Source organism: Sebastes umbrosus, chromosome 14, assembly GCF_015220745.1.
Source record: "Sebastes umbrosus isolate fSebUmb1 chromosome 14, fSebUmb1.pri, whole genome shotgun sequence".
Lineage (NCBI taxonomy): Eukaryota > Metazoa > Chordata > Actinopteri > Perciformes > Sebastidae > Sebastes > Sebastes umbrosus.
In genome coordinates this window covers 351,338-420,000 of record NC_051282.1, presented here as the reverse complement: position 1 = coordinate 420,000, position 68,663 = coordinate 351,338, and the positions used below count along the sequence as shown (strand labels likewise).

At 44.3% G+C, this 68,663-nt stretch overlaps 3 protein-coding genes across 14 annotated transcripts in view; 1 reads left to right on the top strand and 2 right to left on the bottom strand.

Annotated features, from left to right (window-relative positions):
- Window positions 1-2,303, top strand: part of caskin1 (CASK interacting protein 1) — a 197,477-nt gene extending 195,174 nt beyond the window's left edge. For all 9 annotated transcript variants that reach the window (XM_037792134.1, XM_037792139.1, XM_037792133.1 and 6 more), the window contains one exon: window positions 1,815-2,303. In XM_037792134.1, the coding sequence (XP_037648062.1) occupies window positions 1,815-1,911 (97 nt within the window). In that variant the 3' untranslated portion in view covers window positions 1,912-2,303. The remainder of the gene's footprint in view (window positions 1-1,814) is intronic.
- A 6,440-nt stretch (window positions 2,304-8,743) lies between these two features.
- traf7 (TNF receptor-associated factor 7) lies at window positions 8,744-44,468 on the bottom strand. Of its 4 annotated transcripts, none has more exons than XM_037791477.1 (22): window positions 44,323-44,468; window positions 41,707-41,849; window positions 40,069-40,126; window positions 39,862-39,953; window positions 39,539-39,652; window positions 38,396-38,488; window positions 38,165-38,198; window positions 37,840-38,062; window positions 37,573-37,707; window positions 36,561-36,656; window positions 36,183-36,304; window positions 30,650-30,723; window positions 30,443-30,491; window positions 28,899-29,026; window positions 27,541-27,623; window positions 27,383-27,422; window positions 27,135-27,251; window positions 23,703-23,825; window positions 16,169-16,288; window positions 15,169-15,300; window positions 13,907-14,026; window positions 8,744-12,729 (listed from the first exon to the last, which is right to left on the bottom strand). In XM_037791477.1, the coding sequence occupies exons 3-22, from the start codon at window positions 40,118-40,120 to the stop codon at window positions 12,715-12,717; spliced, it is 1,962 nt and encodes a 653-aa protein (XP_037647405.1). In that variant the 5' UTR covers window positions 40,121-40,126; window positions 41,707-41,849; window positions 44,323-44,468; the 3' UTR covers window positions 8,744-12,714. The 4 variants fall into 4 exon arrangements, with proteins under 4 accessions (XP_037647405.1, XP_037647408.1, XP_037647406.1 ...); XM_037791480.1 differs by having other exon boundaries at window positions 39,862-39,950; XM_037791478.1 differs by having other exon boundaries at window positions 41,707-41,790; window positions 44,323-44,396.
- Window positions 44,469-65,864: 21,396 nt separating this feature from the next.
- LOC119502070 (retinoic acid receptor alpha-B-like) overlaps window positions 65,865-68,663 on the bottom strand; it is a 31,450-nt gene continuing 28,651 nt past the window's right edge. Inside the window, exon 9 of the mRNA XM_037792905.1 lies at window positions 65,865-67,339. Coding sequence (XP_037648833.1) covers window positions 67,065-67,339 — 275 coding nt within the window. The 3' untranslated portion in view covers window positions 65,865-67,064. The remainder of the gene's footprint in view (window positions 67,340-68,663) is intronic.

Sequence of the window (68,663 nt, the reverse complement as noted above, 5' to 3'; positions counted from 1 at the left end):
ACACACACACACACACACACACACAGTCTTATACTCACAGGAACAGACTCACTTCAGAAACATACATTCTAATCACTTTGGTCATCATCAGGTCAAAATGTGTAACTAATACTTTATGACTGAATATCTGCAGAACGAACTAACTTTCTCTCAGCATCCATATGATACTGACTAATTCTACACTGCAATAAATGTTGTTTCTTTATTTTCATGTCTGCTACATGACACAACTATGTCCTGGTTCATACTACATGACTTTCCACTCGCCAACAGTTTGTGGAGCTCCCCAACAAAAGCCCCAGATCAGAGGCAAACCCGACGAACATCATGCTGTACTGAAGAACACTTGAAACTAGTGATTGAGATTATAGACTCATGTTTACAATGTTTCAAAAATCAAGAGAGAAGTAGGCTCATTTTCTCATAGATTTCTATACAATCAGACTTCTATAGAACCAGAGGAGTCGCCCCCTGCTGGCTGGTAGAGAGAATGCACGTTAAGACACTTCCGCATTGGCTTCACTTCTCAGAAGCGGAGATAGCCTGCTGGGGTTGAGGGGAAACCTGGCCGAGGGGTCGCCTGTAACAATAGGAACTTTACTGTTTGTGTTGCATTTGCAACATGAACCAAATTTGTTGTTGCACCTAGAGGAAACAGGCTACTTTGTGAACATGTGTGCCAAAGACAAAATCAACAAGCATAAGGAAAGTTCAGCGGATTGCTTGAACAAAACAATCCTGTCTCGCACATGCTATTACGTCACATTTTACGGTATTACGTCACTTCTTGCTTGTGTTTTCGTGACTAAACGTAGTTACGAGACCTCATCGGGGATTCCTCCTGGTGAAAGATCTGGTAGATCTGTTGCCGGTCAGTCATGTAGTGTGAAAACCACAACGACTTCAAGACTCCTAATTACAAGACAGCAGGTTGTGTAGTGCGAACAGTACAGCGATCGGACGACTTTGAAAGTCCTGTAGTGTGAACTAGGCTTAAAGCTGAAGTAGGTGAGGATGGAGAAAATATGTTTTAAAAAAGTTATTTTTATAAAACTATATCGCTATATCCTGACAGTAGTGCATGAGACAGGTAATCTGAAAAAGATCATGTGCCTCTGTGTCCTCCGGTGCTCCTAATGGCATCTGTAAGATTTCAAAGACTGGAGGAAAACAACCAATCAGAGCTGATCTGGAGTCTGCTGTCTCTGATCAGCTGTCAATCACTCACCAACTCTGATCAAACAGTCAAACTAGGCAGCGCTGATCAAATATGAATCAAGATGCTGTTACTGTAATGCCTATTTCTCTCCTCACATGTTCTCAGAATCATCTTGTAGTGTACTGTTTAGCTGTAAAATGAGGAAGTGAGTGTCCCGGCAGCCAGGTTGAGATCTGTTGAGCAAATACCAAGCACCGCCCACCAGCCGGAGCACACTCTCTCATTTTACAGCTAAACAGTACACTACAAGATGATTCTGACAACATCTGAGGAGAGAAATAGGCATTAACGTAACAGAATATTGATTCATATTCCGTTGAATGAACGGCCAATAGGAACGCTCTCTCTCTGAAATGACCTGTGATTGGTCAAAGTCTCCCGTCACAGGCTTGATGTTCTAAAGCCTGAAAACAGAGACATGAGGAGGAGCAGAAGTCTAGTTATCTTTATTCTTGATGCCAAAAATATACTTAAGTTTTAAGGGGAGGTGGGGTTTAGCAAATGGTCTTTAAATTTAGATTTGAAGTTCCCCATCCGTTGGTATAATGTGTGTGTGTGTGTGTGTGTGTGTGTGTGTGTGTGTGTGCGCATTTAGCTCTGTGGATGAGCAGAAGACCACGGTTAGCATCCTCGACGACATCGGCAGCATGTTCGATGACCTGGCCGACCAGCTGGACGCTATGTTGGAGTAACCATAGAAACCAGTCAGCGTGTCTCCACGGCAACGCTTGCATCAGGAGTGACTCAGATGGCACAACCGGCAATATGCCTCTCTCTCTCTCTCTCTCTCTCTCTCCCTCTCTTCATCCTTCTCTCTCTCGTTGTGCTCGTCCCCTTCCCTCTCACTCTTCCTGTCGTCCATCCGTCGCTGCTCTGGAAATCCTCTTTTCTCCTCCTCCTCCTCTTCCTCTCATCTCCTGTCGCTGACGATGAAAACGGTGATGGAGCAGCGGCACAGGCCCGGACAGACATGTGGCAGAGAGAGTGTAAGAATGAAGAATGGATAAAGAGAGAGACACTAAAAGAGAGAAAAAAGGACCAGAAACAACTGAATCGGAGAGAAAAAAAAAAAAAAATCACAAGCTGGAGAGATGAAGAAATGAAACAAAATGGAGGTGACTGCAATCACAACGTGGGTCTTTTCAGAACTCCACATGGACTCTTGAAGCTACAACGGCGAACAAATAAACTAAACTAATACTGATTGAAAAACCAACTGTGTGATGAATCATAGTATGGTATGTGTACATTCTAAGCATGGAGAGTTTGTATCTACTGAAGAAGTCCTGCATTAGCACAGTAATATATAATATAGCGATAAATATGGCGCTCTAGCTCTTTGGTTTGATGTCTTGGTTCTGTGTGGAATGGTGACCTCTGGTGTTGTGACCATGTAAAGGACTTGGTGGAAAGATTTTTATCTGTGACCAAAACGAGACTATTCAGCTCCTGAGGTGTGTGTGTGCGTGCGTGAGTGAGTGACAGATGTGTGCATGTGAGCTTGTGGATTGTCGAAATTTCAGGATCAAATTCAGTTTCCTGTCCTGGCTGCATTCATACACTCTGCTGCATCTTCATAATCCCCCCCATAGACACACACACCCACAGGAGAAGCACAACGAGCCACGCAGCCAGCTGGAACACACACGGGAGCCCAAATGCACAATATGAACTCAATACGAGAGACGGGGGGGGGGAGGCTACAGCAGCTATCTGAAAGCAGATGTTAGCAGATGTTTGGTCTTGGGGATAAAGTTGTGGAGAAGGATTTCAGCATGTTGTTAAAGGGGTTCAGGGTGCAAGGTTTTATTTAGCAAGGGAGAGTGGAGGTAGTAGCGTTGGCCAGTTTTCAGGAGGATGGGTCAAAGGTCAGATTGGGCTCAGTTGCACCACAAGCAGCAGAGTCTCTGAGAGCTGGGCCAATGAACTCCCCGACAGTTTGAAATCATTCCTGATAGCTGCTGTTATCTCAGAAGAAAACAAACGCATAACTAACTTCAGGTTTCCCACGCTCTGAGAACTCATTAACCCTTTCATTGAACTGAAACAAATTCATGAATACATTTTCAAACACTTATAAGTAGGGATGCATCGATGCAATGTCTTCTTTCTCTTCCGATACCTTAACTCAGGGTATCTGCTGATACATTACCGATCAAGTATTAGTGCTTTCTCTGATCCACAATTCAATCGTCCCCTCCAGGCACCTTTTACAATACTCTGATTTCATCATAGACTGTATAGAAGAATTGGACGTAGTCACCGTGACATCCCCCATTGGTCTGTGGACTGCCGGTTTGAAGCCTTGAGTTGGTATGTTGGCTGTTACCATCTTGGTTTATTTTGCAGCCAGAGTGACAACGAGGGGGGAGCTAAATACAAACAAACTCCGAATTAGACATTTTTAGGAGACTGAAAATGTTACAATTAACTTTCATGAAGTGAAAACACACCGTGAAAGGGTTAAAGTTGTAAGATGAAAACACGGACATCTCCCAGACCGGACAACGCGGTGGTACCTACCTGTCAATCACAAGGTAGCCCCGCCCTAAAACATCCCCTGCTTTATGTCTATGTGACTCTAAATGAACATCATGCTGTATTGAAGAAGACTTGAAACTAGAGACTGAGACCATAAACTCATGTTTACAATGTTTACTGAGGTAATAAATCAAGAGAGAAGTAGGCTCATTTCTTATCACACGTCTATACAACCAGAGGAGTCGCCCCCTGCTGACTGCTAGACAGGATGCAGGTTTAAGGCTCTTCAGCATTGGCTTCACTCCTTAGACCCGGAAGTTGCCTACTGGAGTTCAATAATGATTTATGTCTGATTTGGTTTTACTTAAAAAAAAAACATCTTTAACCTTATTAAAACATTTAAATTATATGTATTTCTTCTCCTTCATAAAAAAATCCTGAATCTATTAATATGCTAATATATGTATAGGTAACATTAAGTGAGTGAATGTATAGTACTGATGAAATGACTCAATTTAATGTGGATTGGTCACATTTGGCAGATACTAGTGCATCCCTACTTTTAAGACCCTGTATTCATTCATACTTTTAGAATCCATAACTTTCCATAATCCCTGTGTGGAATCCCTGATTCTCTCAGCAGGACATAAAAAGTAGATTAGAATATGACCGAAACACTTCCTGGATAACCATCCTCTTTTCACCTCCATCTCTCGTCCCACAGTCTCCTAACCACCCACCCCGTGTTGCCATGACAATCTACATTATCACCCTCACCGTCCTCATTGGCATCACCATGGTTACTACATAGTGTTGCCATGACATGGGCTAAAAAAAAGAAGTGCTGATGGAGTGAGCGGCAGCAGAGGTCTGTGAAGCTGGAGGGTTTGTTTCAGTGCAGCGTTTAAAGGGGCACTCCAGTGATTTAGCATTGCACATATAGAGTATGGTATGGGTTAAGCTCCACAAGGAATGGATCCTACACTTCCCATAATGCAACTCAATGGTGTCTTTCATTAGAGCCTTTCTGCCGAGGAGGTGTTTTCACAAGCTGAGTACTAACCAGAACTAGTAAATCTTAATGTGTAAAATTGGTGTGCCCCTTTAAATTTCTCATACCAACCTGAAAGTGCATCCAGCGAGGTGCCATACGCTGATATTCCATTTGCATCTAGATCCATCAAGAAAATCCAGGTTTCACAGTCCCATAACAGCCACACTCCTTATAGAAATGACTACCAATTCAGAGAAGAGTTGTGCTATATAAATTATGATCACATAGAGATTATATATATGGATATTTGCAACAACAAAAAAGAAGTGTATTTATGATGTGTGTGTCATCCTGAAGACTATTTTTCAAAGTAACCAGATCTAATCGGAGTGTTGAGTCTCTTTGCTTCTCCGTGCTTCAGTGGTCCGAGCTGATGAATCATTGTATGATACCGTGCTGGGAGATTTCCAGGAAGCGTTTGTGTTTTCTTTGTTTGATTTTCCTCTGCCTACATGTGTACATGTGTCCAGGTGTGGCGATGTGTATAATACAAGCAATTCTTGTTGTTCCGTTTTATTATTTTTGTATTATTTGAAATGCAATGTTCCGTTTTCATTTTCTTTAAAACATGTGCCTTGCTTTGTGATTTTGGTCTGACTACAATACAGTAGATGGGTATGTATAATATATGAGGATCTCCTTCTTGTTCTGTTTCGCTTTGTTAGTTGATATGCCATCATAAAAAAGTATGCTGCCCCCCCATCACCAATGAGATGTGATATTTGAAAGACCTAAACAAAACCCAGGTAATATCTTTCCACCACGTGCTGTTCTGTTATTCACAATCAGTAGGCTTAACACATACAGTCTTAATTTGTCCTTTTGAAACTGAGTCCTCTCCATCTGATTGGACAATTAGAAAGTCACTTATTTCAATAAGACAGCTACATTTTGGCCACTTCTCACAATTTTGTCAGCACATTAAAGGTCATACAGTAATAGTGCAACATTTTGGAGAATGCTCATTTTTGCGTTCTTGCTGAGAGCTAGATGAGAAGATTGATACCCCTCATGACAGTACAGTAAATATGAAGCTACAGCCAGCAGCCAGTTAGCTTAGCTTAGCATAAACATAAAGACTGGAAACAGGGGAAAAGCTAGCTAGCTCACAAATTGACATTGTTTGTTTAATTCATACAAAAGATGGTGTTAAACATGTTGTGTTCTTTTATTACTGTTGAACAGAGCCAGGCTAGCTGTGTCGTGTTTCCAGTCTTTATGCTAAGCTATGCCAACCAGCTGCTAGCAGTAGCTTCATTTAAAACGTACAGAGTGGACTTGGACTTATATAGCGCTTTTCTAGTCTTCCGACCACTCAAAGCGCTTTTACACTACATGTCAGCATTCACCCATTCACACACACATTCATACACTGATGGCAGAGGCTGCTAAGGTGCCAACTTTGCCCATCATGATCTAATCTAAATACACATTCACACACCGATGGCTATGCCTTCGGGAGCAATTTGGGGTTAAGTGTCTTGCTCAAGGACACATCGACATGTGACCCGGAGCAGCCGGGGATCGAACCACCGACCTTCCGATTGGTGGACAACCTGCTCTACCCTATGAGCCACAGAGTGGTATCAGTATTCTCATGTAACTCTCAAGAAAGTGAATGAGTAGATTTAGATCATTTTAGTACAGCTGTTACCAGATGTGTAATAAATGTAGATGTATACATCTGGTCCCATCTGGCTGACTTTTCACACCGGATGTTTATGTGAAATCTCCAAGCAGAAAGCAAGTTTTTCCAATCTATTTTGTAGCAGGTGAATCCATGGCAACTTCCCCTGAACAGGTCAAAGGTCAACTTTAGTTCTCTTACTTACTTCAACCAAACACGGTTGTGTATAGAAGGTAACCCCCAAATTGAAAGAAGTACAAAAACTCTTGCGAGACTCACTGCCCGACGACCTATCCTAATCTTAACCAACCTTAACTCGGTCCTGTCATGTTAAAGCAACATTTCTCCTTTTCTCCTCCTTCCTTAGGTCTCATTTCGGTCATCTCTCATGTTGTAGGCATTATTTTGAAGTGTGTTTGGGCATGTGGGGAATGGGGTCAGGCTACAAAGGTGAAATATTGCAGATGATGAAAAAACACAGATGGTCAAATATGTTGTGGAACAAAAGTACTGTTCATTTTCTCTCTTAACAAAAGAAGAAGCCGAGCTGTCTTTATTTGATTTTCCGCCTGTGCTTATCAGAACAGACACCGGACTGGTGTCTCTCTGCTCTGCAGTGACTGTATGTGAATGCTTGAGAGAGGCAGTGTGTGTGTGTTATGTGTTGCTCTGCTATTGACTGTATGAAACCTGTGTGAGTGTGTGTGTGTGCGCTGTAGTGACTGGACAGTGGTGTGCTTGCAGTGACTGCATCTTATGGCCATCTGCTCTGAATAAATAAATGTTCTATACAAACTGCACTGTCCTCAGCCTCCCTTTGTGCTGGGATGTGAACTTTGTGTTTTCAAGTTCCTCCTCCAGGGGGCAGCACATGGAACAGGGGAAACAGCTAGCCTGGTTCTGTCCAAAGGTAACAAAATCCATTATATATCCGGGCGGCGGGAGGCTGAACATTAGGTTGGGAACCGCTGCAATAGTTGGCTCTGATGAAAGAGCTGTGATACCAACCCACTCAAATATTAAAGGTGATCCATTCCAAATTCAGAGCATATCTATGATTGAGGGATTGTTTCTACATAGCTCTCAACATGGCGACGACAGAGCCGGTGGCTAGCAGCTAACGGTGCTAACAGCACTAACATTGCAAACAATGGTAACAGTGCTGACAGAGTTTAACAGTATTAACCATGGGGGGAACCGGAGGATGGGCGCTACGCTTTTGCAATGATGCCATGGGTCGGACGGTATTATCAGCGGTAACTGAGAACAACAAGTGCAGAGCAGCGTCCACTCCACTGTGGCTTTACATAACCAATAGTTGTTTGCTGCTACAATAAAGCTAAAGTTGGTGAGATTGGAGCAAATATGATTAAAACATTTTCATAAACCGGTCGCTGTATCGTGACAGTAGTACATGAAACACGTAACCTGAAAAAAAATCATGTTCCTCTGTGTCATGTACAAGCAGTAAGAGCTGATCGGAGGTCTGCTGTCCAGCTGCCGTCTATGAGAGCCGGCTGTCAATCACTCTGAACTCCGACCAAATGGTCAAACTAGTCAGCGCTGATCAAATATGAATCAATATTCTGTAAAATTAATGCGTATTTCTCTCCTCACATGTTCTCAGAATCATCTTGTAGTGCACGGTTTAGAAAGTTTGTGACGCCGCCGCCATTGTGAAATCTGGTGAAGGAACGCCAAGTTCTGGTCACATGACCGGAGCACAGCCAATAGGAACGCTCTCTTTCTGAAATGACCTGTGATTGGTCAAAGTCTCCCGTCACGAGCTAGATGTTCTAAAGCCTGAAAACAGAGCCATGAGGAGGAGCAGAAGTCTAGTTTTCTCTCACAACACTTGAATTACAATATGCTGAAAGGTTATTATGGGATTTTTGCCCAATGATGCCAAGAATATACTGCCTACATATATACTGAGCTTTAAGGCTCTGAATTTTGAATTTTGAATTTAGCACCTTTAAAAGTAGGCTTGGTAGTGTTGTTAAATAATACAATCCATTTTGGTTGTATTTGTTGAAATTCTCATGAACCCTGTCTATGTTAAACAGAGGTCTTTGGCGTTACATGTGAATGACGAAAACCATTAGATGCAGTTGAAAGTCTTGAAAAAGCTAGTAGGCGGACATTGAGGTTTTATTCAAAAAAACAAAGTCTAAGTTAAAAAAAACCCGATCCTATTTAGCACCAGCATACTATCTGTGCTGGTGCTAAATAGGAATCAAGTATATGACCAGATCTGAAAATGGTGTAGCACAGATATTCACATATGGTGCTACACCACCTTATTTTTATTCCATGAGATTGCAGCAAGTTTTATTGTTGAAATAAATCAGATCAACAGCTCTCAAAGTGTACAACAGTTTTATTGATCAATGATCAACTCAGGCTTACATGATTACAAGTATACAAGGAATCACTGAAACTGACCAGTGAAGACACTTCCTCCCTTCTCCACTACCTTCCTCACCAAGACTACAGGAAGTAGTGACCGGTTCTGCACTGAAATGAAGGCAACATGACTCTGAACATCTGTAAAAACCTAATTTAGCCCACGTGTCTCAGAAACTTAAAAACTACCCTCCCAGGTATATTTAGTCAGTTTTCATATTCTCAACCCAATATGGGTCCTGAAACATAATTTAAGAAAGCAGAACTTTACTTTAGAACTTCTATGTATTTGTCTGTGGGAGTTTAAAGGTTAATTACATACAATCACCTGCTTGCCTTCACGGTCAGTCCATCGAGTGTTACAGTCATAAAACAACAATCAGTGTTAATCTGTAGTTATGTTCATTCTAACCAGTTGAAGTTAGAGATCATAGAGGGGGGGGGGGCAGAAAGAGGGGAGAAAAAGACACTTAATTACAGTCTTTCCTGACCTTTCATCCAGACATATGGCACTCATTGAAACACACACATACACACAATAGCAGACACATACATGCACACGGACTCTCTTCCCCTCTCCCTGTCCCTCTCTGTTATGTAGGCCAGTGTGAGTCGTCCTCATGTGCACGTGTCCAGGCTCGGCACTATCTTATTTTACACAACTGTACAACCGTTAATGGCTCTGAATACAGCTCTATCATGGCACTAATATAAAAGTCAGTAAATCTATAGATCATTCTCTTATTAAAAGGTGTTTTAGAAAGGCTGGTTTCACAGAGTTCTGGGTGACAACCACAATAATCAAGGAGGGAGGAAATGTTAGTACACCTGCGTCCTAAAATGAAGGGCTAAGAGACAAACGCTCTTGCTCTGGACATCTGCTCAGCCAACGCTATTATCAATACACTAACTGGTGGAAAGTTAAACAGGTAACTCAATTCTGTCTCATTAAATCCTTCTGAAATCAAATTCTGGTGACATGTAGACCATGTAGCACTTTGATGCTTCTGTGTCTATCGATGGGCTCTGGTGACACAAAGAGCTCACACTAAAAAATGATTATGAATAATATAAACTGAGACTTTAGAGCAGAAGCTCCCATATTCTGGAAGGTCAAATGGCTGTTTTTTTTTTTTCAATGGAGTATGGTGGCTTTGAAGAGAGCATAGATGGATATAAGGTCAGAAAGGGCTGTCTGACGGCGAGGTAAAGCACAGAAAAGATTCTATAAAATAGCGTACACTATGATATTGATGATTTCAGGCGGCTAACATACATTTTGCTGCTGTCCCCGTCCACAGCAGCACATTGCTTCCTGCTGGTACTAGAGTTGGGTCGATTTCTGGTTCTGCCTGTCCGGTCCAGTGAGCTTACACCAGTTTGATTTTATGCCAACCAGTTCAATTCAATTCAATTCAATTTATTTTTGCATAGCGTCAAATCATAACAGAAGTTATCCCAAGATGCTTTTCACGTAGAGCAGGTCTAGACCGTACTCTATAATTTAGAGACCCAACAAGAGATCCCCCATGAGCATGCACTAGTTACAACAATGGCAAGAAAAAACTCTCCTTTAATGGGTAGAACCTTTGGGCGGAACCCGGTTCTGGGCCGGCGACTAACTGCCTTGACAGTCAGCTCAACTTGCATTTGTCATTATGACACGTTCTGGCAAACTAAAGAATAGTTGACATCAGCAACAGGTGCCGACGGCGTCACGGCGCTAAATCCAGCTTGTATTGCATTAGTCAAAAGCAATATGACAACATGATTAACAGAACTTTATGTTTGTTTAGAAACAGACTAACCAAGTTACTAGTATCTGATAGGCCGTGCATATCTGCTGAACCGAGGCCAGTGACTTCGACATAACACTGACAACATGAAGGAGATCAAATGTAAGTAGCGGTGGCAGGAAAGGGGAAGGGGCACACGGCGCACGTTGTGATTGTGTACTAGAAAGAACGTGTTTTTTGGGGTGACGGCTTCCGCCAGACAGCGTATTGCAAGCCCGACTGCCAGCCCCGTAACGTTAGCCAGAGAGGGAGCGAGCGATGTATAATAATGAGGTAATAACCTTTCAGCTGTGAACATAGCAGTAGCAGTGTCATAGGCACAGTTTGAACTTTAGGTTGGGGGTTCGCAAAAAAATCGAGAGGAAAAGTAATGTGTACAATACAGAGAGGTCTAATGTATTGGGATGTGTTTAGCCTACATTATTTCACCCTCCAAACAGAATGCAACGTGAGCCAGCGTCAGTGACAAAATCACTTTGATTGCATTGTTTTCTACTGAAATGTCCTAACTGGCCACGAGCGACGGAGTGACGGAGCGACGGAGCAGCGCAACATTTTGAGCTGAACTTTTGTCGGACGCCCTGTTTCTATTTATTCCTGTCGCTCACTTTGAAAGCGCCACAACAGACGAATGGCTGATTCATGAAGTTGACATGAGGATAGGATTTCTCCTCATTTCACTACAAACACCTAAATAAGGTGGCAGCTGGCTGGAGGGAGATGGGAGATGGCCTGAAAGTTTACTGAGGCTACTGTTAGCTGTGTTGTATGTCATTTTCAGTAAATATTGCAGTATAAAACCTGTTTTTTGTTTAAAAAATACAAACGTCAGAAGATAGCAAGTAGTACTCACCCATCTTTAAAGTGGTTACATCTCCTGTCTGATCTGGACCACACAGCTGATTCTGTTTTTTTGATTCTATCTTGTTGGTTTCTCATTTTGTCAATATGAAGACACAATAAGGTTGATATGATTCATCATTACAATAAATGATTAGTTCTGCGTTATTATAAAAACTATAGATGCATTTGTAAGGGGTTCAGTGAGCCCCCTGCCCTTGTGAGCAGTGTGTGGACACTTTAGACTGTCGGTGAATAAATGCTACAACTTCTCAAGACCCAAGCCAAGTTCCTGTGTCCTGCTTGTCACCTGCTGACTAAAGTGAAAGAAGGTAAGCTCAGAAGTTAGCGACAACTTCAGCCCAGGCTCACTTAAGGTGGGCTGTTAAGGTGGACCAGCTCTTCTCATTTTGTGACAAGCTGAGTCAAGTGCAACACCTAGTGGTAAAATTCAGTATGGTGTCTGGTGTTGTGGCTTAATATCAAACTGGTTTGAAAATGTTTACGCTGGCCCATCTCTAGCTGCTACTTCTGCCTGTTTCTCAAAACTGGGGGTGTCATCAACCGTCATCTACTTACATAGAGTAGATGACGGTGACACTGACTATGGATTAAGTACCTCATACAACCGTCTAACTAACCGTCTTGGTTAGTCTTTCCAACAAGCACCAACTCTGGTTTGGTTGAAATAAACACTTATTTCACAGAGTTAGATGTGAAAATATGGAGACTGTACACATTGTTTTCCCCTGCTCTCTCTCTGCCCGCTGAACAGCAGTTCAGCGGGCAGAGAGAGAGCGTCACTCCAAGCTTGTGAAACCAGCCCTCAGACTTGTTTGAACAGTATGCATTAGGCATCATCAGTACAGTTCTTAAACGGCAGGTGTGTCCGCAGGAAGCAGGCAGGACTACAGTTTGAAAACTCTCTGCTTCCTGCTCTTATTACAGGGGTGCAGCATCCAGTCCATCTTGGGTTTGACACAATGCGGTGCAACTGTAAGGCAGCTTGTCTTATTTTGCCCCGTAATGCACTGGTGATGAGGTCACTAAGGAGCGTGACCCCCGAGTTGACCCTCGACCCTGACAATCCGGTCAAGGCGTCGGAGGGTTTGTTTAAAGCAACACTTAGTAAAATGGTTCCGATGATTGAGCTTGATTGTGAAGTGACGGTTATTATTGGTCTATGGCCGTTAAATCACAATCAAAGAAACGGTACGGAGGAGGAAATCACATGGAAAGGTTACCGTTCATAAAGACATGAAGTTGACTGGACTCCTGCAGAGCAAACTGTTTAGCATGTCCACACCTGAGAGAGAGAGAAAGAAATCAATTTAGAAGATCCAACAAAGTTACAATATATTATAAACAGGGCTGTCAAAGTTAACGCATTAATAACGACTTAAAGCAAATTCCTTTTAACGCCACCAATTTCTTTAACACAACTTGTGATTTTTAGGTTGTATCGGCTCACTTTTAAAGCTAGAGTGAAGATACTGGCATCATATGAAACTAGAGAACCTGATGAATCATTCGGTACCAACCATGTCACAAAGGAGACTAAATAACACTCCAAACTTACACTAAATGTTGGTGAGGAAAAACTGTCATTTCCATTCTCAAAGGGGTCCCTTGACCTCTGACCTCCAGATCAGTGAATGTAAATGGGTTCTATGGGTACCCACGAGTCTCCCCTTTACAGACATGCCCACTTTATGATAATCACATGCAGTTTGGGGCAAGTCATAGTCAAGTCAGCACACTGACACACTGACAGCTGTTGTTGCCTGTTGGGCTGCAGTTTGCCATGTTATGATTGGAGCATATTGTTTTATGCTAAATGCAGTACCTCTGAGGGTTTCTGGACAATATCTGTCATTGTTTTGTGTTGTTAATTGATTTACAATAATATATATATATACATATAACAGCATAAAGCAGCATATTTGTCCACTCCCATGTTGATAAGAGGATTAAATACTTGACTAGTCTCCCTTTAAGGTTCATTATGAACAGATAAAAAATGTGAGATTAATAACTATGGACAATCTTGTGATTAATCACGATTAAATATTTGAATTGATTGACAGCCCTAATTATAAGGTAAAGTTATAATTAATCATGAAGTAAAGGAATACTAAGGGAAGATCAAGAAGGGATGTAATGGGATGTGGATATAGCAATAAAAGAATAGCAATAAAAGCACATTTTTGTGATATGAAATTATTTCAAAGTGCTTTATTCTGACACTTTCTTATGATGCTGGTCTACAACTTCTATGAGGTTCAGTTGGATGCTTCTGTCATGCATGTATGGAACAGATGGGTGAGTTAAAGTAGAAAACATTGCAGTACTGAATGATGTTAGAATCACAGTGAACCTGCCGCATGAACAGATGGAGGATGGATGAAGTAACAGAATGAAGGGACAGACAGATACAGACGTAGAGCAGGTGGAGCAGCTGATGGAGAGATGATGTGTGGTACCTTGACGGTGCTGTCGACAGCTCCAGAGAAGAGGCGCCCTCTGGAAACAGCTAGAGCGGTTACACTGCCCTGGTGTCTCAGCAGGGTCTGGGTACAGATCATGTTGTCCATGCTCCACACCTAGAGAACACATACACACCATTTACTGGGTTTCATTCTAAACAATAGGTCTTTTATACACAGACTCTACTTCTACCCTCTCTTCTAAACCTTTTGCTGATACATACCTTTGTTTTTAAAGATATTAAAGTTTTTCTCAATTGTTGACACACTTTTTCTGAAAGCATACCTCATCTTCTCAGAACTCTACACACAAATCCAAAAACAAACACAAAAGGCAAAAACTCCACAAATCTGCAAAATGGAACTCTGCCTTCAAAACAATGTTATGTCTTCTCAAAATGGTATTTTGTATTCAAATGAAACACACACACACACCATCAGATTTCTAAAAAGCAGTTTAACACTGATGTGCTCAATGTAAAACCCTTCTATGAAAGGAAAACACTGGTATGAATGTGTTATCAGCCTTCTGCTGGTTCACTGTTTTACTTCTGTCAAATTAAATATGGAATGTTGTCAAATATTTTTGCATAATGTTTTTTGTACCAAAATTGAACAAATATACAAATATAAACAAAAACATGTTTTAGTTTTTCCCCAAAATACTCTATACATCCCAACAAACACAAAGTTGGATGTGTCAATTCAGCTACATCCGGTCTTCTGTTTCAGTCTGGCCTTTCAAGTGGCCCGAATGTCATCAGAGATTATAGCTCTCCTCTTTCTCCTCCTCCTCCCCGTCCTCCTCTTACTCTCCCTCCTCTTGCTAGGTTAGCATCCATTGCTCCAAAACAGAGGAGCTCACCCATGGCCCTTTTATTGCTGAAGTGCTGATCGCTAATGGAACAATTGTGCAACATGCATTTGTCCATGTGAGGACTCAGAGTGTTCCATGTGAACACATGAGATTTGATTCATGTAAATTGTGCTGAATGTGGAGAACAAGGTGTGCTTTATTAGTGCAATCTGAGTGTAAAGGAAGTAAATGTGCTTGTATTTTAGCAACATTGGTTCATGGTTTGGTACATGAGTTACAGGTTGTGGTCATTGTGTTAATGTTAAAACAACTGTGAACAACTATAGTACCTTTAAATACACACACAGCATCATACAGTATGTATATGAATGAAGTGTACTCCGTCTTTCAACACTCACACAAGACAAACACACACAGAAATGGACACACTGTCCGTCCTCACCCTGAGTGAGCGGTCGTAGGAGGCGCTGAACACTTTGGTCTGGTCAGGGGTGGAGATGACAGCAAGAGCATAAACTGTTCCCACATGACCTGTCAGGGTCCGCACCTGCTCTTTTGACTCAATGTCCCACACCTAGAGAGAAGACACAGACACCTTCAGCATCATCATCATCATCATTAAAACACAAGCATCACAGTATTTTGTCTGTGTCCAAGGAAGCGTTTTGGTGCACATTCTGGTCCACATCAGATCTGAAGCCCTGAACGGCCAACCATACGGAGTATTGGAAGGATATAATAATCATTTTATCCATTGCCACAAAAGAGGAGCTTCCACTATGCCCTAAATTGTGTATTTTTGGATGTTTCCCAGTAAACTGTAAGCTTAATAATACAAATAAGAAGATGGTTGTATTCAGTTTACTTGAAGCTAAACATAAAATGACTGTCATCGAAATCTATGAATAAACCAAGCAAACTAAATTGGGCTGATGGATTGTTGCAATGTTTAGCTATGGAGAAACTTACATATATTAAAAAGGGAATACAACACTTTTCACCCAAGATTTTGCTAAGACCATGTAGTGATCTACTATATATATAAAAATATACACAGTATACTGTGTGTGTTTATATATATATATCTCTATATATAGAGAGATATATCTCTATATATATCTCTCTATATAGAGAGAGATATAGATATCTATATATCTATAGATATATAGATAGATATCTATCTATATATATAGATATATATCTTTATAGAGGATAAGCCCTAGGTGAATATAATCTGAATACTGAGAGCAAGAAAAGAAAGAAAAAACATTACAGCTAAGAATAATGTCAGCCAGAAACGACCTCATGCCTTGTGAGAGTGGGCGAGAAACATTCTAGTTATGCTCATGAGGCAGGAATGAAGGAAAGTCAAATGAAAATAAAGAACAAATAAATTCCTATGTATGTGTATGTGCAGGAATGCATGTGTGCATCTCCCTTACATGGATGAGGTTTTCATAGGTCCCACACACAATGTGGTGGTTGGTGACAGCGATGGAGTAGACACTGCCCCCGCTCGTCTGCAGGACGTGAACACACTCCAGAGAGCGGATGTCCCAAATCTGAAAGAGGAGGATGGTGAAGAAGACATGAGTATCTTACGGAGGGATAGATAAACACACACACACACACATTCACACGATATCAGCTGTGGAAAAATTGAGTTTTTCAACAGCTGTAAGTTGTCAATTTTCATCTCCATGGCAACACAGAGTGGAGTGATCCCTAATTAAATCGGCTAGCTGGCCAATCACAATGCAGCATTGAAAACAGGCCACAGAATGTAGTCCACAGACAGAGAGATGATACTCTTTCATACGTCATCTGTCTCTGTCTCACATCATACTTGCCAACCTTGAGACCTTAAAAATAGGGGGGACTTCAAAACCAAAGCGGGGGGTCTGGGGTCCTCCCCATGAAACATTAGAGTTTCAGAGACTCTGTTTCCTACATTCTGGTGACTTTTAAAGAATGTAAATAACAAAATAATAAGTACACTACAACAACATTTTTATGTTAAATAGGCCTACTTTTAATTTGACTATTAATTCTCAGGAAAGAAAAGCGAATAATTGGCCCCTCTGGCGTGAACTTGTGTGAATCTCTGCCATAAACTAATATTTATCAGGTTTTATTCATTCATTCATTTTTGGCCCCGTTTGCTTGAGTATTTCTTTCTCATGGTTCTCTCCATTTCTCTCTCCTTCTCTCACTCACTGTAGGCCCTTTCAGACACAACCTGACAAAGACACCACTGTGCTCTGAAACCCACTATTTCCAATGGCTCACGCAACTCCACGATGACTTTTCGCTGCTCAACTTTGGGCACTGAGTGCTGTGAAGCGCTAGAAGCGCAGCTCAAACCGCGCTGTGTTGCGAGCAGCTCTCTTCCACCGGGAAACGTCATTTGGTGCAGCTGTATTGTTGTCCAGGTGGAAACAGTAGAGTTTATACACGCTGTACAGCGCCAGAAACAGGTTGAGATAAACAAAAGGAAAAAAAACGGTGTGAAAATTTGCCATCAATTGGGAGAAATACCGGATAATTGTGACCCCGGGAGAAGACAATGAAAAAAGGGAGTCTCCCGGGAAAACGAGAATGTTGGCAAGTATGTCCCACACACACACTCTCACTCTCGCACACACACACTTTCAAACACGCGCGCACGCATAAAAATCACGTTTCTAATACCTAAAGTGCTGTCTTCAACTACTTATTTAGTGTGACCAACAGCAAGAACATCAGCTGTAAGCAGACATTTGATTGTAAGAGCCAGTTTTTTGTTTGATAAAAAGGAGTAAATAGTTTAGAAAATAGGTTATCTATGCCACCTGGTGTTTGCCTTTTAGTTTAACAGGAAAGAAATATAGGAACACGTGACCTTCTTGACTCTGGCCAAATGAACCAAGTCAGGTGTGTGGAAAGATGAAGATGTCAAATTAGTCAGTTTCTCAACAGTAACCTAAGAAACACAAATAGATTGATTTATTATTTTTGATCTGTTTGGTTTTGCTTTCTTTTGTTTATTTGGAGTTTGGGTTGAGTTGCTTTCAATCACACAACTCATCAACATCAGTGACAATCAACCAAGAGTCTAGAAGTCCATCAAACCTGAGTAAAACAAATAACCCCAAGTTTGGTGTTAGAACCGGAAGCCACTGCATATGTACAACACTGACATAGTATCAGCTTATAGTTACTTGTTATGGTGAACATGTTAGCAAACAGCTGCTTATTTATATACATCCAGCAGAAACGGAGCAACATTAGCATTCATTCATTCAAAAGTTTGTGGTCAGTAGGGCTGGCGATGGCTGACAGTCATCGACGACTTAAAGCCCCATGTTTTTGCTTTTTGGGGTCTTGTTTCTACAGCAAGCCCCCACTGGTCTCATTGAGATGAATGAGGAATAGGCATTTTTGTTGCAGTACTATTGTTGGTCTGAACATGACATAAATTACATACCATGAAAAAGTTTCAAATCTAGCCTATGAGTTTGTCACGAGGCATCTTAATTTCTCTCTGCTCCACCCTCCCTGTCTCTCTATTTCTACTATACCATCCAATAAAGGCTAAAATACCAACAGAGAATCCATGGCTGTCTGATTAATTACAGGGGAAACTATTAAGTAGTGGCAACTATTTTTGATACACAGTACACTGGTAGCTACAGTGTACAAGCAAGCTAATGAGTCAAGACATCAAAAATACAAACTGATAGACATTCATTTATTGAATATTTAAAAAGAAATCAGTGCAGAAAGTGTTTTATGATGAAATACTGTTCTTTGAGCTTTGAAGTTCCTCTGTGTCAAAGTTATTTAATTGCCAAAATGTTCAAAGGCATGTTTTTCACTAATATTGGCAACATTTGCAGGAATTTCTGCAGCAAAACATTTTCTAAACAACTTCTCCCATTAAGTGCTGGCTAGAGACTAACTGCATCATCAGTCCTTTCATCTCTCTTCCCTCATTCTTACACAACCAGTCTCCTCTCTTTACGCGCGCACGCACGCAGAGAGAGAGAGAGAGAGTACTTTCAACAATGAGGCCACTGAATGAAGATGACACAAAGTCCTTTTTATAAAGAGAGGACAGAATCTAATTACTCATACTGTAAGGAAAGCGATATAATTGTGATACTGTAAGCAAGACGATATGTTACGGCTTCTTTCAAATCTAATTTTAGTAAAACTGTCATAGTATAAAGAACACACTGCCATTTTTGTATATTTTGTATAATATTGAACAGTGTTATCGCACATGGCAGATGTTCCTCATATGGTGCAGGCGTGTGAGAGGCTGCCCCTTGTGTAGCATGAGAGTTGTGTGGAAGAGTTTAGGTGCCAGTTCTAGTGCTACCCCTTTGACAAAAGTCAACAATAAGTAATATTCTTATTAGGTATAAATTTGCCTCCTGCGTGAACTACTGAATACGGTAGGCCTACGCTACTCTATTTTAACATCGGTCATAATGGTGGTACTTGGAGAGACAAATATTTTCTGAGGTGGTACTAGGTGAAAAAAGTTTGAGAACCCACTGATCTAGGTGAAACCCCACGCCAGGGCTACTCAATAGGGGGCGCTATCAAGCCATTTTGCCACACCCATACACGAAACCCATCAAATATCTACATTTTCAACACTTCTGATACTTGTGCAAAGTGTTGTTTGTTTTTGAGCATGTCCCTCAAAAATGCGATTCATTTCGGAGAGAAAGAAAAAGAGAGATTTCAATAGGGCCTTGCCGACCCCTGGTCGGTGCTCGGGCCCTAATAATAATAATAAATAAAGCAATTTCAATAATTACAGGCCATTTCCTCAATAGACCATTCCCTAAGCCCCACCTCCCTTAGTTACTGTTGCTAGGCCTATCAAGCTTCCCATTTTAGCACAACACATAGGCTGTATTCGAAACCGCATACTATACTAGTAGTACATACTGATTTGGCCAAAATGTAGTATGTAGTATGCAGTATGTGAATAAATGCAAAATCTACAGTATGCCAAAAATACCTGGATGTCGTACTGATTTGGAAACAAGACTCGGTCCAAACCGAGTATATGGCTGGACCGTATATGGTCAGTATGTGAATTTGTTGCTAAATTGTTACACATATAGTCAGAGGTCATGTCTATTATGTTTTGTGAACAGTTTTTTTCCACTTCTATCTTAATGTTTGATTGAAAGACAACTTATAATGAAGCAAATGACATTCAGTAATAGTAAATGGTAACATTTACTAGTCAGTATATTATACATTTTATACAAGGTGAAAAGGTATTAGCATGACATACAGTATGCAAGGTTAAACGTATTTCAGTTTTTTATTAAAGCATGTGTATCAAAAGCATTCATCATATAAGTGGTGTGGAACAATATAAACACACTTTGCGAAAGTTGATGTCATCACTGATGTTGTTGCTGCCGTATTTATTCTTAGATGGAGTGTTAATGGAGCAGCTACAATGTTAGCATAGCCTGGCACTGATCGATCCGAACTCCATTCAGAAAACAAGCATTTTAAAAGTTGTTTGCTTGTCGTCTTGGTAACAGACCTGACAAAGCATGAATTCAGACTTTTTACTAATCAGTATCATTATGTAGTTATTTCGGCACACTTCTGATCCGTTTCCAACAACGTCTCTGCCGTATTTATGCCTAGATGACGTTATGTTGAGTAGCTACAATGTAAGCATAGCCTGGCACTGATCGATCCAAACTCCGTTCAGAAAACAAGCATTTTAAAAGTTGTTTGCTTGTTGTGTTGCGGACAGACCTGACAAAGCATGAATTCGGTCTTTTTACAAATCGACATCATAATGTCGTCATTTTGATCCGTTTATTGCAATTAAATCACAGCACAGTCTGTTTATTTTGGGTTCATACCGCAGTAGCGACGTGTGGCTGATAGATACAGATACAGTATGTAAATACAGCTCGCCGTCGGGTGACGTTATGAACCCAGACACATCTCACTCACTCACTCACTCACTCACTCACTCACTCACTCACTCACTCACTCACTCACTCACTCACTCACTCACTCACTCACTCACTCACTCACTCACTCACTCACTCACTCACTCACTCACTCACTCACTCACTCACTCACTCGTTTGAAGGGCTGGCCCTCTGCGGTCCGGTCAAAAATCTCCAGTATGCATGGGACCAGTCTACCTCGCCTACTGTATCCCACAATGCAAAGCGCTGGACCGCTACAGGCTACGGTTACAACAACAGCAGCAGCAGCCAAATTACATTTTCCATAGTTTATTTCATGGAGAACCGGCTACAGAGCAGCAGAGTGGAGAGAGAAGAGGAGAGAGAAGAGGAGAGGGAAGAGGAGAGAGAAGAGGAGAGAGAAGAGGAGAAGGAAGAGGAGAGGGAAGAGGAGAGAGAAGAGGAGAGGAGAGGGAAAGAAGAGAGGAGAGAGAAGAGGAGAGGGAAGAGGAGAGGAGAGAGAAGAGGAGAGGGAAGAGGAGAGGAGATGGAAGAGGAGAGGGAAGAGGAGAGGGAAGAGGAGAGGAGAGGGAAAGAGCAGCCTCTGACGGGGCAGAGAGATTCCTGCTGAGACAACATTACACTTTTTAACATTCCTCTAATATCTGGAGGGAGATCAGTAGTATGCAGTATGTACTGTACTGCGTTCGTCAGTAGTATGTACTGTACTGCGTTCATCAGTAGTATGCAGTATGTATTGTATACTGCGTACTGCGTTCGTCAGTAGTATGCAGTATGTACTGTATACTGTATACCGCGTTCATCAGTAGTATGTAGTATGTAGTATGTACTGTATACTGCGTACTGCGTTCGTCAGTAGTATGCAGTATGTACTGTATACTGCGCTCGTCAGTAGTATGTAGTATGTACTGTATACTGCGTTCGTCAGTAGTATGTAGTATGTACTGTATACTGCGTACTGCGTTTGTCAGTAGTACGTAGTATGTACTGTATACTGCGTACTGCGTTCGTCAGTAGTATGTACTGTATACTGTATACTGCGTACTGCGGTCGTCAGTAGTATGTACTGTATACTGCCTACTGCGTTCGTCAGTAGTATGTAGTATGTACTGTATACTGCGTACTGCGTTCGTCAGTAGTATGCAGTATGTACTGTATACTGCGTTCGTCAGTAGTATGCAGTATGTACTGTATACTGTATACTGCGTACTGCGTTCGTCAGTAGTATGCAGTATGTACTGTATACTGTGTACCGCGTTCGTCAGTAGTATGTACTGTATACTGCGTACTGCGTTCGTCAGTAGTATGCAGTACTATAATAATGCAAAATAACTCGCAAAATCAGAAACTAAATGATTTACATCACCCCATGGCCCTGTTCAGATCTGGTATTAACATGCGTCCTCAGTGATCGGATCACAAGTGGACAGCTCTAAGTACGTCTGTTCACACCCGGCATTAAAATGAGTCTCCACATGCGTCTTCAGTGGTCACTTGTGATCCAATCTCACTTTCCCGCCCCATATGCAAATAAACACGTAGTAAACACATGGCTAATACAGCAGCCGTTGTGACCTAATATTAAATGAATGTCAGTAGTACTAGTACATTGTATTAACATCAAAATAAAAGGTTATTGTACCGGCGGTCCCTGGGGACCTCCGCACCACCGGCATTGCTGCTTTTGCCAGACAACAGCGAGGTGCAGCGCTCCAGAGAGCGGGGAGGACAGAGAACAGGCAGGCGGGTGTCAGCTCTGCGCAAAGCAGCGGAACAAAAACAGCGACACATCTCCGACAGTATGATAATAATGACCTTCGCGTGCCTAGTCTACATACAGTAGAGCACAGAGGCTGTTTCCACGCTGACTTGCGCCTGTGTCTGCCTGTTTATTCACCTGAGGGGCGCGGATCCCAGCTGGACATCAGATGAGTAGGCGGTCCTTAATGTGGCCCAGGACGCATTAACTACACACTGCTAAAAGAATGTGGTCATATGTGGCCCAGACCACCTCTGAACGTGGTCTGAAAGATCCGATCTCAATGCGTCTTGAGTGTGTTCACACCTGTACTTAGAGCTGTCCCCTTGTGATCGGATCACTGAGGACACATGTTAATACCAGGTGTGAACAGGGCCTATGTTTACATTACTGGAGATGCGATCCTTCCGGATCTGATGGGGGCAGCATATACGCTTACAAGTGTTCTCATCTGCCGTGAAATGAAGGAAGAAGAAGAACACCTAACAGCTCGGAAAAAACAACTATTTGTGAAAGATGGCAACAAGTGCAGCTGCAGCGCCAGCTCCGCCTCGACTCGTTGAGAAACAAATAGCAAGAGTCGGGTATGGAAGTCAGGGTCTGAAATTAGCACCCACCACCCGCCAAATGTGGGTAAATTGTTGGCAGTGGCGGGTAAAATCGTCAGGCCATCCGCCACTTTGGTAGACAGGGAAAACGCTATAGATGGGAAAAGAGAATCGGTTCCCGTTAAGAACGGGTTCTTAGTTGTCCCATTCCTTGGCATCTCATGCCTCTGTGACTATCGATTCCTCTGTATTGGTGCTTTCCCACAGTTAGGCATGCACAATGACGCATACAAAAAAAAAAAGTTGTCAGATAAACAACAAGTTTACAACAAGATAAACTACAAACATGGCTATTGCTAGTACTCCGCTTTCAAGCTAGCAGCTGGTGGAAGACTTGATAAGCATTTGATTTATTGATTGCTATTGGAAGTAAAGAGAATTTCAACAAAAAGTTTTTGCACACTACCAATCTTACCTTTAAAGCAAATAAACACATTTGAATCCATTCCTTCAACTTTTGCCCTTGTGAAAAGGCACAAGCTCTTCATATATGGAGTGTCGCCCCATGGACACTGCTTCAGCATGTAGAGAAATCTAAAGCTCGACAGGCCTGCCGTGCCTAGTTAGAGTTACTAAGCTACAGTACGAATGGAAAAAACAGGAATCTGAACTGTGTATGTATACTACTCATATCTCCACCTACCTTGATGGTCTGATATGAGCCGCTGTACAGGTGGTTCTGGGAGGCCACCAGTGCTCTAACCCAGTGATTCAGACCGGTTAGCTCCTTCTTCAGCTTCAGCTCCGTACCCACGATGTCCCACACCTACACACACCACACATAAGATTTATGGAGATGATGAATACGTTTCCATTACAAAAACAAATCCTGTGGAACATATTGTTACTGTAAATACTTGACACACACATTCCCAGACACACACACACACACACACACACACACTCTCAGACACAGACACAGACAGTGTATTGAACCGAGCTGGGGCAGCTACACAGTGGTGAATAAAGTGAAGTGCATGATGTCACTGAGCTGAAATAGAGAGAAGCTGTGTGACGGGAGGAGGAGGCACTAGTTGGGTAAGAAAGGAAAGTCCCTGTGTAAGAGGACTGACATCACACACTCACACCACAATAATCCCATTCCCTTCTCTCACTAGCTTGTAACCATGGTAACAAAGACAAGGCTACAGCCGTTGCTCCTTACAGTCTGCCTCTCCTCCTCTCCTCCTCTCCTCACTGAGCCACATTTACACACTCATCTTCTGAGTCCAAACTAAAGGTCACTTAAATAAAACTATTTCCTGGTAATTAGTTGATCCTAGGGATGGAACGGTTTAGGTAAAAAATCCAAACCGTTCGATTCGCTAGTCACGGTTCGGGTCGTGTATGAATTGTTCGGTTCATTTGAAATAAGTTATGAGGCCGATCAAAGCCTATGGAAGGAGGCTGGGACACGGGTGGACATAGTTCTTGAGGTACGGGGTATAACACATGTGCAGTGTAACTGAAGCTGTGGTTGTGCGTTGCTATTGGCTCAACTCCAGCGAGTGCAGACCAGAATTTACTGCTCATATGTTGTACCCCAAAGATATGACGTGTTGATGAAGCGTGACCTAGCCTCCTTCTCAGTTGGCACAGATGAAGTGCAGAGTGCGGCTGTCAGTCAGTTAAGGAAATGGCGAGTGGACATGATAAAGTCCAGTTAGAGGATCCACCAGCATCGTTTGGCTCTGCTGTATGGGAGCATTACGGATTTAGTTTTACCATGAGAATGACGAAAACAAAGTGGTGGATAAAACAGCGACTGTGTATATAGCACTACTTCAATACGATCCGGTTCGGCTGCGATCCAATTCAGTTTAAATGAATTCATAGTATTCTCATGACGTGTCACATATTTCCTATACCAATATGGCTCACTGCGGCTCATTGGCCATGGTTGTAATTTAATGATAATGACCTTTAATTTCAACTATTGTTTGCTTTATATCTGTAATGATGATGTGATGGAATATTATGTATTAGTGACATGGTGTCCCACATTATGAAACCATAAGGTAAGATGCTTTATATATATATATATATATATATATATATATATATATATATATATATATATATATATATATATATATAAATATATAAATATATATAAATATATAAATATATATATATATATATATATATAAATATATAAATATATATATATATATACTGGAAAAAGAAAGTTCGGAAACTTGTGTTTGGTCGATTATTTCTCTGTTGTATCAATGCTAATGGTCATTGTATTTTACATGGTTGGAAAGCCTGTTTATTTACCTTCGCAATGATGTCCAACTTGTAAGGATCATGCATTTGTGGGATGAGCAGCACAGCTGATTATTTGGGTAGCGCCCAAGAAAAATTTGCCAAAATGCTCTGCCAATGGTAAACAGTGTATTCTCATAAGACTACCAGGAAGCCTGCAATGACTGCCTTCACTGTCAGGCCCATTTGCGCTGGTGTCGACAACACAGACAATGGAACCGATGGAGTAACAGCTTTTGGTGGGGGCAGTGTCATGGTGTGGGGCGGGATCTCTCTTACTGGCAAAACAAGGCTTGTCATCATTGAAGGCCATCTCAATGCAGGGAGATATCGGGATGAGATTCTGCAGCCAGTGGCGATTCCATATCTGCACAATCTGGCACCTAACTTCATCCTCCAAGATGACAACGCTCGCCCCCACAGAGCCAGAGTTATCACAGACTACCTCCACAATGTGGGAGTAGAGAGAATGGAACAGCCTGCCAAGAGTCCAGACCTCAACCCAATCCAACACTTGAAGGATCAGCTTGGGCGTGCTGTACGTGTTAGAGTGACCGACACAACCTCGTTGGCTGACCTGCAACGAATCCTGGTTGAGGAATGGAACGCCATCCCACAGCAACGTGTGACCAGGTTGGTGACCAGCATGAGGAGGAGGTGCCAGGCTGTTGTGGCTGCGTATGGATCTTCCACCTCTACTGAGGCTCCTGACGGTGTATTAAATCAATAAAGTGTAAAATAGCCAATATGTCTTGTTTGTTCCTTGTTACTGATAGAGAGTTCAATCATCCAATCCACCAAACAACTCAAAACAAGAGTCAATACCAACAGGAGAATACACTGTTTACCATTGATGGAGCATTTTGGCAAATTTTTCTTGGACGCTACCCACATAATCAGCTGTGCTGCTCATCCCACAAATGCATGATCCTTACAAGTTGGACATCATTGCAAAGGTAAATAAACAGGCTTTCAAACGATGTAAAATACAATGCCAATTAGCATTGTAACAACAGAGAAATAATCCACCAAACACAAGTTTCAGAACTTTGTTTTTCCAGTATATATATATATATATATATATATATCACAGACAGAATTCTAAATCTACTGGAAACACTTGATGCACAGACAAGTGTTATTTCACAGCATCCTTCAACAATGGCCAAAAACTAGACTGTGTTGACACCATCTGTACCCAGCCAGCTGCTATATTAGTGTAACAATGGGACACTAGGACCCAGATGACATTCTAGCAGTGGGACACTAGGACCCAGATGACATTCTAGCTGACACTTTTTAATCCCGTTTTTGTGACTCCTTTACCGCTAGTTCCCCGCTAGTGACTGCCTGCTTGCATGCATGACGGCTAGACCGCTGCACCCCATTCCCCCTCTCTGTATGCAGTGGAGATGCGGGGTCGGGTCTTGCTGCCGGTCTCTCCCCTCATAACGCTACACACACACAGACACCTCACTCTCTCTCTCTTTCCGCTCCCACCACATCCATGTCATACACACACATAACATGTAAAAAGCGGCTCAAGTGGAGCTATTTGTATTGGTTTTGTTTATGACGGCCACGTAGATTTTTGACCAATTCCCCTCAAAATTGAGTCGGATTCAGAGTTTTGTATCAATGTAGCCGTTTCTAAGACTCTATTGATTTTTCAACAGGAATCAGTTAATCGTTACACCCCTAAGCACTATCATATGATAATGCACTTTAAATAAACCTGTGCAGAAAGTTTTAAAATGATGAAACAACACAACATAAACTGGATGACACATGATGCACATAACTGTACCTTAATGGCCTTGAGGGAGCCGCTGAACAACATGTTGTGGGAGGAGACCAGTGTACATACAGGGTTGTCATGGGCACGGATAGTATTGACTTTCTGCAGGGTCTGGATGTCCCACACCTACGCAAGATGCACAGCAGCAAGACACATAACGGAAAGACAAAAACACAACTGCTATAGCATCTGAAAACAATTCAAACCGTGCAAGTTTTCCCTTAAAAAGAGGAAACAGGTAGGTGAATGTTACTTACGATGATGGTGCAGTCTGCAGAGCCGCTGTACAGCCTGTTTCTATGGAGGCAAAAGATATTGACGAGTCATGCTTTGGGGTGAGGGCTGGTCATTCCCAGTTGACATGTATCTTAATCATAGCGTGTGTTGTTTATGTGCATGTGTTGCATATTATTACCCTTGGATACACAGTGCCAGTACGATGCCATCATGACCCTCGAGGGTTTTCTGACACTTATAGGTGGTGCACGTGTCCCATACCTGAGGGCAAGAGAGGAGACAAATAGACATACTGCTAAAAGGCTGAAAGAATTGCCTTTAAGCCTCTTAAAGGGATAGCTCGGATCTTTTTGAAGTGGGGTTGTATGAGGTACTATAGTCAGTGTATTACCTACAGTAGAGGACAGTCGGCACGCCCCCAGTTTGGAGAAACAGACAGGAGTACCAGCACGGAAGCAAAGCAATGTACTGCTGTGGACGGGGGGGCAGCAGCAAAACGGATTTAAGACAACTAAAATAAAGACCCACCTAAAAAAAATCTATATCACATCATTAAGTGTACGGTATATCTAGAATATTTTCAAGGCTTTACCTTGCTGTCAGACAGCCCTTTCTGACGGGGAACTGGATCTTTTATCTATGCCCAAAGCCACCAGACTTCTTTGACAAAAAGTAAGTTCAGTAATTTTATCTTTCAGAACACGAGTAGCTGGTTTACCGATGCTTCTGTCGGTTAGATGTTTGCGTTATTGTGTGACATTGGTGTTTCCCGTGTTCTGCATAGTAAAATTACTGGTTTTGTCAATAGAGTCTGGTGAATATGAAGAAAGCATAGATGGACATACCGAGGCATTTCCCCGTCAGAAAGGGCTGTCTGGCAGCAAGGTAAAGCAGTGAAAATATTCTAAATATAGCGTACACTTAAACTGAAATTGATATTTTTTGGGCCTTCCTTTGAGGTGGCTAAAATATGTTTTACTGCTGCTGACCGCCATCTACTGTAGGTAATACACTGACTATGGATAAGTATCTCATACAACCCCACTTTAAAAATACATACAATCACTTTAAAACATTTTTCAGCTCATGTCCACTAAAGACGGTGTTGTATAAAGTATGTATATGATGAATATGATGTACTGGATTTCGGACCCCAGGAAGATTAGCTACTGCCATTGGATCCTTTAAATAAATAAATCTAATTTTTGAGTGAGTGAATTAGCATTAAAACAAATCTATAATTCCACATTTCCAATACAAAACAAGGTTGTGGGCGTAAGTTATCAGAGTCTCTCTGGAAGTAGATGGGTGAAGGCTGCGTTCAAGTCAAAAATAGTACTGCGTCAAAAAAAACAGACCATACAGGTTGCATTGGTGTGGGCGTGTTGCTGCACATACTCTGGAGAAGTTTGAGTAATACATACATGAGTTTGAAGGCCCTTTACTACATCAACAGTGGGCATCAAGAAAATGAAAAAAACATTGGACGCAGTGCTAATGTCGGTCTTTCATTTCCTTTGTGTGTGTTGATGTTACCTTGATAGTCTTATCTGAGGATCCAGAGAAGAGTAGGTCACCAGTGGAGTAGACACACAGACACCAAACAGGACCCTGGTGGCCAACGAATGTCCCCTTACACTTGAAGATCTGCTGGGGGTCGTATGCTACACACAGGCACAGAGACGGGTAAGACTGGATATGTATTTTTCATTGGAAGCTAAACAAGGGAGGAGTATAACTGATTAAAAAGGGACATAGAGGTAGATGAGGAAAGGAGGAAGGACGAGACAGACGGTGGTTGGTGAAGGAAGGTGGTGAGTGGGAGTAAGGGAGAGGAGGAAGGAACGACCAGAGAAGATAGTCAGAGCTAGGATTTACATTTCAATTCAACAGAACTTTAATGATTAACCCTCTGAAACGAACAATTGGAGTCCTTTTTAGGGGGGTATAGGGGGTCTTTAGGAGGTAGCAGGTCAACAGTAGATGCCACATAGAAGTGGTGTACATCAGCTGAAAGCTGGAACCTGAAGATTAATTTGAGATGCAGCTCAGCACTGTGTGTCAAGCTGTTCTAGTCATAAATCAGAAATAAATATGAATGAATGAATGAATGAATTAATTCAATGGGAATAGAACATTATGATAGAAGTATATGATGGCTATTCCCATGCTCACTTACTGTATGTCTCATAAGTTGTTCCATCAGTTTTTGGGTTGATACTATATGTTACACAGATTTGGTGCTAAATTTAACCATTTTTTACCACTGGAGAATTGATCAAAATGATCAATAATCCCTCCAAAATACCACATTAAGACACCAAGACCTCTAGGAACACCACAGAAAAAGCCATGTTGTGATTTGGTTTCAAAACTTTCGACATTTGGAGATTTTTCAGCGATTGGATGGTGAGCACTTCTGTTCTGGAAACTGCTCAGAAACCCCCTTATTGTCAATATACCTAGGAGAGCCATCCATCTTCTGAAAGCTCTAGGTCTCTAGTTTGTGGCTGTAAAGTTTCATGAGGCTGTGATTATCCTAGATGTCAACACAGGTCATTTTAGTTATTTATTTTTTATATATACCAGCCACTCCATAGATTACCATTGTTTTTTTGGCTGGTGAGTGAAGCAAATCTAGCAGCTACCTGCATATCTTACCAGCATTTGGCTGGTGGCTGGTGCTAATTCCCAACATGCTCGTGAGTACCCATAGAACCCATTTTCATTCACATATCTTGAGGTCAGAGGTCAAGGGACCCCTTTGAAAATGGCCATACCAGTTTTTCCTCGCCAAAATTGAGACTAACTTTGGAGCGTTATTTAGCCTCCTTCCCAACAAGCTAGTATGGCATTGCTGCTGCAAATGGATTCCTTAAGTTCTAGTTTCATATGATAAATGTATCTTCACTCTAGCTCTAAAACTGAACCTGCTACAGCCTCTGAAAACAGTTAAGTCTTCGGGTCTCAGGGGGTTAAGTCATTCAAAACGTGTTCCAGGTCTCAGCAAGTGTTTATCAAATGTTTTCCTCCACTGAGAGAGGTGATTTAAAAAGGAGGACAGACAGGCAGATACTTACAGCCCAGGATTCCCATGTTGAGCCTAGCGTTGATGTGGGACAACTCATCCTGCAGAGAGACAGACAATAGCTTATGGGATTTGTTCAACAGCTACATTAACACACCTACTCCAATCCTTTTATTCTGGCTACCTAATTCAAACTTTTATTATCACACATACTGTCCACATTTGTCTCTTACTCTTTGCAAGGTGCACACACACTTACGTTAAGCATGGAAGCATCTCTACGAAATTCCATCAGGTCCTCGCTCAGTTTACTCTGGTTCTCATCCAACACATCTGAAAAAAACACAGGAATGATCATTTTGAGAAGAAAACACAGTTAGGACGCTGTGCTCAAGCAAGGGGGGTCCATAAGGGTCATAAAACGTTCTCCAGTCAATATTTATCCATCAGCATAAGAGGTCGTAAAAGTCATGTTTTAAGTGTGGTGCAGTGCAGGAGTGAGACGTGATCTGATGAAAACAGGCAATTAGGGATGCACAATTGGTGCATCCCTAATTGCCTGTTTCGTTACTGATTCAATACCAGTACTCTTCTTACAAAATGATAAATCTGTAAACCTCTCTGTGTTGAACTGATTAAGATGTAAAATCTGTAACTACAGATCACTTCTTCAGTACCTGTGGAGACGTTCATACATTAACAGGCTTTAAGTATTTTGAAAATGGAATGGCGAAACCAAACCATCACGTTCTTGTCTAATACACGTATAGCACACAGTTTGTGCTTTGAGCACTGTTTATTACAACAGCTTTGTCTGCCTGTATGGCTTAGAGCCAATACTGGACTCCTCCAGACAAAAACCTACCTGCTAGGGATGTAACGATAACCTCAACTCACGATTCGATACAATTCACGATACCTTTGCGTCTCAACGTCCACAGTCGAGTGCAAGAGCCGCAGCAATAACGAGGGACATTGGCGTTTTTATTGCAGCGGCCATTAACTGTGGTGGAAAATAAAGGATTTCGGCGACTCCTCCATACATTGTAGCCCAAATACACCATCCCATCACGCGCTCATTTTACTCGAACAGTAGTCTCAACCCTGTACAGAGAGTTGAAGGCCAACGTTGTACAGATCATGAAAGAGGCAGAAAGCATTGCAGTAAGCACCAATGGTTGGACTTCAAGGAGTTCCCAAAGCTACATCACGATTACAGCCCACATAATCAACAGCGAGTGGGAAATGGAAAGTGTCGTACTCCAGATTCGTCCACTTTTCGAGTCCCACACAGGGGTAAACATAGCCGAAATTTACAAGCAGCTGTCAGTGAGTGGGAACTGGAAAGGGCAAACCATAGCATGCAATGCACGTAATATGGATGTGGCTGTGCGCAAGGCAGGATTGGAGCCGCACATCAAGTGCTTTGCACATACAATAAATCTGGCTACCATAGCTGGCCACGGTGTAGCGCGTGTCAGTCGTTTTCTCAGGCGGGTGAGACGTGTGGCCGCATTTTCCATCGGAGTTCCACAACTACGGCGGTGTTGGCCTCCAAGCAGAAGCTACTACAACTGCCGTTGCATAAATTAATCATGGACGTTACCACTCGGTGGAACAGCACCTTGGAGATGCTATCTGGAGCAAAAATATCTGATATCAGAGATGCTGAAGACCTAGTCAGACTGCTTAAGCCACTGAAAACAGCCACTACAGTCTTATGTGACGAGAAGAGCCCCACGATGTCTCTCATTGTGCCACTGAAGACCATGATCGAACAGAGTACGGCACCAAAGGATGATGATTCCACCACCATGGCCAACACAAAGAGTGCAATCCTCAATAATCTTGGACAGATACAGTGGGGATGCATACAACTATCTGCTGGAGAGTACAGCGCTGGACCCCAGATTCCGGGCTCTACCCCAGCTAGACCAAAACCAGCGCAAGGCCATATTCCTCAGGGTGCAGGAGAAGGCAAAACAGTTGCAGCAAAATCAGGTATATAAATTGCTTTCCCCATTTGTATACTGTGTGTGTGTGTGTGTGTGTGTGTGTCTGTGTCTGTGTCTGTGTCTGTGTCTGTGTCTGTGTGTGTGTGTGTGTGTGTGTGTGTGTGTGTGTGTTATTTAGAGACAGCATCACAGCGAGTGTGTGTTGAGAGGAGGGCTGAGGGGGGGTGGGGCACTTTGTTGCTTATAGGTTTATCTAAAGGTTCATGACAGTGTTTCTGCTGTTTGTAGACCACAGCTGAGGAAACTGAGGAGAGGGGAGAAGTGACAACAGGTGGACATCCCACACATGGAGGACAAGGGGTTCAAGGAGCTGAGCTGGAAGTGGAAGAACCTCCATCCAAGAAGACAGCACTTGAAGATCTGCTTAGGGACTCATTCACTATTCAGCCAGCAGAACAGTCCAACGGAGGGGTAGAGAAAGAAATTGAGATGTACAGAAAAGAGGCCTCTATCCCACTCACTAGTTGCCCTTTGAGGAGGTGGAGAGAAATTTGTTCTCTGTATCCTTTGCTGTCTCCACTTGCAAAAGCATACCTTTCCATCCCCCATTACCTCAGTTCCGAGTGAACATGTTTTTTCAACAGCAGGGGACATAATTAATGCCCAAAGATCCCTTCCTGAAAATGTGGATATGCTGATATTCCTGAAAAAGAATATGTCTATCTCTTAAGCTGGGCATATAGCTTAAGATCTTAGCTCTGTGACAAGCTATCATGCTTGAAGGTAATTGTTCAGTCTCTGTTTGCACTTTGAGTATTGGGAGTTTTTCATACTTTGTGACATTGATTATAGTTTGCACAAACTTGTTTATTGTAGTTTTCAGAGAAGCCAATCAGTTCAGTTTGTGGCAAAATACTTTACTTGAATTTACTAGAATTGAAGTTCAAATGACACATTCTATTACAAGATGATTAGGCTATACCACGTTACTAGTTAGAAAACATTACAATTTCATAAACAATTGAACTATTGGGCAAACAACGGCATTGTTTTGCATTTTGTGTCTATAAAATAAAAGGCCATTTTTTTTTCAAGTTTTGTTAAAATTGTTGTTATAATATCATATCGAGATCGTGAGCCCAATATCGTGTATCGTATCGTGAGCTGAGTGAATCGTCACACCCCTAATATATACATGTATACACATACAGTATAAACATGTATACACATACAGTATATACATACAGTATATACAGTATGTATATATTTTCTCTTATCTTTTCTTTATCAAATTAAAGAATCCTTTCTTATTTCTGAGGTAGGGTATAACCTATTAACCTGACGCACCAGATTATTTGTTGTTTCAAAGAACCATCTGAGAAGCAGTCATTGGAAACTATTTGGAAAAAGGCAAACACTTTCAAAAAATACTTGGCAGGTGATTGGATGAATCATCTGTCAATCAAAATCTTGCCGAAGCCAGTCGGGAGAAGAAAAGCCTTCAGTGCTGTTCTTTGCTCTTCTTTCAATGAAGAAATACTCACCAGTTCTGATAGAACTGATGCTACTGTATAATGTACACAAACCTCTTCAGGAGCTGCCATTGTTCTTTAGAACAAACAGTCGCCAGTCTGTGTCGCCTCACACACCTAAACCACACCCGTAGTTGCCAGTAGCTCCTCACAGGACGCTGATTGGTCCGGACACAAACGCATTACTTGAAGCCTGACCAAATGGATTTTCGTATGATATGTGATCCTGCAATTATCGCATGATCTTGTGATATCGCAAGAATCCAGCTGCCATGCAAGGTACAAATATGCAAAACAATGCATATTTTCTTTTCTTTGTAAAAAGTTAAACAGATGATATATTTTGTCTTAAATAACAAAAAAAACTAAATTGACCATTTGTGTCGTTCATCATTCTCTTGCAACATTTGCACACTGTTTTTGTCTTCCTACCTATTTCATTTTCTGACTTAAGCCTCATCCACACTGGGAACGTCAGGAGCGCGTGGCGGCTGCGTTACCTGTTGTTCTTTATTTCGGCGTCCGTATTAACAGGTTAGAGCAGGCACACTGCCCGCGTGAAACACGCATCTCACGCACGGCTCGGCTGCGTCTCTTCTAGAGATTCGAGGTCTTGCCTATTTTTGACGCGAGCCACGTGCGGATCACGACAACAACAGACAGTGAAAGTGATCTATTGACTGTATATTGACATCATACCAGAGATTACTACAGTTTCAATGTCTAGACATCTGTAGAATATGTCACAGACAGTGAAAGTGATCTATTGACAGTATATTGACATCTTATCAGCAACATTACTACAGTTTCAATGTCTCTATCTGTAGAAAATGTTACAGAGATGAAAAAGAGTAAAGACTTATTTTTAAATCAACATTTCCTGCTTTCATTTAAAAAAAAAAAAAAAAGAAGCCCTTTAGCGTTTTTTTCTTTTGACAGAATTCCTTCATTTGTTAACACGAGGCTTTTATTCTGAAATATTTGCAGAACAGTGTTGTGGAACATGCAGTGACTTGCACGGTTCCATGAATGAATAAAGTATGGGGTTTAAATCAACAATTCCTGCTTTCATTTGGAAATAAAAGCCCTCAAGCGTTTTTTTCCGTGGACAGAATTCCTTCATTTGTTAACATGAGGCTTTTATTCTGAAATATGTGCCGGACAGTGTTGTAGAACATGCAATGACTTGGAGAGCTCCATGAATGATGTATAGTACGGGGTTTTAATTGTGGATTATTACTATTATTTACAAATTACCACATGTTTCTTAACCTTTCTCTGTCTAAAATAAATATAAATGATATCTATAATGAAATGAAATGGCCATTATGAAAGGCAAACTCTATGTAGAAAGAAAGGCGCAGCTGGTGTGAACACCTGACACGTCAATGACGCAGCCGCCACGCCACGCCACGCCACGCCACGCCACGCCACGCCACGCAGCCGCCACGCGCTCCTGACGTTTCCAGTGTGGATGAGGTGTTAGGGAAGCCAAAATGCGGCCACACCTCCGATGTGAAACATGATGCTGTGTCCTCAATTTCAAAATCTTCACCTGCAGCCACCATGTCTTTGCGCCTTGATACACCTAGTGACGTGAGTGACGTAGGACGTCGAACAAGCAAAGTCAAGAGTAGATAGAAGTGTAAAGTAGATAGCGCCCTCTGCTGTTTAAAAAGAGTATCACAATTTGTTCTCGATTCAAATCTCACCGATTTGAATTGTCACATATTTGTATCGCAAATTTACTTTCTTTCATATCGTTACATACCTACTAGAGTTGGGTCGATTTCCAGTGTTACAGGTCAGGTCCAGTGTACGAGCTGATTTTATCGTAAACACGACTAAAGTCGCAACACTCATACATGGACTCTGTCAGTTTCATTATGTTCAACTCGGGAACGACTGCCGAGTCAAGTGCGACACCTAGTGGTAAAGTTTGGTATATCAAACTGATTTGAAAATGTTTACACCGGCCCAACCCTAATTCCTACTACCTGCAAACTATAGATAGAATTCCTCCATTAGCAGTTGCTAATCATTTTTGTTGTTAATAAGGTGTAACCAGGAATGCAAATAGCGCAGAAAACGTCTATATCTACAGTGAGAAAAAATAAATGTAGTACATCTTTGTAACTTTAGCTTACCGCTAAAGTCAATGTCAACACCTCTGGGTTCACAGTAAAGGCCTACCACTGCCTTCACACATTGTAAAGCACAGGCAGGAAGTGTCAGTATCAAGTAAGAGTATCAACGATAACTTAAGCAGGTAGAACTGAAGAATTGTTTCTCTACTGTATCTTACCAAATTTTAGCTCCAGGTTCTTCTCTAGCTGGTCTAACTTCTCAGATAGTTTGCCCAACATAGATCGCAGGAAAGCAATATCTTGGTCCTTCTGGGCCAGAGTGAGCTGCATCTCATGGAACCTAAACAGGGTCAAAGGTCAGAGATTTCAAACAGATAGATCGAGACAGAGACAATGATGACTTTATTATAAAAAATATATATATTATTATAAATATTAATTGAAATTGTGCAGAACACTTGATAAACAGAAAGTAACCAATCAATCAAACACATATTTGGATATCTGAACACCAAGCTCTTCAGACGAGACAATATCAAGTGTTGAATTTGTGTTACAGTCAATAGCTCTACTTGTGATGTGTACAGTCTGCTCACCTGTCATCAGTCTGCTGCAGAAACTCCTTCAGACCCTCAAATTTACACACCTCCAGGTGTGTCTCATACGTGTCCTGGTTACCGATGAATGTACAGCTGTCGAGGAGAAGAAGAGAGGCAGATTAGTGGAAGGTAGACGAGTGTGTAATACACAAGTACTTCATTAAAGGGTAACTTTACTTACTACATTTTTCAACCTAGACCCTATTTTCCCTTGTTTTGTGTCTAACTGACTAATAGGGAAAACCATTTCTGAAATTGGTCCAGTATTGAGGGAGAGCGCTGTAGACAGCAGCTGCTCATAGGCTGCAATATGGTGCTACTGGGGCAAGCTGGCACCGTCATAGTGGAATACATCCATGGTGGAAACGGGAGTGCCAGCCGGGCAGTTTGTTGTGTTGGATTACAGAAAGTGTAGCTTAGAGTTATCTAAAAGATTTTTAATGTCATGGCTGAATATTTATGATTTTGACAATGTGGATGAAGTCTTTGAATTCAATGGCTGCCTGTTATTTGAGCCAGAGTATACGGATATTCAGATTTCACGACGAGACTTCTCCTTGAGTGGGACTTGGACACAGTAACAGACAGACCAGATAAAGAGAAAGGTAAAGAAAAAGGTTTCATTTCTCTGTAGGGTCCTTTCCATAATGTTGTTAGACACTTATAAGAACAATCTGAGCCATGCACTTTAGTGGACGTAACGTTACATTGACGCTGCTCACTTGCCCTTGCAGCAGGGTACAGTGTTATCCCTCAATACTGGACCAATTTCACAAATTGTTGTCCCAGTTAGTCACTTAGACATAAACACATGGGAAAAAAGGGTCCAGGTTGAAAAATACTGAAGTTACCCTTTAACAGTGCGGATGAAACAAAAAAAAGAAACAAATAAAAAGTGTGAGAAATTGAGAGATGGAATACAAAGACCTTGTTTTATTATATCTTATGTACTGTATAAGAAATGGAGATGCAGTAAAATAAAGCGTTAAAGTGTGTTTTTAGGACTTACCCATATTTGGAGTGTGGACACTTGATGTGCTCACATTCTTTGAGGTGAGCCTCCAGGTTCATGGTGAGCAGCGGGGGGCAGGAAGGGTTGTTGGGGCAGCGGACTGGCCTGTAGTCACAACTGGCCTCATGTTCTCTGCAGAGATGAGAAAGAAAACTGTCAGTAACAGCTTTGCTATGTGTTGCTGCTTTACTGTATGTCACATCGCATTCATAGAGAAGCAGTAGAAATACAACATCCTATTAAAAGCCGCTCTTTAGTCCTTACTTGCGTGTGGACAGTTTGATGGTGAACGGGCAGCCCAGTGGGTCCACCTCATACGCTCCAGGTTTCCCAGCCACTGTGGAGGTGGAGACCGCTGCCCCACCTGCAGCGCTGGCTGTGGCCCTGCAGCCATATTTACAGTGAATGAAAAGCTCCCCTATCTGCTCGGCTACCGCAATGTTGTTCACCACGACCGTTAGCTTAGCCGCATCCACTGGGCACTTGTCTGTGAGGAGGACGAACATGAACGGAAGGTTAGAATTAACTACAGTTTCAACTACAGCCAAAGTAGTGGCACGTTTAAAAGGAACACATTTTTCAGTCTCACCTGAAGTCAAGGCACATCGTCTGCAGAAGGTGTGCTGAGGAAGAGGGAAAAACAGGCATGGTGAAATGTTCATATTCGTTTTATTAGAAGAACTTTGAACACAACTAACCATTCATTAAACCCCACCTCCCTTGGCTAAATGTTCATTTAAAAACTTAAAAGATTAAGATTAAGATAAAGATAAAGAAGATAAAGATTTTTACAGGCTGGAAAGGACAGAAGTAAACTCACCCCACATGTGGTGATAACGGGGTCCTTGAAGACGTTACAGCACAGCTGGCAGCACAGCTTTACGGATGGCTGTTCAGCAAACACCTGGGGCTCCTGCACAGTTTGTGGTGTGGTTTCAGTTTCAAAACTATCTTGTCACTGGGTTTTTACATGTTTAAAGGGCGGGTCCATCTGCATTCTGTTCGTTTTTTTCAACTGTGACGTAGGTTACCAAAGTAAGCTAATGGAAGCTAATCAATAAGGTTATGAATAATGTGAACACTAGCACTAGCTGAGTCAAAGTTAGTTGTGCTAAGATTGGAAATAAATGAAAGGGTTTGTTTGGATTTCTTAAGTGGGGTTGTAGTATGTGTACTCTCACGTTCTACGAGGTCAAATTACTGTTTTGTGAATTGAGTGTGGTCTGGTCTTAAAGACCGCAATATAACGGTTTCAACTACTGATGGAATGGGTTGTCTGATAGCGTGGTAAAACAGCTGTGGACGGGAGCAGCAGAAAAATTTATTTTAGCCATCTAAAAACAATTGTGTAAAAAACTGTGTATGATAAATTTTTTATATTTTTACAGCTTTACCTTGCTGTCAGGGGAATGCAGCCGCTGACTTCAAGACCAGACCAGACCAGACCAGACTCCATTCACAAAAACAGTCATTTTACCACCAGAACATGGGAGTTGCTGGTCTACCGCTACATTGATCGGTTAGCTTGTTTGTGTTATTGTGTGACTTTCGGATCCACACTAGCATGAGGTCCACAGCAGTACATTGCTTAGCTTCCGTGCCGGTACTCATGTCTGCTTCTCCAAACTGGGAGAATGCCGACCACCATCTAAGTTACTGTATGTAACGTTAATACACTTATTATAAGGATATATATATATACTGAATTTGTAGCAGCAGCATCATGCAGAAACATACGTCAGGTCACGTGAGAACAAGTTTTTAGAAGGGCTTGGGAAATGGCAGTAAAAAATTTGAATGTTGGGATTTGAATATCTAAGGGACACCACAGGGAAGACACAGAATGGTATGAAAATCTTAAAAAAAACTATTACAAATAATGGACCTGCCCCTTAAGTGTTTGTGAGCATATGTTTATGTCTGCTGACGTATATGTAGCATATGTTAGTGCTGGGTGTCATACCGTGTCCTCCTCCTCTTCATGCAGAGAGAAAGTGGAGCGCAGAGACATGTTGGACTCGGAATGGAGAGACCGGACTGAGATGGCTGAATCTGACCTCCGAGGGGTGATAGGAGGCTGGGGGGGGATGAGAAGCAGTGGAGAGAAGAGGTCACCATCACAAATACTATCTAATTCTGTGGGAAACACTGAAAATTGTCCCATTCCAGGTGTACTTTTAACCCAAGGCTTTTCAAAAATGATCAGCTTTATAATAAATGTTTTGAATCCATTAGGCTGGCTCAGAAAAACATAAAATGTAAAAGGACGTGTGTGTGACGGTGTACCATTCCGTCGTCATCATCCCGGGGAGAGTAGGTCAGAGTGCTGGAGGAGGAGGGAGTTCTTCTATGCTGCTTGTAGGTGGTGGACCCTTCTGCTGAAAACACATGAGGGCAAATTCTCAAAAATGAATGCCAGAATAATGGAGTACTTCAAGCAAAAGAGAGAATTTGCATGAGCATTTATAGAAGCGAATATTATTTTTGTATCACCTTTAGCTCCAGCAGCCACGGCTGAGAAGGTAGGGCCAAATGAAGCCTCCATCCTGCTCTGCAGAGAAGAAAGGAGGGTTGCATGGATAGATGAATTGGTAAAGAGACAGTATAGAGCTAAGGGACAGTATGTACGGTTTTACACATTTAAACGTTTCTTAATCGTTTTTTTATTGCCAATGTGTGAACAGGTTGTAACCTAACCTAAAAAATTTGACCTTCCACGACTTTCTGGGTTTCCTCTATCAGCCTGTAGACGGCTTTTAATGTGAAGACACTGGGCCGTTTTTTCTGGGAAAATCCAATGGCTGTGAGGTCATGCTCGCTCGCAAGTGCCTTAAAGCCTGGTTTATGGTTGGCGTAGTGAAGCCGGCGCGGGGTGCGCACATCAGAAAATTAGGTCATCATGGTTTTTGCGTGGTGCGCAAAGGCCTCACAAGTTGTCTCGATGGTTTGTCGTGCACCTCTGAATTTTTGTAACTACGTGCCGACTGCGTGCTGTGCTTTTTGTTTCAACAAAAAACTTTTTATTTTGTTTTCAAGGGAAAACTGGCTGAACAGGTTCGCCTGTACACACATGTCTACAACTGTTCATTTAGAGACAACAGAGACAGTCACATGACATTAAATACTTGGAAAGAAATAGGCAACACACTGGGGAAAGAAGAGGCTGTAAAAGAATATGAGAGATCGTTTTGTAAAAGCTAAAAAAAAGTTCTCATGGAAAGAGTGGCGACCCGAGGGGAAGCACCAAGAATTGGAAAGTAATTTTGACTTGGAGGTAAGCGACAGTAATAATTCCAGTACCCAAATGCAATGTTTGGTGGTACGCACATTGGTGTTTAGTGTTTTCTACTGTTACCAGGCAGCCTACTTTCCTTTCTGGTACCACTCAGTGACGTCTTGCTTATCCACAGAATATTTTGTTTGTACGCCTCCTGGCGTTTCAGACCAGATTGCAACGAACAACGCGCTGAGCATAAACGCCTCTGTGCAAGCTTGTAGAGCGCTTGCCATCTGTCTCACGCGAGTATAAACAAAGTTTTACTCTCTTCAGGTCCCTTACAGGGCTAACAATAGCTAACGTTCGGTTAGAAATGGAGTCCGCTATCACTAACAAACGACCAGTCCCCACCACAACTCAGACTCCAACACAAACTCTTAGAAAGCACAGAAAAAAAAAAGTTATATCTAGTGAAGCCCGTCTTGCAAAACAGGAATGTGACCGACGTCGGGTAAAAACTAGGATTAACATCCGCTGGGCCTTCGATTCATGGAGGGACCTTCGTTTGGTTTTGGGTATCAAAACGGACCCCAAGCTGGCAAAACTCCTATTGGACAGGCAAGCTAACATGTCAAGCATGTGAAATATATAGTGATATCACGTTCAGTCTTGTGTGTGTCGCCTCACTGTTTTGACCGATGCTCGCTTGTGTCTACGTAGTGCAAGCACAAGCGCGAGTTACAGGATGATAGGTGTCACTGTTAACAAGCAATTTCTGATTCTTACATAGAGCTCCTTTAAACTATGGACTTATTTAAACAAAAAGAGTGATAACTGCAGTAATACATCACACAACATGAGTATAATCTGGGTAATTAATTAAAATCTCTCTCCATGTCACATTATTGTCTCACCCTGTTGCCGGAGTCTGCTGGGGGGGTCGGGGGCTGCTGGGGACGGCTGCTATGGAGTATCGGTTGTAGCGAGGCGTCTCACCGCTGCTCATAACCCAAAGTACACACAAATGCACAGTTAGCAGTTAACTGGACTGCTATGCCTAGGAAGAGGAAAGAAGACAAGGAGGAGTGGAGAGGCGAAGAGAAATAGGGGACATTAGTGAGGAGGAGGGTGGGAGAAATATGTTGTGACACAAAGTACAAAAATAATAAGTCTGAAGATTTATGAGCAGCACTGCAGGAGGCTGACTGAAATCAGGATAAATCCATAATGCTAGCCATAAGTTGGCTTTATATTTTATCAGAGACAGAGAAAAAACCCACACCCACACTTGGCCCAAGAAATGTTGGCGACTGCCAGTGGCTGCAGCACAGCTGAAAGTTGCTTGAGACGAGAGGCAGTGAGAAATACACCGATCAGCCATAACATTAGGTCAGCATGGGCACCCTGACCAGTCTGTGGCTACGCAGCCCCATACGCAACAAACTGTTCCTCACTGTGTGTTCCTACACCTTTCTATCAGAACCAGCATTAACTCTTTCAGCAGTTTGAGCTCCAGTAGCTCTTCTATTGGATCAGACAACACGGGCCAGCCTTCGCTCCCCACGGGCATCAATGAGCCTCGGGTCTGACCCTGTCGCCGGTTCACCGTTTTCCTTCCTTGGATCACTTTTGGGAGGTCCTGACCACTGCAGACCAGGAACATCCCACAAGAGATGCAGTTCTGGAGATGCTCTGACCCAGTCGTCTAGACAGCACTATCTGGCCCTCGTCAAAGTCTCTCACATCCTTAAGCTTGCCCATTTTTTCTGCTTCCAACACAAAGTTCAAAGTTCAAAATGTTCACTTGCTGTCTAATATATCCCCTCACTGCCAAGTGCCACTGTAACGAAAAAATCAATGTTATTCATTTTACCTATCAGAGGTCTTAATGTTATGGCTGATCGGTGTAAGTGCATCATGGAACTTATGGAACTTATACAGTGGAGTTACTGTTGTTATAGAGATTTTTGACCTACTTTACTGGCCTCATGCACAACAACACAGTCACACATAATGATTCCACTTCAGTCGTAACAGGAAAGATGGTTTTATGGTTCAACTGGATTGTTTTTTATAGTTTGTAAAAGTGTTAATGAAAATGAGACTCCAAGCGCATATTTAGTCTGCAATGGCTGAATACAGGAAGTTCAAAAGTTCAGTCAGTCAGTTTGTAAATTACCGGTAAGAAACTAATATATTTATTAGAAGTACTGGGCAATATATCCTTCAAATATTGATGTTGTGGTAAGACTAGATGTTGTCTGTCCAGGAAGTATTTTGTCAATGGATATTTTCTTATCAATGTCATATCTGTGCTCTTAAAGCTGCATTAATTATTTCCAAAAGAGCTCCATGTAGACATGTCATAACATCGCTTTTAGCGTGGTTTGGGTTTGTTCGACTTGACCGTTTACTACAGTTATTAAATGTGATATACTGTACATGACACATTTACATGCTTAAATACAAAACTGATGCAAGCAAATCTCAATGTACAAATTGAACAGCAAAAGCTGGATAGAGGAAGTTCAAATTTGCAGAAGTAACTGGTTTTCTACTTAAATTGTACATTGTAAAAGCACATACCTATGCACTGCGTTACACAACCATGCACTGATGATTTATGCCTCCTTATTGAAGTTAGTGATCCTCCTCCTGAGACATACAGGAAAACACAAAACAGCTGTCTGACTGAAGGCACCACTGACCCTGAGCCTTATCAACAATTTAATGATGGAAATTGCAAAAAGGGACCAGCATCTGCAAACTGTTACTGTTACTCAAACAGAGGCAGAGAGGGAGGGAGCAACACAGAGACAAAGGGAAGAGGGAAAAGTGACAGCCAAAAACCAGTGACCCGGACAACTAGATCCTGATGTATACAGAAAGGTATGCCAACTGTCAGCTCATATGGGAATAGGTTGCAAACTATCCAGACAGGACCTCGAATCCGCTCCAACCAGCGTCACTGTCTCACAAGCCAAGAGATTCCCGTAAAGAGGAGCCTCGACACGGAGGAGGGGAGAGGGGAGAAGGGAGAAGGGAAAAGGGAGAAGGGAAAAGGGAAAAGGGGGCGGAACACACAGAACACACACAACGGACCAAAGTTGAATCCTGACAGCTAGCTAGCTAGCTGGCGAAATGTTCAAACAGCAAGTATACAAGTATAGTAGAGAGTAGAACAGTTTGACGAGGTCGCTACTAGAGACGACAGCCCATAGTGCACTTTATGATCAACCGAACAACCATTTCAAACTGCGATCATAAGCTAGCTAAAGTGGCTCATCAGCTAGCTGAAGTTAGCTAGCTAATGAGCCACTTTAGCTAGCTTAAGTTAGCTAGCTAAAGTGGCTCCTTTGCTAGCTTAAGTTAGCTAGCTAATGTTCCATGTTTTATTAGCAATCACTGCTGCTGACGGTCTTTTACGGATTCTGCTAACAACTAACGGGACATTCGCGTTATTCCCTATTGTATTGCGTTAGTAAGACAATGATTGAACAGAATGGCTGTGTTTGAGTTGGTGGACTCACCATGATTGTGGAACAGCGCAGCTCCGACTCTGCAGACGAATTCCTGAATCTTCCCCTCTCTCGCTGCCTCGCATACACACACAACTCAAATGCCGAAGTGTGTTGTGGGATATGTAGTAAAAGGCTTCCCCCTGTCCCATGATGAATATGCTCTTTTCCTGCTGTCTGACTACACCTCCCACAATCTACTGCGCGGAGCTGCCATTGGACTCAATGCTGTCAGTAAATTCCGCAAACCAACTGCAAAGCACACTGTTCACAAATCTATCCACATTTTCTCCGGTTCTGCGCCGTTATTGGATCCTGCAGAGACCGAGCAATCATGCGACAGCCACCATCACGTTTTATGGTGGACGCACGTGCATTGCACGGTGGTGTGATGTGGAGAGATACTGAGCAACATCCCAGAGAAACTGTAAAATACTGTACCAAGCAGCTGCACGCATGGTTCAAATATATCATTATTATACAAAGAGAGAAGAGGAAACCCATGAGTATGCTTTAATAGAAGCACATTATGATTAAGTATAGGAAGTTGATAGTAATTACATAGCTAGTGCATCAAATGTACTTGTTATGTTGTCTATGTCGCCACTTTCACTGTAAATACACTGAAAATATTGAACCGTTGCCCTTAAGCTAAATCACAACACAAAGACAAGAAGCCTACATATTACACTGTATAATTTGTAACCTGTTTGTGCTATGTTGCACTGAATAAAAAGAAAATCCATGGTACACACAGATGCAGTGAGAGAATAGGCCAGATGTCTGCTTTTATTTGGTAGGTTTGAATTTTTTTGTTTGTAAAAATAAATTAAAAAAAGGTTTATGAAAGTATTGAGTTCTCCTACAGGTAGGACTATTGTATATCAAAGAATTTCATGAAAAAAATCATAAAATATTATGTCGAAAAATTTAGTAAAGAAAAGTCATACTCTTGCATGTTGAAAAATTTCATGAAAAAAATAATAGTTGAGAAATAGGAGTTGATATACTGCAGGAGTGTGTCTTGATTGAATGATTGAGGAGAAGGAGGAGAGGCCACACCCCCTTACACACAGACAGACTAGACTGAGAGGGTAAAACACACAGGAGACAATAGGACAGGGAAACAGAGGAAACAGGGAAAACTAGACTGCCAGGTGATATCATGACAACTATTGTATATCAAAATATTTCATGAAAAAAGTCATAAAATAGAATGTCGAAAAATTTAGTGAAAAATGTCATTTTTCGAAATATTACATGAAAAAAGTTATACTATTGTATGTCAAAAAACATCCTGAAAAAAAGTCATATGTTGAAAAATCTATTGAAAAAAGTCATATCGTATTTCAAAAGATTTCTTGAAAAAAAGTTATAGCATAGTAAGATGAAAAATTTCAGGAAAAAAAATCCATAATATAGTATGTAAAAAAAAGTCATGGATAGCATTTCGAAAAAAACAATTATGAAAAAAATGATAGTACAGTATCTTGAAATATTTCAAGAAAAAAAGTCATAGTATAGTATGTCAGAAAATTTCATGAAAAAAGTCATGATATATTGTGTCAAAAACAATCATGAAAAATAGTCATACTACTGTATGTCACAAAATTTCGCTCATGAGAGAGAGACATGGCGGAGAGACATGGAGGACCGACATGGAGGAGAGACATGGAGGAGTGATATGGAGGATCAACATGGAGGAGTGACATGGAGGAGAGACATGGAGGAGTGACATGGAGGAGCGACATGGAGGAGTGACATGGAGGGGTGACATGGAAGAGCGACATGGAGGAGTGACATGGAGGAGAAACATGGAGGAGTGACATGGAGGATCGACATGGAGGAGAGACATGGAGGGGTGACATGGAAGAGCGACATGGAGGAGTGATATGGAGGAGAAACATGGAGGACTTACATGGAGGATCGACATAGAGGAGTGACACGGAGGAGAGACATGGAGGAGTGACATGGAGGAGCGACATGGAGGAGTGACATGGAGGGGTGACATGGAAGAGCGACATAGAGGAGTGACATGGAGGAGAAACATGGAGGAGTGACATGGAAGAGCGACATGGAGGAGTGATATGGAGGAGAAACATGGAGGACTTACATGGAGGATCGACATAGAGGAGTGACACGGAGGATCGACAGGAGGATCTACATGGAGGATCAACATGGAGGAGCGATATGGAGGATCGACATAGAGGAGCGACATGGAGGAGTTACATGGAGGATTGACATGGAGGAGTGACACGGAGGATCGACAGGAGGATCTACATGGAGGATCGACATGGAGGAGCGACATGGAGGAGTGACATGGAGGAGTGACATGGAGGATCGACATGGAGGAGAGACATGGAGGGGTGACATGGAAGAGCGACATGGAGGAGTGACATGGAGGAGAAACATGGAGGACTTACATGGAGGATCGACATAGAGGAGTGACACGGAGGATCGACAGGAGGATCTACATGGAGGATCGACATGGAGGAGCGATATGGAGGAGCGACATAGAGGAGCGACATGGAGGAGTTACATGGAGGATTGACATGGAGGAGTGACACGGAGGATCGACAGGAGGATCTACATAGAGGATCGACATGGAGAAGTGACATGGAGGAGAGACATGGAGGAGTGACATGGAGGAGCAAGGAGGATCGACATAGAGAAGCGAAATGGAGGAGTTACATGGAGGGTCGACATGGAGGAGTGACACGGATGATCGACAGGAGGATCTACATGGAGGAGTGACATGGAGGAGAGGAATGGATGAGTGACATGGAGGAGCAAGGAGGAGCGACATAGAGGAGCGACATGGAGGAGTTACATGGAGGATCGACATGGAGGAGTGACACAGAGGATTGACAGGAGGATCTACATGGAGGATTGACATGGAGGAGCGACATGGAGGAGACACATGATGGAGTGAATAGGAGGAGCAACATGGAGGAGCGACATGGAGGGGTTACATGGAAGAGCGACATGGAGGACTGACCTGGAGGAGCAACGAGGATCGACATAGAGGAGCGACATGGAGGAGTTACATGGAGGATCGACTTAGAGGAGTGACACGGAGGATCGACAGGAGGATCTACATGGAGGACTGACCTGGAGGAGCGACATGGAGGAGAGACATGGAGGATTGACATGGAGTAGTTACATGGAGGATCGACCGGGAGGAGCGACGTGGAGGAGCGACGTGGAGGAGCTACATGGAGGACTGATATGGAGGAGCGACATTGAGGAGTGACAATGAGGATCGACCTGGAGGATCGACATGGAGGTGCCACATGGAGGATAGACATGGAGGAGTGACATGGAGGAGAGACATGGAGGAGTGACATAGAGGAGAGACATGGAGGGGTGGCATGGAAGAGCGACATGGAGGAGAGACATGGAGGAGCGACATGGAGGAGCGACATTGAGGAGTGACAATGTGGATCGTCATGGAGGATCGACATGGAGGATCGACATGGACGTGCCACATGGAGGAGAGACATGTAGCATCGACATGGAGGTGCCACATGGAGGATAGACATGGAGGAGTGACATGGAGGAGAGACATGGAGGAGCGACATGGAGGAGAGACATGGAGGAGTGACATGGAGGAGAGACATGGAGGAGCGACATGGAGGAGAGACATGGAGGGGTGACATCGAAGAGCGACATGGAGGAGTGACATGGAGGAGAAACATGGAGGAGTGACATGCAGGGTCGACATGGAGGAGCAACATGAAGGGGTAACATGGAGGATCGATATGGAGGAGCGACATGGATGATCTGCATGGAGGATCGACATGGAGGTGCCACATGGGGGAGCCACATGGAGGATAGACATGGAGGAGTGATATGGAAGATCGACATGGAGGAGTGATATGGACGAACAAGGAGGACTGACATGGAGGAGCGACAGGGAGGAGTGACACGGAGGATCGACAGGAGGATCTACACGGAGGATCGACATGGAGGAGAGACATGAAGGAGTGATATGGAGGATCGACATGGAGGACTGACATGGAGGAGAGACAAGGAGGAGTGACATGGAGGAGAGACATGGAGGAGTGACATGGAAGAGCGACATGGAGGAGCGACACGGAGGATCGACAGGAGGATCGACATGGAGGAGCGACAGGGAGGAGTTACATGGAGGATCGACATGGAGGAGTGACACGGAGGATCGACAGGAGGATCTACATGGAGGATCGACAGGAGGATCTACAGAGAGGATTGACATGGCGGAGTGACTCGGAGGAGAGACATGAAGGAGCAAGGAGGATCGACATAGAGGACCGACATGGAGGAGCGACATGGAGGAGAGACATGGAGTGGTGACATGGAAGAGCGACATGGAGGAAAAACATGGAGGATCGACATGGAGGAGCAACATGGAGGAGGGACATGGATGATCGATATGGAGGTGCCACATGGAGGATAGACATGGAGGAGTGACATGGAGGAGAGACATGGAGGAGTGACATGGAGGAGAGACATGGAGGGGTGACATGGAACAGCGACATGGAGGAGTGACATGGAGGAGTGACATGTAAGAGCAACAGGGAGGAGTTACATGGAGGATCGACATGGAGGAGTGACATGGAGGAGAGACATGGAGGAGTGACATGGAGGAGAGACATGGAGGAGCGACTGGGAGGAGCGACATGGAGGAGAAACATGGAGGACTTACATGGAGGATCAACATAGAGGAGTGACACGGAGGATCGACAGGAGGATCTACAAGGAGGATCGACATGGAGGAGCGATATGGAGGATCGACATAGAGGAGCGACATGGAGGAGTTACATGGAGGATTGACATGGAGGAGTGACACGGAGGATCGACAGGAGGATCAACATGGAGGATCGACAGGGAGAAGCGACATGGAGGAGAGACATGGAGGATTGACATGGAGTAGTTACATGGAGGATCGACCGGGAGGAGCGACGTGGAGGAGCGACGTGGAGGAGCGACGTGGAGGAGCTACATGGAGGACTGATATGGAGGAGCGACATTGAGGAGTGACAATGAGGATCGACCTGGAGGATCGACATGGAGGTGCCACATGGAGGATAGACATGGAGGAGTGACATAGAGGAGAGACATGGAGGGGTGACATGGAATAGCGACATGGAGGAGAGACATGTAGGAGCGACATGGAGGAGCGACATTGAGGAGCGACATTGAGGTGTGACAATGTGGATCGTCATGGAGGATCGACATGGAGGATCGACATGGACGTGCCACATGGAGGAGAGACATGTAGGATCGACATGGAGGTGCCACATGGAGGATAGACATGGAGGAGTGACATGGAGGAGAGACATGGAGGAGCGACATGGAGGAGTGACATGGAGGAGAGACATGGAGGAGCGACATGGATGAGAGACATGGAGGGGTGACATCGAAGAGCGACATGGAGGAGTGACATGGAGGAGAAACATGGAGGAGTGACAAGCAGGGTCGACATGGAGGAGCAACATGAAGGGGTAACATGGAGGATCGATATGGAGGAGTGACATGGAAGAGCGACATGGAGGAGTGACATGTAGGAGTGACATGGATGATCTGCATGGAGGATCGACATGGAGGTGCCATATGGGGGAGCCACATGGAGGATAGACATGGAGGAGTGATATGGAAGATCGACATGGAGGTGTGATATGGACGAGCAAGGAGGACTGACATGGAGGAGCGACAGGGAGGAGTGACACGGAGGATCGACAGGAGGATCGACAGAAGGATCTACACGGAGGATCGACATGGAGGAGAGACATGAAGGAGTGATATGGAGGATCGACATGGAGGACTGACATGGAGGAGAGACAAAGAGGAGTGACATGGAGGAGAGACATGGAGGAGTGACATGGAAGAGCGACATGGAGGAGCGACACGGAGGATCGACAGGAGGATCGACAGGAGGAACTACATGGAGGATCGACAGGAGGATCTACAGAGAGGATTGACATGGCGGAGTGACTCGGAGGAGAGACATGGAGGAACAAGGAGGATCGACATAGAGGACCGACATGGAGGAGCGACATGGAGGAGAGACATGGAGTGGTGACATGGAAGAGCGACATGGAGGAGTGACATGGAGGATCGACATGGAGGAGCAACATGGAGGAGGGACATGGAATAGAGACATGGACGTGTGACATGGAGGAGAAACATGTAGGAGTGACTGGGAGGAGCGACATGGAGGAGAGACATGGAGGGGTGACATGGTAGAGCGACAAGGAGGAGTGACATGGAGGATTGACAGGAGGATCTACATGGAGGATTGACATGGAGGAGCGACATGGAGGAGAGACATGGAGGAGTGACATGGAGTAGTAACATGGAGGATCGACATGGATGATCGACATGGAGGTGCCACATGGAGGATAGACATGGAGGAGTGACATGGAGGAGAGACATGGAGGAGTGACATGGAGGAGAGACATGGAGGGGTGACATGGAAGAGCGACATGGAGGAGTGACATGGAGGAGCGACATGTAAGAGCAACAGGGAGGAGTTACATGGAGGATCGACATGGAGGAGTGACATGGAGGAGAGACATGGAGGAGTGACATGGAGGAGAGACATGGAGGAGCGACTGGGAGGAGCGACATGGAGGAGAGACATGGAGGAGTTACATGGAGGAGTGACACGGAGGAGAGACATGGAGGGGTGACATGGAAGAGCGACATGGAGGAGTGACATGGAGGATCGACAGTCGGATCTACATGGAGGATTGACATGGAGGAGCGACATGGAGAAGAGACATGGAGCAGTTACATGGAGTAGTTACATGGAGGAGCGACGTGGAGGAGCGACGTGGAGGAGCGACGTGGAGGAGCGACGTGGAGGAGCGATGTGGAGGACTGATATGGAGGAGCGACATTGAGGAGTGACATCGAAGAGCAACATGAAGGGGTAACATGGAGGATCGATATGGAGGAGTGACATGGAGGAGCGACAAGGAGGAGTGACATGGAGGAGAGACATGGAGGAGTGACATGGAAGAGCGACATGGAGGAGCGACACTGAGGATCGACAGGAGGATCGACATGGAGGAGAGACAGGGAGGAGTTACATGGAGGATCGACATGGAGGATCGACATGGAGGATGTACACGGAGGATCGACATGGAGGAGAGACATGGAGGAGTGATATGGAGGATCGACATGGAGGAGTGACATAGAGGAGAGACAAGGAGGAGTGACATGGAGGAGAGACATGGAGGAGTGACATGGAAGAACGACATGGAGGAGCGACACGGAGGATCGACAGGAGGATCGACATGGAGGAGCGACAGGGAGGAGTTACATGGAGGATCGACATGGAGGAGTGACACGGAGGATCGACAGGAGGATCTACATGGAGGATCGACAGGAGGATCTACAGAGAGGATTGACATGGCGGAGTTACATGGAGGAGAGACATAGAGGAGCAAGGAGGATCGACATAGAGGACCGACATGGAAGAGCGACATGGAGGAGTGACATGGAGGAGATACATGTAGGAGTGACATGGAGGATCGACATGGAGGAGCAACATGGAGGAGGGACATGGAGGAGAGACATGGACGTGTGACATGGAGGAGAGACATGTAGGAGTAACTGGGAGGAGCAACATGGAGGAGAGACATGTAGGAGTGACTGGGAGGAGCGACATGGAGGAGAGACATGTTGGAGTGACTGGGAGGAGCGACTTGGAGGAGAGACATGTAGGAGTGACTGGGAGGAGCGACATGGAGGAGAGACATATAGGCGTGACATGGAGGAGTGACACGGAGGAGAGACATGGAGTAGTGACATGGGGGAGCGACATGGAGGAAAGACATGGAGGGGTGACATGGTAGAGCGACATGGAGGAGTGACATGGAGGATCGACAGGAGGATCTACATGGAGGATTGACATGGAGGAGCGACATGGAGGATTGACATGGAGGAGCGACATGGAGGAGAGACATGGAGGAGTGACATGGAGTAGTTACATGGAGGATCGACATGGATGATCGACATGGAGGTGCCACATGGAGGATAGACATGGAAGAGTGACATGGAGGATAGACATGGAGGAGTGACATGGAGGAGAGACATGGAGGGGTGACATGGAAGAGCGACATGGAGGAGTGACATGGAGGAGCGACATGAAAGAGCAACAGGGAGGAGTTACATGGAGGATCGACAAGGAGGAGTGACATGGAGGAGAGACATGGAGGAGTGACATGGAGGAGAGACATGGAGGAGTGACATGGACGTGTGACATGGAGAGACATGTAGGAGTGACTGGGAGGAGCGACATGGAGGAGAGAAATGGAGGAGTTACATGGAGGAGTGACATGGAGGAGAGACATGGGGGAGCGACATGGAGGAGAGACATGGAGGGGTGACATGGAAGAGCGACATGGAGGAGTGACATGGAGGACGACAGGAGGATCTACATGGAGGAGTGACATGGAGGAGTGACATGGACTAGTTACATGGAGGATCGACGTGGAGGAGCGACGTGGAGGAGCGACGTGGAGGAGCGACGTGGAGGAGCGACGTGGAGGAGCTACATGGAGGACTGATATGGAGAAGCGACATTGAGAAGTGACATCGAAGAGCAACATGAAGGGGTAACATGGAGGATCGATATGGAGGAGTGACATGGAGGAGAGACAAGGAGGAGTGACATGGAGGAGAGACATGGAGGAGTGACATGGAAGAGCGACATGGAGGAGCGACACAGAGGATCGACAGGAGGATCGACATGGAGGAGAGACAGGGAGGAGTTACATGGAAGATCGACATTGAGGATCGACAGGAGGATCTACACGGCGGAGAGACAGGGAGGAGTTACATGGAAGATCGACATTGAGGATCGACAGGAGGATCTACACGGCGGATCGACATGGAGGAGTGATATGGAGGATCGACATGGAGGAGTGACATGGAGGAGAGACAAGGAGGAGTGACATGGAGGAGTGACATGGAAGAGCGACATGGAGGAGCGACACGGAGGATCGACAGGAGGATCGACATGGAGGAGCAACAGGGAGGAGTTACATGGAGGATCGACATGGAGGAGTGACACGGAGGATCGACAGGAGGATCTACATGGAGGATCGACAGGAGGATCTACAGAGAGGATTGAAATGGCGGAGTGATATGGAGGAGAGACATAGAGGAGCAAGGAGGATCGACATAGAGGACCGACATGGAGGAGCGACATGGAGGAGAGACATGGAGTGGTGACATGGAAGAGCGACATGGAGGAGTGACATGGAGGAGAGACATATAGGAGTGACATGGAGGATCGACATGGAGGAGCAACATGGAGGAGGGACATGGAGGAGAGACATGTAGGAGTGACTGGGAAGAGCGACATGGAGGAGAGACATGTAGGAGTGACTGGGAGGAGCGACATGGAGGAGAGACATGTAGGAGTGACATGGAGGAGTGACACGGAGGAGAGACATGGAGTAGTGACATGGGGGAGCGACATGGAGGAAAGACATGGAGGGGTGACATGGTAGAGCGACATGGAGGAGTGACATGGAGGATCGACAGGAGGATCTACATGGAGGTTTGACATGGAGGAGCGACATGGAGGAGAGACATGGAGGAGTGACATGGAGTAGTTACATGGAGGATTGACATGGATGATCGACATGGAGGTGCCACATGGAGGATAGACATGGAGGAGTGATATGGAGGAGAGACATGGAGGAGTGACATGGAGGAGTGACATGGAAGAGCGACATGGAGGAGCGACACGGAGGATCGACAGGAGGATCGACATGGAGGAGAGACAGGGAGGAGTTACATGGAGGATCGACATGGAGGAGTGACATGGAGGAGAGACATGGACGTGTGACATGGAGGAGAGACATGGAGGATAGACATGGAGAAGAGACACGGAGGAGAGACATGGACGTGTGACATGGAGGAGAGACATGGAGGATCGACATGGAGAAGAGACACGGAAGATCGACAGGAGGATCTACATGGAGGAGCGACATGGAGGAGTGACATGGAGGATCGACATGTAGGAGTGACATAGAGGAGACTCATGGAGGAGTGACATGGAGGAGCGACATGGAGGACTGAAATGGGGGGGCGACATGGAGGAGTTACATGGAGGATCGACAAGGAGGAGTGACACGGAGGATCGACAGGAGGATCTACATGGAGGATCGACAGGAGGATCTACATGGAGGATCGACATGGAGGAGCGACAGGAGGATCTACATGAAGGATTGACATGGAGGAGCGACATGGAGGAGAGACATGGAGGGGTGACATGGAAGAGCGACATGGAGGAGTGACATGGAGGAGAAACATGGAGGAGTGACATGGAGGATCGACATGGAGGAGCAACATGAAGGGGTAACATGGAGGATCAACATGGAGGAGTGACACGGAGGATCAACAGGAGGATCTACATGGAGGATTGACAGGAGGATCTACATAGAGCATCGACATGGCAGATTGACATGGAGGAGAGACATGGAGGAGTGATATGGTGGATCGACATGGAGGAGTGACATGGAGGAGAGACAAGGAGGAGTGACATGGAGGATCAACAAGGAGGAGTGACATGGAGGATCGACATGGAGGAGTGACACAGAGGATCAACAGGAGGATCTACATGGAGGATCGACATGGAGGAGCGACATGGAGGAGAGACATGGAGGAGTGACATGGAGGAAGAAGGAGGATCGACATAGAGGAGCAACATGGAGGAGTTACATGGAGGATCAACATAGAGGATCGACACAGAGGATCGACATGGAGGAGCGACATGGAGGAGAGACTTGGATGAGTGACATGGAGGATCGACATAGAGGAGTGACACGGAGAATCGACAGGAGGATCTACATGGAGGACTGACCTGGAGGAGTGACACAGAGGATCGACAGGAGGATCTACACGGAGGATTGACATGTTGGAGCGACATGGAGGAGACACATGATGGAGTGACATGGAAGAGCGACATGGAGGAGTGACATTGAGGAGTGACATGGAAGAGCGACATGGAGGAGTGACATGGAGGAGAAACATGTAGGAGTGACATGTAGGATCGACATGGAGGAGCAACATGAAGGGGTAACATGGAGGATCAAAATGGAGGAGTGACACGGAGGATCGACAGGAGGATCTACATGGAGGATTGACAGGAGGATCTACATAGTGGATCAACATTGCGGATTGACATGGAGGAGCAACATGAAGGGGTAACATGGAGGATCAAAATGGAGGAGTGACACGGAGGATCGACAGGAGGATCTACATGGAGGATTGACAGGAGGATCTACATAGTGGATCAACATGGCGGATTGACATGGAGGAGAGACATGGAGGAGTGACATGGAGGAGTGATATGGTGGATCGACATGGAGGAGTGACATGGAGGAGAGACAAGGAGGAGTGACATGGAGGATCGACAAGGAGGAGTGACATGGAGGATCGACATGGAGGAGTGACACGGAGAATCGACAGGAGGATCTACATGGAGGATCGACATGGAGGAGCGACATGGAGGAGAGACATAGAGGAGTGACATGGAGGAAGAAGGAGGATCGACATAGAGGAGCAACATGGAGGAGTTACATGGAGGATCAACATGGATGAGGAACATGAAGGGGTAACATGGAGGATCGATATGGAGGAGTGACATGGAGGAGCGACATGGAGAAGAGCAGTTACATGGAGTAGTTACATGGAGGATCGACGTGGAGGAGCGACGTGGAGGAGCGACATGGAGAAGAGACATGGAGCAGTTACATGGAGTAGTTACATGGAGGATCGACGTGGAGGAGCGACGTGGAGGAGCGACCTGGAGGAGCGACGTGGAGGAGCGATGTGGAGGACTGATATGGAGGAGCGACATTGAGGAGTGACATCGAAGAGCAACATGAAGGGGTAACATGGAGGATCGATATGGAGGAGTGACATGGAGGAGCGACAAGGAGGAGTGACATGGAGGAGAGACATGGAGGAGTGACATGGAAGAGCGACATGGAGGAGCGACACTGAGGATCGACAGGAGGATCGACATGGAGGAGAGACAGGGAGGAGTTACATGGAGGATCGACATGGAGGATCGACATGGAGGATCTACACGGAGGATCGACATGGAGGAGAGACATGGAGGAGTGATATGGAGGATCGACATGGAGGAGTGACATAGAGGAGAGACAAGGAGGAGTGACATGGAGGAGAGACATGGAGGAGTGATATGGAAGAACGACATGGAGGAGCGACACGGAGGATCGACAGGAGGATCGACATGGAGGAGCGACAGGAAGGAGTTACATGGAGGATCGACATGGAGGAGTGACACGGAGGATCGACAGGAGGATCTACATGGAGGATCGACAGGAGGATCTACAGAGAGGATTGACATGGCGGAGTTACATGGAGGAGAGACATAGAGGAGCAAGGAGGATCGACATAGAGGAGCGACATGGAGGAGAGACATGGAGTGGTGACATGGAAGAACGACATGGAGGAGTGACATGGAGGAGAGACATGTAGGAGTGACATGGAGGATCGACATGGAGGAGCAACATGGAGGAGGGACATGGAGGAGAGACATGGACGTGTGACATGGAGGAGAGACATGTAGGAGTAACTGGGAGGAGCAACATGGAGGAGAGACATGTAGGAGTGACTGGGAGGAGCGACATGGAGGAGAGACATGTTGGAGTGACTGGGAGGAGCGACTTGGAGGAGAGACATGTAGGAGTGACTGGGAGGAGCGACATGGAGGAGAGACATATAGGCGTGACATGGAGGAGTGACACGGAGGAGAGACATGGAGTAGTGACATGGGGGAGCGACATGGAGGAAAGACATGGAGGGGTGACATGGTAGAGCGACATGGAGGAGTGACATGGAGGATCGACAGGAGGATCTACATGGAGGATTGACATGGAGGAGCGACATGGAGGATTGACATGGAGGAGCGACATGGAGGAGAGACATGGAGGAGTGACATGGTGTAGTTACATGGAGGATCGACATGGATGATCGACATGGAGGTGCCACATGGAGGATAGACATGGAAGAGTGACATGGAGGAGAGACATGGAGGAGTGACATGGAGGAGAGACATGGAGGGGTGACATGGAAGAGCGACATGGAGGAGTGACATGGAGGAGCGACATGAAAGAGTAACAGGGAGGAGTTACATGGAGGATCGACAAGGAGGAGTGACATGGAGGAGAGACATGGAGGAGTGACATGGAGGAGAGACATGGAGGAGTGACATGGACGTGTGACATGGAGGAGAGACATGTAGGAGTGACTGGGAGGAGCGACATGGAGGAGAGAAATGGAGGAGTTACATGGAGGAGTGACATGGAGGAGAGACATGGGGGAGCGACATGGAGGAGAGACATGGAAGAGCGACATGGAGGAGTGACATGGAGGAGAAACATGTAGGAGTGACATGTAGGATCGACATGGAGGAGCAACATGAAGGGGTAACATGGAGTATCAAAATGGAGGAGTGACACGGAGGATCGACAGGAGGATCTACATGGAGGATTGACAGGAGGATCTACATAGTGGATCAACATGGCGGATTGACATGGAGGAGCAACATGAAGGGGTAACATGGAGGATCAAAATGGAGGAGTGACACAGAGGATCGACAGGAGGATCTACATGGAAGATTGACAGGAGGATCTACATAGTGGATCAACATGGCGGATTGACATGGAGGAGAGACATGGAGGAGTGACATGGAGGAGTGATATGGTGGATCGACATGGAGGAGTGACATGGAGGAGAGACAAGGAGGAGTGACATGGAGGATCGACAAGGAGGAGTGACATGGAGGATCGACATGGAGGAGTGACACGGAGGATCGACAGGAGGATCTACATGGAGGATCGACATGGAGGAGCGACATGGAGGAGAGACATAGAGGAGTGACATGGAGGAAGAAGGAGGATCGACATAGAGGAGCAACATGGAGGAGTTACATGGAGGATCAACATAGAGGATCGACACGGAGGATCGACATGGAGGAGCGACATGGAGGAGAGACTTGGATGAGTTACATGGAGGATCGACATAGAGGAGTGACACGGAGAATCGACAGGAGGATCTACATGGAGGACTGACCTGGAGGAGTGACACAGAGGATCGACAGGAGGATCTACACGGAGGATTGACATGGAGGAGCGACATGGAAGAGACACATGATGGAGTGACATGGAGGAGCAACATGGAAAAGAGACATGGAGGGGTTACATGGAAGAGCGACATGGAGGAGTGACATTGAGGAGAGACATGGAGGAGTGACATGGAGGATCAACATGGAGGAGCAACATGGAGGGGTGACATGGAGGATCGATATGGAGGAGTGACATGGAAGAGCGACATGGAGGATCGACATAGAGGAGTGACACGGAGAATCGACAGGAGGATCTACATGGAGGACTGACTTGGAGGAGCAAGGAGGATCGACATAGAGGAGCGACATGGAGGAGATCCATGGAGGATCGACCGGGAGGATCTACATGGAGGACTGACCAGGAGGAGCGACATGGAGGGGAGACATGGATTGACATGGAGTAGTTACATGGAGGATCGACCGGGAGGTGCGACGTGGAGGAGAGACGTGGACGAGCTACATGGAGGACTGATATGGAGGAGCGACATAGAGGAGTGACAATGAGGATCGACCTGGAGGATCGACATGGAGATGCCACATGGAGGATAGACATGGAGGAATGACATGGAGGGGAGACATGGAGGAGTGACATGGAGGAGAGACATGAAGGGGTGACATGGAAGAGCGACATGGAGGAGTGACATGGAGGAGCGACATGGAGGAGCGACATTGAGGAGTGACAATGTTGATCGTCATGGAGGATCGACATGGAGGATTGACATGGACGTGCCACATGGAGGAGAGACATGTAAGATCGACATGGAGGTGCCACATGGAGGATAGACATGGAGGAGTGACATGGAGGAGCGACATGGAGGAGAGACATGGAGGAGTGACATGGAGGAGAGACATGGAGGAGCAACATGGAGGAGAGACATGGAGGGGTGACATCGAAGAGCGACATGGAGGAGTGACATGGAGGAGAGACATGGAGGGGTGACATCGAAGAGCGACATGGAGGAGTGACATGGAGGAGAAACATGGAGGAGTGACATGCAGGATTGACATGGAGGAGCAACATGAAGGGGTACCACGGAGGATCGATATGGAGGAGTGACATAGAAGAGCGACATGGAGGATCTGCATGGAGGATCTGCATGGAGGATCGACATGAAGTTGCCACATGGGGGAGCCACATGGAAGATAGACATGGAGGAGTTATATGGAAGATCGACATGGAGGAGTGATATGGACGAGCAAGGAGGACTGACATGGAGGAGCGACAGGGAGGAGTTACATGGAGGATCGACATGGAAGAGTGACACGAAGGATCGACAGGAGGAACTACATGGAGGATCGACATGGAGGTGCGACATGGAGGAGAGACATGGAGGAGTGAAAGTCATAGCGCCACCTACTGGCAATATGAAGTTGTAGTAAATTGACTATACATTGTCCAATCTTCCCCAAATTTGACATGTTTTATAAGAATCTTGGCCTGAAGACATATACGTGGTATTATGAGTGAAAGTCATAGCGCCACCTACTGACAACAGGAAATGGTCGTATACTGCCAGCCACCCTCATAGAAGTGCTTTAAAGGATGCCCCACATGTTCTCACAGTTCATTTCCAGCGCCACATGCTCCAAGTAGAAAATTCACTCTAACTGTTGCGTGCAGTTTCCGACTTTCACGGGAATGAACGACAGCGGGTACCCCGACGTGCGCGTTCCCCAGACGTGCCCGCGGGGGCGAGGGCCCGTTCATCGCTGCCTACATTAGGGGGCGAGATAGCGCCCCCTAATGTAGGCAGTTTTTCAGAGAAGTTTCTTCGATCTTCACGAAATTCAAGTATGTCATTTCTCACATCCTCATACCTGGATTAAATATTTTTCAGATTTTTTCGGCCAACAGGAAGTCAGCCATGTTGGACTTCCTGCGTTTTTTTTAAATTTACGAACGCATATTTGAAGACTTTAGGATGCACAAAAAATTATGAAACTTTACACGCACATCCAAAGTAGTAATTACTTTATTTTAGTGGTGAAATTTTGCTTGGGCGTGGCACGTTGGCTCTCTAGCGCCCCCTTATGTCTTGTTTCCTGTGAACATACCTTTAGGTACTCGGATACGCATGAAACTTGGCATTATGATGGACACCTGTGAACTCTATGTAAATATACAGCCATTATGTTCAGTGGGTTTAGTCGGCTCTCTAGCGCCCCCTAACGCGTGGAAGGCCGTAGTTTGGTCAAAGTTGATCCGATATTCATGAAATTTGGTAGGCATATCCCCCTCATTATTTCAGACATATTCCTCATCGGGTTTCATTAGCTCCGCCCACCGGGAAGTCGGCCATATTGGATTTTGTGCGTTTTTCATGTATTTTATGCATACTTTTACGAACTCCTCCTAGAGCGTTTATCGGATCCGCGTCAAATTTGGGTGGTATAATCCACCCACTACTGTGATGCTAAATTGCGAAGGGATTTTTGATCGCTCGCACGGTGATGTCATACGTCATGTGCGAAGACGCCATTTTGTCACTTTTTAGGGATGGAACTTTGCGATACTCCTCCTAGAGGATTCAAGCGATCCATCTCAAAGTTGGGCAGCAGAATCTCAACACCTTCACGATGCTAAATTGCGAAGCTTTTGTGTTTTCGTGAAACGGCGTTCTTGTGGCGGCGCGGCGAATTCTGATGTTTCGCCATGACACAGGAGGCTGTTGTAACTTGACTTTACATAGTCCGATCTGCCCCAAATTTCACAAGCTGGATAATAGTCCAGGCCTGAAGACATATATATGCAATTATGAGTGAAAGTCATAGCGCCCCCTACAGGAAACAGGAAGTTGTTGTAAATTGACTATACATTGTCCAATCTTCCCCAAATTTGACATGTTTTATAAGAGTCCAGGCCTGAAGACATATACGTGGTATTATGAGTGAAAGTCATAGCGCCACCTACTGACAACAGGAAATGGTTGTATACTGCCAGCCACCCTCATAGAAGTGCTGTAAAGGATGCCCCACATGTTCTCAACAGTTCATTTCCAGCGCCACATGCAGAAAATTCACTCTAACTGTTGCGTGCAGTTTCCGACTTTCACGGGAATGCACGACAGCGGGTATCCCGACGTGCGCGTTCCCCAGACGTGCCCGCGGGGGCGAGGGCCAGTTCATCGCTGCTTGCAGCTTTAATTTTTATTATAATTATTATAAAATTATTTTTATTTTCACATCTTTGCAAAAATATTGCATAGTTGCCATTTTAGTAACATTTTTATTTTGCATGTATTTTTTTCCAGACGGTGAGGAAAAGCGCCCTGGCAGAACGATGATGTACTACATTAATGATGGAGCGTATGGCTCCCTGAATTGCCTTATCAATGATGTTGCCCACAAGCTTGAACCATACCTTTACAGGGTAAATAACAACCCTGTCACAACATAACAACATCAATATGGGACGATTCTCCGAAGCACCAGATTCAGTTTTTTTATGTCCAATGCCAACAATTTAAAATTGCTTTCCACAGTGTCTGAGCATGGCAACTACTACATGGTTAAAGTCAAAGGTCATGGTTATATAAATAATCTATGGTTGATGTATGGTTAGGGTTAGGCAACTACATACTTTGTAATACTTAGGGAAAGATTGTGGTTATGGTTAATTCAAAGGCAAACATTAATTGCCGGTGACAGAACGCAATCAGATTGCATCCTCGCAGCCATTGCAACTGGTCTCCAGACACTAAAGCCTGGGGCACACTGCCCGCTTCAGGCTCGCCTGACGGCAGCATCGCGTCGTGGCCGCGTGATGCCCACCTAGGGTGTTCACACTAGACGCGAGTTAGCTGCCTGTCAGGAGCGTGTCAGCTACCTGTCAGCTGTGTTTCTGATGCTGCTGTCAGCCCTTTCTTTCTACATAGAGTTTGCCTTTTAATGGCCTTCATGATAAATATAATTTATATTTATTTTAGACAGAGAAAGGTTCAGAAACGTGTGGTAATTAGTAAATAATAGTAATAATCCACAATTAAAACTCCGTACTGTATTCATTTATGATGCTTTCTAACTCTCTGCTTGTTCCACATCACTGTCCGGCACATATTTCAGAATAAAAGCCTCGTGTTAACAAATGAAGGAATTCTGTGCAAAGAAAACCTGCTTCAGGGCTTTTATTTCGAAATGACAGCAGGAAGTGTTGATATAAACCCCAAACTTTATAAATTTTTGGAGCCCCCAACGTGACTGCGTTTTCCACAGCACTGACTGCTCATATTGCAGAATAAAAGCCTTGTGTTAACAAATGAAGGGATTCTGTCTATAGAAAAAATGCCTGAGGGCTTTTATTTTGAAATGAAAGCAGGAAGTGTTGATTTAAAAACAAGTTTACTTAACTTTACTTTTTTTTCATCTCCGTAACATATTCTACAGATAAACCTCGAAACTGTAGTAAAGTCTTGCTGGTATGAAGTTAATATACAGTCACTAGATCACTTTCACTGTCTGTGACATATTCTACAGATGTCTAGACATGGAAACTGTAGTAATCTTGCTGGTATGACGTGCGTCTGACGCGCGTCTGACGTGCGTCTCATGCGGGCAGTGTGTCCACTCTAACCTGTTAACATGGACGCCGAAATAAAAAACAACACGCGACGCTGCCGTCACGCGAGCATGAAGCGGGCAGTGTGCTCCAGGCTTAACGCTCAGGGGCATTACCAGTTGGCCCCGCGTTCACTGCGTCATTGTGGGGATCTCCTTTCAGCCAAGGACCTGGCAAGGTCCCAGTGGGGACCCGTCACGGATCTGCCTGGGCCCCATCAAGGAGGGAGGGGAAATTCTAGATGGCTGCATCTGTAAATCTTGAGGTGTGGAATTGTTCCATCCTCATGAACAGCAACTGAGAATTGTTTGTTTAAAATAACATGTGGAACAGCATGTTAGTTACTCACCATCTGGCCTGAGAAATGAGTGATGTCAGACATGAGATTTAAAGGAATAGATTGTAGGAGAATGTCATGTGATGTGGATTTTCTATTTCAATGTTTGTGCTCTACACAGGCTGCTGAGAGCAGCGAGCAGAGACACCGGTCTGTCATCTGGGGTCCAACCTGCGACAGCCTTGACAAAGTAATGGACAGCTGCTGGCTTCCTGAGTTGCATGTGGGGGACTGGCTTCTCGTCGACAACATGGGCGCTTATTCTGTTAGTTTAGCCACTGACTTCAATGGCTTTGAAAGAGCACACATTTACCCTGTTGTGACAGCTGAGACATGGCATGCCTTAAACCTTTCTCACACCTACGATACTATCTATTAATGACGTGGTAGTACTTCTGTACGACAGTGGCTCTATACAAAAATGAACAACAGGCATTTAACATCTGTCATCAATTAGTCAAGAATACTATTAACTATTATTATTACTACTAAATATTTACAATATTTTGTCATGTAAATTTATTTCACTGCATCTACAGTCCACCATCCTTTTCTTCCAATTTAAAATGACGTTTGTGTTCATACAGTTGATGGCATAAGCATAGATTTGGGTAATCAGGGTCAGGGTGCTGCTGAATTTTCACTACCAATATTTGAATGTTATCTGACCATCTTGTCATTTTAACTCCTCATCCTCTGTACAATTTTGCCAGTTTTGTTTTTTTATGTAAAAGGTGAACTACTTTAATTAGAATAAAAGTGTGAAATATGGGGGATACCTGACCTGGGGATCTGGCAACCCTCAGTCTGTAAAAGCATTGTCACTAGCTGCAGAAGTAATGTCTGCACAGTGAATTTGAAGCAATATAGATTAAACGATTGGTCAGTTGATATTACTGTTAATTCAAATTTCAGGCGTGTTTGCTGATTTGTGTTTGCTTTGCTTAAACATGTCATTTTAATATCAACCAACCTTATTATTGTATCGTTATGCCCCTAAAGAGCAAAAGATAGAGGACATCATGGTTCTAAAGGAAACCCAATAACAGCTTGGCTAATAAGTATATTCAACACATTCTCGTCCCAACTCCTCATATACTGATACCATGTTGTGAATTAAACAGAAATACTTTCTTAGGTTCAGAAAATACAACCGCTATAGTTAGGTTTAGGAAAAAACAACATGGTTGGGCGTAAAAAAACACTAAGTTCGTACAGGGAAAATGGCACTGAACATTGTGAACACGGGACATGAACGAATAGCTGATTGTAACGTGACGCACAGGACACGAACAGCGGTCTCCTGGATGGAAGCCTTGTGTTTGTTGGACCCATCCAACCCCCCTCCTGGATGAAAGCCTTGTGATTGTTGGACCCATCCAACCCCCCTCCTGGATGAAAGCCTTGTGTTTGTTGGACCCATCCAACCCCCCTCCTGGATGAAAGCCTTGTGTTTGTTGGACCCATCCAACCCCCCCTCCTGGATGAAAGCCTTGTGTTTGTTGGACCCATCCAAACCCCCCACCCCTCCTGGATGAAAGCCTTGTGTTTGTTGGACCCATCCACCTCCCTTCCTGGATGAAAGCCTTGCGTTTGTTGGACCCATCCACCCCCCACCCCCCTCCTGGATGAAAGCCTTGTGTTTGTTGGACCCATCCACCTCCCTTCCTAGCCGCCCTGTGTATCCCTTTCGCTCTTTAAACTACATCATCACAGCACTTTCCCGGAGCATTTAATATTGACCCAGATGGGTTTACATCATAGTTAATGGAACACCCGGTGGGTCTCATTCCGGCGCTGAATCTAATCTAATACTGATGAGTGTGAGAAGCCGTCGGTATTTGACGCCCTGGGAATGAAAACGAGCTGGAATATTCTGTAATCAAAGCAGCATCAGTAACATGTAGCATTAACATTTATTATTATCATTAATATAATCTTTTTTCACAAGTAGATCAAGAGTTGGATTATTATTGAAAGGGGCATTAAAACTTGAATATTATGATCGGTGTAAATCAATAACATCCATATAACTTTGTGAATGAAATTAGTTTGTGAAAATTTTAGGGAGGAAAAACTGTCATGTCCATTTTCAAAGGGGTCCCTTGACCTCTGACCTCCAGATCAGTGAATGTAAATGGGTTCTATGGGTACCCACGAGTCTCCCCTTTACAGACATGCCCACTTTATGATAATCACATGCAGTTTGGGGCAAGTCATAGTCAAGTCAGCACACTGACACACTGACAGCTGTTGTTGCCTGTTGGGCTGCAGTTTGCCATGTTATGATTGGAGCATATTGTTTTATGCTAAATGCAGTACCTGTGAGGGTTTCTGGACAATATCTGTCATTGTTTTGTGTTGTTAACTGATTTACAATAATAAATATATACATACATTTACATAAAGCAGAATATTTGCCCACTCCCATGTCCCATGATAAGACTAAATTTAGATAAAAAATGTGATTTGTGTTTAATTGCTATTAACTATGGACAATCATGTGAATAATCAGGATTAAATATTTTAATGGATTGACAGCCCTAATAAGAACACATTTAATGTTGTTGTTGGACTCTACAGTAACATGGGTGTTGAGGGACGAAAGAAACTTCTGTTACTTTTGTTCTGACAATGACCCCTGACTTGCTGCTATACTGAAAAACTCTGACATGTTAAACTTCAGGATGTGTTAAAGTACTAAATAATCTGTCAAATGATCATGACTATGACTCATGAAACAATAAACACAACTTGCCATTCAAAGAAAATGACCGCTTGAGTAAATTTACTTTCCGTGATCCAAAACAGCTTCCCGGGTAAAACACAGTGACTGTTTGACATATCTCCTTGTATCCCAGTTTGTCCACCAGGAAGATGTTGTATTATTTTAAAATGAAAATGTCTTGTTCCACAGTTTGTTGATGAGAAGTCACTTGAGTTGCTGAAGCTCCATCTGAAAACAAACTACATACATCTTTTCTTACAGATGTTGATGCAAAGTAACGCATGGAGCAATACCTCAAGCTTTACATTTCTGATTCCAGTGGAGGGAAATCAAGTCAAGGACTATTCTTTTTCCATGATGTGTCTGTGAGGGGAAAGCAGAAGGTTGGGGACAGTGTGTATGTGTGTGGGGGGGTGATGTTGGGAAGAGGATGAAGGAAGAACTCTTTACAGTTGTATTGGGGAAATACAGTATATACACATGTACACTTAGGAAAATAACTTCTTGTATAAGTCCGCCTCAGTCTGACAACTTCTTTCCAAGCCTTTTTTATATACAATATATTACACATAGTGATTCTGCGTACTATACATGAGTTTTTATAAGGGAGGGTGTGTGATTTAAGAGGAATCCTCTTCATCAGTCTGTCCACATTTCAGTATCTCGATAATCCTTCATTTAGGTTCACACAGTCTGCATGGAATTAACCTTTTAGGCATTATAAAAAGAGAACAAAAAATGCTGCATGATGTCTGAACTCAAATCCAGTTCTCACAGCATGGTTTACCAGCTTTCATTCAACCTCACACCACCTATAGTATATACTGAGCCTATCATGTCATCAGTAACCCAGAGAGTTTATGGGTTCATCTGGTACTAGGTGCAGTTTCTTTCTGCCTTCAGTCAGCTGTGGGGATGGTTTTGTTGCAGTACCACGCCGTGTCCTGTGTGGACCAGAGGTGCTGAGTGCAGAGCCTCAGGTGGAGGGGGAGGGGGAGGGAGAAGAGGGGGAGCAGGGCACAGAGCTCGGGCTGGGAGAGGAAATGGATTTGGGCGATGGACTTGGTTGACAGCTCCCGAGCTCTGTGTCATCCTCTTCTCTGCCTCCTCCTCTACCTTTTCCTCCTCCACCCCCTTTCCCTCCCCCGGCTCCATGCCCTTCCAGTCCTTCAGAGTTCTCCAGCATTTCCTGGATGAGAGGAGGCATGGACCCGGGTATCTCCATTTTCAGTGTGATCACTCGCTCTGCTCCTGTGGGAAAGGTCAGGATAAGAGAACAAGTCATTATGTAGGGACCTGGTGTGGTGAGTATGACACGACTGCAATTGAGGTAATAGTATTAGTAATGTGGAATACTAAGGGTGCTTTTACATCAGGGACCCAGGCTCGGATCCGAGTACACTTGTCCCCAAAGTCCAGTTCGATTGATTAGTGTGAACGCTCCATACTGTACTCGGGCACGGTTCGTCGATCCGTACCCAAGTCCACTTGAAAAGGTGGTCTGGAGTACGGATCATATGTACTCGGGTACGGTTCGCATCAGGTGTGAAAGCAAACCGTACCAAAACACGGAAGTGGACCGCTATTTAACGCGAGTAACGTTAGCAGTTAGTGAGTAGTTTTGAAATGGCAGGGATTTTTCAACGCCGCCAGTATCCTCCGATATCTGTATACATAGATAGAAAACAGTTTCACATAAAACTTGGAAAAAAAAGTTTGGAAACTTGTGTTTGGTGGATTATTTCTCTGTTGTTACAATGCTAATGGTCATTGTAATTTACATGGTTGGAAAGCCTGTTTATTTACCTTCACAATGATGTCCAACTTGTAAAATCATGCATTTGTGGGATGAGCAGCACAGCTGATTATGTGGGTAGAGCCCAAGAAATATTTGCCAAAATGCTCCGTCAATGGTAAACAGTGTATTCTCCTGTTGGTGTTGACTCTTGTTTTGAGTTGTTTGATGGATTGGATGATTGAACTCTCTATCAGTAACAAGGAACAAACAAGACATATTGGCTATTTTACACTTTATTCATTTAATCCACCATCAGGAGCCTCAGTAGCGGTGGAAGATCCATACGCAGCCACAACAGCCTGGTACCTCCTCCTCATGCTGGTCACCAACCTGGTCACACGTTGCTGTGGGATGGCGTTCCATTCCTCAACCAGGATTGGTTGCAGGTCAGCCAGCGTGGTTGTGTTGGTCACTCTAACACGTACAGCACGCCCAAGCTGATCCCACAAGTGTTGAATTGGGTTGAGGTGTGGACTCTTGGCAGGCCGTTCCATTCTCTCTACTCCCACATTGTGGAGGTAGTCTGTGATAACCCTGGCTCTGTGGGGGCGAGCGTTGTCATCTTGGAGGATGAAGTTAGGTCCCAGATTGTGGAGATATGGGATCGTCACTGGCTGCAGAATCTCATCCCGATATCTCACTGCATTGAGATGGCCTTCAATGATGACATGCCTTGTTTTGTTAGTGACATCATTGAGGGAACACACAACCACGCTGGCTGACCTGCAACGAATCGTGGTTGAGGAATGGAATGCCATCCCACAGCAACGTGTGACC

Bases quoted from the DNA above. Each gene is read 5' to 3' on its own strand.
- traf7 (XM_037791477.1), bottom strand. From the start codon at position 40,120: ATGGAGGCTTCATTTGGCCCTACCTTCTCAGCCGTGGCTGCTGGAGCT. The intron at 38,489-39,538 runs GTATGACACCCA...CAAACTGTGCAG, and splicing joins ATGAAGAGGAGGAGGACACG to GAGCCCCAGGTGTTTGCTGA. The intron at 30,724-36,182 runs GTAAGATACAGT...TGTTTTTTTCAG, and splicing joins GAACCTGGAGCTAAAATTTG to ATGTGTTGGATGAGAACCAG.